The sequence below is a fragment of the Lissotriton vulgaris genome, chromosome 5, assembly GCF_964263255.1.
Source record: "Lissotriton vulgaris chromosome 5, aLisVul1.2, whole genome shotgun sequence".
Classification (NCBI taxonomy): domain Eukaryota; kingdom Metazoa; phylum Chordata; class Amphibia; order Caudata; family Salamandridae; genus Lissotriton; species Lissotriton vulgaris.
The window spans coordinates 274,448,641-274,520,729 of record NC_141693.1 but is presented as its reverse complement, the minus strand read 5'-3'; positions in this window follow the sequence as shown (position 1 = coordinate 274,520,729).

Below are 72,089 nucleotides of genomic sequence, written 5' to 3'. Positions count from 1 at the left end.
TTGCCAATGAACATTGTTTGAGGGGATATGCGGGGAGATACTTTGTTTGCTAACTTCACCCTGCCCCAGGTCCCAATAGTAGCTCTAAAGACTGGCACAATGTAAACCCCAGGTGGTCTGTAATTCTTGGGCAGCTAGGGCAGCTTCCAAATGTGGATTCCAGAAACCGCTTGGTTGATGAGCACTGGTGTTTCACCGAGCTGGGTCTAACCCATTCCACTATGTATCGTCGCTGAGCAGGTTGGTTGTAATGTCTGAGATTGGGATCCCTAAGCCGCTTTCCGCTGGGGATAGATATGCCTGTTTTTTTTTGGGGCTATATGTGCTTTCTTGCCTGTCCAGATGAAGGCTTCTATAAGATGTTGTTGTTTGTTCAAGACGTATGGAGGGGGTTGCAGAAGCAACATCTTTATAACATATAAAGTCTTACGCAGCAGGGTCATCTCAACAGCTCTCGATCAACAAAGGGAGAGAAAGGGTTCAAGGGCACTCTTAGTCCCCAGTCAGTAAGCAAATAAACAAAGGAAGAGTGTCCGTCAGTGCGGCGTTTAAGAAGTGACTATAGCACGTAGAATATGAGGCCAGATGTAAGTGGTCAGGTGACTGGACCAACTTTCAAGAAAAAATGCTGGATTTTTTTCAGGAAACCCTCACTCACCCTAGTGGTGACATGCTTCATCATCGGGTCCACTGGGAGAGATCGAATACCTCCCCAGTGTGCTGCGACGCCAGGAGACTGCGGAGCAGGTTTTGTGAGAGTGAAGAGTGAAAAAGGTTAAGTGTGATTAAAAATGTCTGAGGTTGTGCCAAAAAATCATTTATTAACTGGTCAACCCGACATAATAAAATTAAATTAACTATGTGCAGGGAAAACTAACCAAATAAAATATACTGGTGTTTCCCTGTTAGGGGAAGGTCAACATGTTTCTGCCCTTTATATGTGTGAATTTACAGGGCTTTCATCAGGACCAATATGCGAGTGTTACCTTAACAGGTATGGGAGCGCTAAGGCCCACCCTGCCAAAGGCTGTGAAAGTTAAAAATAGCACTATGTGTAAAAATGGTGCATAAAAAGTACAAACCAAAAGGCTTGGGGAATTACCTCTGTTGCGAGGAACCTAGAAGTCTGTGAACAGATAATTGGACAGACAGACAAAAACACACAAAACATACAAACAAACAAATCAATCAATATTGATCATTTTTCATGGCCATTATTCCAATATAGTGGCGTGATACGTGCTGGCAAACCTATCAATGGCCGTGGCCGAGATGGATGAAATACAAAATAATAGTTGTGCCCAAAGCCAAAGTGATGGGCCTCAACTAGCGCAAAGAAGTGTAATCCAGCGCAGGGCGTTGCTCATTGGTGAGGCAACAGATGTGTAAATGGAGACTTGCAGTGTTAAGTCCATCCGTGTGGGAAGCCAGGCGGCTGCCCGTAATTACAACAATACCTATAGTAGGGCGGCGGAGAAATAATCCCCGAGGTGTAAAACGAAAAAACAGAGCTACATTGTGAATACTAGTAGCCCTGCTGGCCGTGAATTTGAGTACTGATTAAGCACGCAAAATATCGGAGCATAAAAGTGAAACAATCCTCACTTGTACATAAAGTGAACCACGCCCCATAGATTCAGGAGGGGGGTGGGAGCGACAATGGCACACCCTAATTAGGGAAGGGAAACAAACACAAAATAGAGGATTAAGAGATCTGGCATGATCTCACACATATAAACTTATCTTAGGAAGATGTCCAAAGAAGTGATCTTACGCCCGCAACGCTCTGCACCCTCTCGGCACCTAGCTGTCCCTCGCTGGATCTCGTGGATCCTGAGCGAGGGGCGAGCCCGGCGCTAAGAAGGAGGGCGCAGGGCGCCCTCCAATGGGAGGCGCTGGATCGAAACAAGGCTTGGGATGCAAGCCCCGTAATCCTGCGAGCGGGAGGCTCGAGGCGGGGTTCTGTGGGAAAAATGAAAACGAGGCTTGACAAGCAAGCCTATGAGTCTTGGGTGGGATAGAGGCTTGGAGAGCGGGAGTCCGTCTCGGTGTAGTAAGACGGATGCAAGAAATAGGCAATCACATTGGCACTGCCCCTGGACTGGAGCAGAAATGAACAAGTTTGGAATACTGGCACCACTGAATTATCATCCAAATAAGGATTCTTTGGATTAAATAGCTATCGATCTATACGATGGTAGAGATGGGATATATACCATTTAAAACCAATCAAAGTATTACAGAGTGGGTGCTCACAGATGCTCATGCCATCTCAGTGCCTAGTTATAAGCGCCTGGTTTTGAAATAGCTGTGTAAAATCCAGGCTCTGGCTCCAGGTGAGAGGAACCAGTAGTTGATTCATGATAGTGCTAATGTTTTAGAACACTGGCCCAAGGTATCTGATCATTCAATCCCAGGATGTGTGTGCTGAGTCTATATACCCAGCGTTGTTCTTTCTCAAACAGGATGTTCTCTCTGTTCCTGGGGTTGTTGACCTGTTCGATAACTGTCCAGGTCATGTCATTGGGGGTATGATGTGCCTGCAAAAAGTGTTCGCTGAGTTTAGTAGTTACCTTTTTACAACTAACATTGCTGCGGTGTTCACCAATGCGTGTCTTGACTTTCCGGGTTGTCATACCCACATATCGTTTAGCACATGGGCAATTAATCAGATATATTACATTGGCAGAGTTACAGTTGGTATGAGATTTTTGGATCCATACTTTGCCCGGTTCCAGATTAAGTTGTTTGGTGTGGGTGGTCAGATGACAGACACTGCAGTCAGTACAGGGAAAATGGCCAGTAATGGGAGGTAGGTGCCAAGGTTAAAAAAACGCTCTTTTCCTTTAAAAAGGGCAGGAGCCTTAAAGATGCCCTGGTTCATACAAGACCCTTATCATGCTCATTACCACCCACTAGGTCTGTCACGGAACCTTGTAATATATCTGATTACTTGCCCATGTGCTAAACGATATGTGGGTATGACAACCCGGAAAGTCAAGACACGCATTGGTGAACACCGCAGCAATGTTCGTTGTAAAAAGGTAACTACTAAACTCAGCGAACACTTTTTGCAGGCACATCATACCCCCAATGACATGACCTGGACAGTTATCGAACAGGTCAACAACCCCAGGAACAGAGAGAACATCCTGTTTGAGAAAGAACAACGCTGGGTATATAGACTCAGCACACACATCCTGGGATTGAATGATCAAATACCTTGGGCCAGTGTTCTAAAACATTAGCACTACCATGAATCAACTACTGGTTCCTCTCACCTGGAGCCAGAGCCTGGATTTTACACAGCTATTTCAAAACCAGGCGCTTATAACTAGGCACTGAGATGGCATGAGCATCTGTGAGCACCCACTCTGTAATACTTTGATTGGTTTTAAATGGTATATATCCCATCTCTACCATCGTATAGATCGATAGCTATTTAATCCAAAGAATCCTTATTTGGATGATAATTCAGTGGTGCCAGTATTCCAAACTTGTTCATTTCTGCTCCAGTCCAGGGGCAGTGCCAATGTGATTGCCTATTTCTTGCATCCGTCTTACTACACCAAGACGGACTCCCGCTCTCCAAGCCTCTATCCCACCCAAGACTCATAGGCTTGCTTGTCAAGCCTCGTTTTCATTTTTCCCACAGAACCCCGCCTCGAGCCTCCCGCTCGCGGGATAACGGGGCTTGCATCCCAAGCCTCGTTTCGATCCAGCGCCTCCCATTGGCAGACGCCCTGCGCCCTCCTTCTTAGCGCCGGGCTCGCCCCTCACTCAGGATCCACGAGATCCAGCGAGGGACAGCTAGGTGCCGAGAGGGTGCAGAGCGTTGCGGGCGTAAGATCACTTCTTTGGACATCTTCCTAAGATAAGTTTATATGTGTGAGATCCTGCCAGATCTCTTAATCCTCTATTTTGTGTTTGTTTCCCTTCCCTAATTAGGGTGTGCCATTGTCGCTCCCACCCCCCTCCTGAATCTATGGGGCGTGGTTCACTTTATGTACAAGTGAGGATTGTTTCACTTTTATGCTCCGATATTTTGCGTGCTTAATCAGTACTCAAATTCACGGCCAGCAGGGCTACTAGTATTCACAATGTAGCTCTGTTTTTTCGTTTTACACCTCGGGGATTATTTCTCCGCCGCCCTACTATAGGTATTGTTGTAATTACGGGCAGCCGCCTGGCTTCCCACACGGATGGACTTAACACTGCAAGTCTCCATTTACACATCTGTTGCCTCACCAATGAGCAACGCCCTGCGCTGGATTACACTTCTTTGCGCTAGTTGAGGCCCATCACTTTGGCTTTGGGCACAACTATTATTTTGTATTTCATCCATCTCGGCCACGGCCATTGATAGGTTTGCCAGCACGTATCACGCCACTATATTGGAATAATGGCCATGAAAAATGATCAATATTGATTGATTTGTTTGTTTGTATGTTTTGTGTGTTTTTGTCTGTCTGTCCAATTATCTGTTCACAGACTTCTAGGTTCCTCGCAACAGAGGTAATTCCCCAAGCCTTTTGGTTTGTACTTTTTATGCACCATTTTTACACATAGTGCTATTTTTAACTTTCACAGCCTTTGGCAGGGTGGGCCTTAGCGCGCCCATACCTGTTAAGGTAACACTCGCATATTGGTCCTGATGAAAGCCCTGTAAATTCACACACATAAAGGGCATAAACATGTTGACCTTCCCCTAACAGGGAAACACCAGTATATTTTATTTGGTTAGTTTTCCCTGCACATAGTTAATTTAATTTTATTATGTCGGGTTGACCAGTTAATAAATGATTTTTTGGCACAACCTCAGACATTTTTAATCACACTTAACTTTTTTCACTCTTCACTCTCACAAAACCTGCTCCGCAGTCTCCTGGCGTCGCAGCACACTGGGGAGGTATTCGATCTCTCCCAGTGGACCCGATGATGAAGCATGTCACCACTAGGGTGAGTGAGGGTTTCCTGAAAAAATCCAGCATTTTTTCTTGAAAGTTGGTCCAGTCACCTGACCACTTACATCTGGCCTCATATTCTACGTGCTATAGTCACTTCTTAAACGCCGCACTGACGGACACTCTTCCTTTGTTTATCATCTCAACAGCTGCCAGACCAAGCCAAGAAAGTGAATAACCCCTCCAAGTCTGTATATCAGAGCACGCTTTTGACAGAAGAACGCCATAATTGCTCTTTATGATTTGAGTCGGTGTAGGGTGAATGTGGAGGCCTAGATATGTTACCCCCTTCTTAGCCCAAGAGAAGAAGAGATGCTTGAGTTTGGCTGGTCGGCCTTTGGGACTGTTAAATTGAGAATCTGCGATTTCTGAAAATGTGCTTTGAATCCAGAGGCTTTTCCAAAGGCCTCCAGTTCCTACATTAGAGGGGGGAGGATTGAAGTGGGTGTTTCAGGGCTATCAAGATATCGTTGGCGTAGAGAGCCAGCGTATGATCTTTCCCTCCCATGGTGATTCCTGTTATGGCGGGATTGCTACAAATATGTTCTACAAGGGGCTTCTTGTAAAGAGAAAAACTAACAGTGATAAGGGGCAACCCTGTTGGGTGCCTTGGGTGATGTCAAAAGAAGTCCATCCAACCTAGCGTCTGAACCCTCATAAAGACCCACCTTCTGGAGCATTGACTTTTGTCCAAGAGGTGATACAAGTATTTGTTGTCATTGCAATTATGTTTGGGGATAAACCTCGCTTGATCTGGGTCTACAAGGCCTTGCATGTATGAAGCCAGTCTGTTCGTCAATATGGTGGTAAAAATCTTGGCGTCAACACTTAATAGAGAAATTTTTTAGGAATGATGAGCATAATACAGGGTCTTTATCCGGTTTAGGCAATATCGTTATGGTAGCAAACTTTATAGTTTCTGTTAGCGAGCCCATGGAGCTGAACGAGTTATATAATCAGGTAGGTATAGGAGCCAGGGAGGTGGCAAACCGCTTGTAGAATCAGAAGTATAACCATCCTGCCTTGTGGCCTTTCTAGATTGCAGATGAGAAATTGCTGCCAATACCTCAGCCAGTTTAATGTCTTGGTCTAATTGGGAGGCATCCCTCGAGGATAAGTGCTCCATAGTGGCTTGCATTAAATATGAAACTGCATCCTCCTCTGCCAAGTTGTCTGCAGAATAAAGAGCGGCATAAAAGCACTCAAAGAACTAGGCTATTTGCTCATCTTGGAGTAAACTGGTACCCTGTGGCCTCTTGACTTCAGCTGTTTCCTAACCGTTTGAGACCGTAGGCGGAGTGCCAAAATGCGCTCTGCTTTAGTGCCTCTTGCAAAGTACTTCGGCTCATTATGTAGGATGGCATATTCTGCCCTGTTTATGTCTAAAGCTTTAAGCTATTTATGTGCAAATGTGAGTTGACAGCGAATTCTGTATGAGCTTGTTTGTTTGTGCCTCTTCTAATTCTGTCACTTGCCCCTCTAGCGCGGTAGGGTAGGGTATCGATTACAAAAATATAGCTGACATAAATATCGTAAAAATATCGTTTACAAAAATATCGACACCCTATACTTAAACAGGTAAGTACATAAATATCGACTCCAAAATATCGTTGTAATTAATATAGATGTAAAAAATATCGACTTTTTAAAATAATTAAAATTACATTAAATAATAAATAAATATAAGTACTATTAACAAAATACATTACATTACTTTTATTTTTTAACTATTTAAAACAAATTTACTACACTTTTTAATTATAAACTTAATAAATGTGGACATATAAATTGATTTTACACATTACTTTATATAACAACAATAATACATACATATAATTAAAATATACAATATATTACTAATTAAAGCATTTGATAGCGTAGGAGTAAAAATTACTATTCCCACTCCAGAGGGTGCAACAGTAGGGAAAGCGTAGGATAGCGTAGGGGTAAAAATTACTATTCCCACTCCAGGGGGTGCAACAGTAGGGAAAGCGTTGGATAGCGTAGGGGTAAAAATTACTATTCCCACTCCAGAGGGTGCAACAGTAGGGAAAGCGTTAAATAGCGTAGGGGTAAAAATTACTATTCCCACTCCAGGGGGTACAACAGTAGGGAAAGCGTTGGATAGCGTAGGGGTAAAAATTACTATTCCCACTCCAGGGGGTGCAACAGTAGGGAAAGCGTTGGATAGCGTAGGGGTAAAAATTACTATTCCCACTCCAGGGGGTGCAACAGTAGGGAAAGCGTTGGATAGCATAAGGGTAAAAATTACTAAATGTATTTACTAATTTATAAAATAACAATAAATATTATTTTTTTTTGTAATCATTATTTAAATAATTAATCAATTAAATTGGAAATAATTTACTACATTTTCACTTAAAAAATCCTGTACACACACCTAAAATTATTAAAAAAATTAACATAATTAATTACATAATTATTATTCAATTAACTAATTGAAATTAATTAACTATTATTTATTACACTATTTATATTCATTTAAAACATTAATTAATCTATTTCATTATATTTAAATTACTTCCCACCCTACTCCCCTATAAACCCACAACCCGCTACAGAACTATTAATACTAAATTCAACTTAAAATACATTATTAACTAATAATATACTACTAAAAATACTACTTTGACTACAAATATTCACTAAAAACACTACATTACTTATAATTATTTAAAAAACGATATTATTGTAAACTATGTTTTTGTAAACAATATTTATTACAACTATACTAATGTTAACGATATTACTTACCTGTCTGTCGATATTCTGGTCAGACGATATTTTTGTCATCGATATTTCTTCCTGTAGATATTTTTGCAGCGATATTTAGGTAAGTCGATATTTTTGCGACGATATTCCCGTCCTGTACCTCTAGCGCAGTTCTCTTATCCTCTCTTTCCTGATTCAGACGGGCTTCCAAAGTGATCAGCTGACCGCGGAGCACTGCCTACAATGTGTCCCAGAGAAGAGCTATGGGATGTTTCTGGCTTATAATTTAGTGCCCAAGAACTCTTGAATTACTCCCTTTATCTCTGTGATGTGGGCCTTAGATCTTAGGAGTTTATCATTAAGGCACCAAGTACAGTGTTGTGGAGTTGGATTTGGCAACCACAAGGCAATGGTAAGTGGGGCATGATCAGAGAGAGCAATTGTACTGATATTGACTGCACTGGCGGAAGCCAAGAGCTGTGGAGTTGTGAGGAACAGGTCAATCCTAGTGTTTTGTCGGATGTGCGGCTGAAAATTAAGTGTAGTCACTCTCGACTGGATAAAGTTTGCGCCAAGTGTCTGTAAGCCCATGTGTACTCAGTTGGTCTACTCTAGGCCCTGAGAGTGAATGTGCCAGTTTGTCCCACCTAGTCTAGACCAGCATCAAGAACTAAGCCTCCCCTCCCCATGAGAACATCTGCGGCCCTAGTAGCCATCACCTGAGTAGACTAGGGACTTTGGCCTTCGTCTGAACAACTCTGCTGGGAAAGTGGAAGGCCAAGAGGATTGCCACCCACTCTTTTCCCGGTGCATGAAGAAAAATATTGACATGAAGCCATCTGGATCGCAAGTGTCTCCAATCCATCTTAAAGTGTGTCTCCTGGAGTAGACAGATGTCGCACCTGGATTCCCTCAACATGAAAAAGAGCACCAAGTGTTTTGCTGGTGCATTGAAGTCTCCAACATTGTAGCTAATAATTCGAATCATCAATCATTTTGTTCATGTGTGCAGCTAAAGGCTCTGACATAGTGAAGTAATCGTGGGTCTAAGTTGCGGTCTGTATAGTCTTAACGTTTGAAGGCTGTGGCACGAAGTGACCATGAGATAGATTGGAAGGTGAAGGATAGTAAGAGAAAAAGCGTAAAAAACAAAAATAAACAAACCAAAAATGCAGTATCAAAGGTTGCCAACAATTCAACTGGGGTCCATGTCGCAGCATCCAGGATCGGGCATACATCTATCTCCTTGGCAAGAGCCCAGTTGCCAACAAGAAACGAATCCGCTTGCTGGAGCTGAAACCCTGAACAACTACAGACTAGTACAGGAAAGCGTTCAATCTTGTAACTGCCAAATAAGAGGACGTGCATGGTAGCTGTGTCGTTGCGAGGTGACGGTCAGTCAATTTCCTGGTCATACGCATTGTCCTGGTGTTTGAGTTAATGGTTAAGGACCACTCTCAACCTCTGATGGCTTAATTGGTCTTTTTATATTTGTTCACGTGGAGCAAATTACATTTATTGATGTGACTCTGCCGGGGGGAGTGAGATGTCTCGGTCTCTTGTAGTTTGTCCATGGTTAGTATTGCTCTGGTTTCTTCTAACGTGCATACTCAGCAGTTTCATTGTTCCACAGGATGGTAAGACGGGTCGGGAGCCACCATCACCAGTGGATTCCCTTCTCTTGCAGGAATTCTGTGATAGGCTTCAGTAAACAACAACTACGTAAGGTAATGGGTGAGAGACCCTGGTCCAGCCACACCTCGTTGCCCACAAAGTCGATGGCATTGCGATCTCGTATGGCAGACATGATAGCCTCTTTTTGTTTGTAGTAATGCAGGCATCTTTATATATCTTGAGGCATACCAGGAGATTTAGTCATACGACCTGCCCGGTGGGTTCTGTCCAGTACAATGTCCTGCCGATCTGGGTCCTGTGTGACGTGAGTCCCCCAGCTGCAGCCTGGAGCGGTACACCTTTAATTTGCATATTCACTGTCTAGACCAGTTTTCAAGATCATCCATTTGATTTGATATCATAGCTCCTCATTCTGATTCTGCAGTTCGCAACGATGGACCTCCAGCCCTTCTCTGTGTGAGTTATTTGTTTTTTCTTCATGCTGTCAATGCTGTCTCCCACCTCGTTTCTCTTGTGAGGTCCTTGATGTCTGCTGGTGTTGTGTCGCGATATCTGCCCGGAGGATGCCAAAGAGAGTCTCCAAAAATGCACATGTGATCATTTCATCCCTGCCCGCTGTCTCTGAACTGTTGTTGTCCATGTCATGTAATGTTCTGTCGATAGCCTCCCTATGATCTAATTTTTTTGCCTGCCGGTTTGGTCAAGAGGTCTTTAATAGAGGTGTTTTTCTCGGGGTTTCGTGTGCCCACCATGGTAATGCTGATACTCGAAGGGTTTCAATTCAGTATTGTAGTGGATGGGTGGTTCGACTGGGCAGGTACACCCGACAGCCACTCCACAATTAATGGAGCTCAAGTGGGGTCCACTTCAATCAGAGACTGTTCCAGGTGGTACTTAGGAGTCAGATGTCCAGCCTCATGGGAAAGGTCCTGCACCTTTAGGCCCCACTGGACATCTGGGTCAGGCGACCAGTGGAGGAGAGAGACACTCACACCACACCCCCTACAGGCCCCCTTGTGTGAACACTTCACAAGGGGAATTGTCTATACTTGGGAACGCCTCAACAACACTCCAGTCCGTGAGGCCTGTGCAATGTCTGTATGCAGCAGAGGTGGTAAGAACAATTACCAGGGGTGGAGTCTCCCACCAAGCAGTGTTGTCTGGTAAGGAAGGGGTGAAGGCCAGAGGGTCTCCAGCTCACCTTTGGGATCCCGGTGTTGTCGCCTGGCGCAGCGCCGCAGAGCATCACCGATCAGGTGGACGTGCTGCTGTATATATGAAAGTTGTCCTTGCCTGTATTGTTGCACTACCCTCATCGGTAAGCCGTGAGTAGGATAGGTTCAGCATTGGTGGGTGGCCTGCACTGACTGTTTCACACTGGAGGAACCAGTTCTCCAACAAGTGTAGACACCTGCATCAGTATGTTGCCCCAGATGGATGTGGCTTGTCTGCCCGGCTCCTTACCACCGTCATCACCAGTCGAGCTGTCCGCTCACCTCCTCACCGGTTGGCCACGAGCACTTGGTGGGTGGGAGTTCTGGAGCTTTCACTGGTTCAACTACATTTACATTCTGGAGCTTTCACTGGTTGTGAGTGTTTTTGGCTGGGGAGAGCCCCTGTCCATAAAGGAGGATCCTGTGTGGCACTGAACAGCAGAAATCAGGCTCCACTAACATTTAACTCCACCCGGCTGCCATGCTGGGTACTGGTGGGCTGAGGAACGGTGCAGCAAAGCGACAAAAATAGTTCAGAGAGGGCCGTGAGATCAACAAGCATTTACAATGCAACAGTCTCGCCTTTGCAAAAGTTAGAGCTATTGGCATTGTAAATGACAACATTTTTATTTGTGTTGGTTTTGAAAACAGATGAATGGAATTGTCATTTACATTGCCAATAGCTTAATCTCTCTCTTGCAAATGCGAGACCTAGTAGTAGAGTGAGTAGTATGGGTAGTAGAGAGTGAGTAGTAGAGATTGAGGAGTAGAGAGTGTGTAGTAGAGTAGTAGAGTGAGTACTAGAGAGTGATTGAGTAGAAGAGAGAGAGAGGGGAAGAGAGAAAGGATTGGACTGGAGAATGGTGGGCGAGTGGGAGGCCATTGTCCAAAGTGTATGACTGAAGCATGGTGTGCTAGGGCACTACCTTTTACAGAGAGCACAATTGGGCACTACATTTGTATCAATTATGCAGCTTTACTGCTAACCCTGCGTGACACATAAATGATAAGACATGGAAATCGATTTTCTGTGCGTATCTCTCATGTGTGCATCACACATGTAAAGTGTATTTTTGTTTTGATCCTATTAAAATCTTTCAACAATCACACTTCAGAATCACCAAAAAACTAAGCGCTTCATTTGAACTTTTCTTACTGCTGAAATATTTTGAAATATTTATCAAATTTATTTTGTAAATATTTTCAGTTTGTCAAATATTACAAAACACTTCACACTGCGCAGCTTCTTCCATAGCTTGTAAGCACTGCACTACCTCTCGCACCCCTACTTCTGCACCCCTGCCCTTAGACCACCTACCCACTGCAATTTACCTGGCCCAGAGTTTTGGTCTACACTATGTCCCTTGTGTGGCCTTGCAGAGTAGAATCCTTCTCGAACAGGACGTGCAGCCATGCTTTAGGAAAGTGAACAGCATGTGCAGGCAAACTTTATGTAAGTGCCAGGGTTGGTGGAGCAATAAGAATTATCCTATCAACGTGGCAGGTTGCATTGTTTAAAGTGCAGTGTTACTGACAGCATTAGGGGTACGAGAAGTGCTGCTGGCAGGAGCTGGAGAAAAAGACACAAGTTCCACGGATGGCAGGGGTGAGGTTACCTACTGGAAGTGTGGGGGGAGATAGGGTGGTGTGGAGGCTACAAGTCTCAGGGGTAGGGAGGGTACTAGGCCATAAGTGGTGAGAAGGGGTGAAGGGCAAGGAAGGGCCTGGTTTAAAAAAAGAATCTTCCCCTAGTTGATACATTGAACACGGGGGAAGGGGGTGCAATAAGTGACACATCACTGTGCTGTGTGCACCAGGCATGTCATATATGGCTCTGTCACCAAAACCCAGAAGCACAGAAAATACTTACCCCTTCCCCGTCATATTACACGACTCCCAGACAACAGATATTCCACATATAGGCTCATGTAATGACACCCCCCGTAGCAATCCACCCCCGCCTCATAGCGCTACTAGCTCCCCATCCCACTTTCTTAAAAAGTCAAGTTTTCCATACCTGTGCCCCCCAGGGTGCGGCGCGCGGCCCCCTCGGATCAAGATGGGCGCTTGTTACTGGATCACGGATACAAGCAGATCTGCCACTGCTGATGAGGACAGCTTGAAAGGGCAGGAGTGCGGGGTCCTCGAAGCACAGTGGGGTGGAGCTCTTTGCGAGCCTCCTCTCTTTCTTCAGTCTCACCCCTCCGACCCACCACCCCTCCCCTTCGCTCTCTTTGCTGTAATTCCTTATTTAGGATGCCACAGTGAGCTTATCTGTGAGGCTCTGAAGAAAGAGTACGCACACATGACAAGCCCGGGAACACCACAACAGCAGCGCAAGTGACTGGCCGTTGTGTTGCCATGCAGTGGTCTGGGGTCACATATCTGACCCCTACCGACCTCCACCCGGGGCCCATCCTAACTTAACACTGAATGACCGCCCTGGGCAGCACCCACGCGCCTGGGCTTGCCCAGGGAGATGAGCAGCAAACTCCGGATCTCCTCCGACCGCAAACTGTGAATATCGGGGTTAATGACCTGTCCGGCTGTGAAGCAAATGATTGCCACCATGCGTCCCAGCGTCAGCACGTCTTCGCAGATGGCGCCGCGGCTCTGCGGGGGGCTCAGGCAGATGTGGTTGTCCATGGGCAGGAGGAAGAGAGTCATCTGAAGCAGGTGATAGGCCAGCGTGCTCTGCGCACGCCAGTTGGCTGGGTTGATGGCGCCCGGGCGCAGGCCTCCACGCACCACCAAGACATAGGATAGGACCCCGTGATGACGGCCTTGTTGGGCAGGAGCTGTCCAGCAATCAGCCCCACTCGGGTGTATGTTAGCCAGGCAGCGGCATCCAGGCACTCGTTGGTGCAGAGCAGAGGAGACGTGACGTCACTTCCTGCTGCAAAAACTTGCAGAGGCCAGCATAACGCGCGTGGCCAGCAGAAGTAGAAACATTATGGCCAGCACCTTCCAGATGTTCTGTAACAAGAAAAAAGACTCGTAGGTGAGCGGATGGTAAATGGCCGCATAGCGGTCCAGGCACATGAAGACGAGGGCCTCCAGCTCTATGGCGATGCTACAGTTCACAAGCAGCAGGAGAAGTGCGCAGAGGCTGCGGGGGATGGGTAGGTTGACGTATTGCAGCCAAAATCGCACGATAGACACCTGGAAGTAGACCAGCTGGCTCAGCGAAGTGATGAGCAGCAACAACAAGCGCTCGCCATGACACAGCCTTTTGTCTTTTAGCCCCGTCCCTTTCAGACTGACTTCCTGCTGACGCAAAAGGTTTCTTATCTTCTTTATGGGGCCATCTGTTTCGCCCCATAAAGAAGATAAGAAACCTTTTACGGCACCAGTAAGTCGAGGAACCCAGTCTGAAAAGGACGGGTCTTAAAGAGAAAGAAGAACGTCACTGGGACCTCTTCTCCAATAGCTGGCCACCGTTTAGCATGAACAGTGACGCCAGCCAATGGAAAAGAGGGGCGAGGCTTAACCTCGCTAGTGAAAAATACTGTTATCTCATTAAATCTCGCCAGCTTGACTGTGCATGTCGCGCAGCCATCGCAGGCCGAGACCTAAAAATGATACCCCTCACAATCCCGTTGTTCTTTTGAGGCTTTGTATAGGCTTTTCATCCTGCGGGATACACAGCTTTTGCCTGGAATAGCAGGGCAGGTGACAGAGCTCCGGAGTTCCACTACCGCTCGGGCTCCATCTTGGCACGCCCCAACTACAGTAATTTTGTGTATATTTGTAATTGTATATTTACGCGACTGGTTGCCAGCTTATGTGCATTGCAGCAGGCCTGTTTTGGCTTTGGTTTCAGGCCAATGATAAAGGCTGTAGGGTTCATTGAAAACAGTTAATCCAGTCTCAAAGGTTTGATTTATGTAGTAGGAAAATTATGGCAAAGCCCGGATGTCTGACTTATTATGAAAAGCATGTGCTACAGGTAATCATTTTTTGGGTGAGTTGTTTTTACACTGTGCTACAGCCTTTTGGCAGGTGTTTGGTGTTGGTTGCCCACCACAACAAACCAAGGCATACTGAAGATTCTGCCCAGACGTGCGTGTCATGAACACTCATTGGAACCAAGCTAAACCTGGCTGGCTGACGAGCCCCAAGTAGAGTTAAACAGGTCCTGGGTTGCTTGTGTTCTGGTTCAGGGAGAACCTGAGTTGGTAGTTTGGGCTGCACTGTTCCCATTGGAGCAGGGTAGTGACTGATTTGCATATGGCTGGGTCCAAGCTGAGGTGGCATGGGGTGTAAAATAACAATGGACTGGGTTGCGGCTCACAGTGATTTGGCCGAGATTAATTTAAGCATTCCAGCCATCAATTTTTTGGTCGAGCCTGGGCAGTGCCTGCGCTGCTCTGCGAGGCATGGACTTGAAGCTCCGCCCATCTTTTCAATTGGCTCCTGTTACTGTTCTTTCTAAATGATTGCTTTTGATTCATGAATAAGCTTAGTAGTCCCTCGTTAGTACTGCCTTGTCTGCATTTGTAACCTTCCATAAGACTGGAGTTTTTACTTGTGTTGTTAGTCTGTTTTATCTACAGTCTGTGAGCACTATTTTCTTTAATGATTTTTCCCCTGTTGCAGGGACGAAGTGCTTCCATGCAAGGGGGCCTGCTTTGCCTTCAGGTGCAGTGCTACAGTTTCAGCACCATCACCCGCTTTTACATTTTTATTGGGCCAACTTCACAAACAAATGCGGTTGTTTTTTTGGTAAAAGCACCCCATACCGTGCTTTGACTTTAATGCCGGCCGCACACCTTTCTTTAGACGAGCTGCGTCTAAAGAAAGGGGCGAGGCCGCCAATAAAGTAAAAGTGCGGCATCCAAACTCCAGTTGGATTCAGCTCCAAAATTAGACATGAAAAAAGAGTATGCATCAATAACTTTTCTAAAATGTCCTGCTCAGAACAAGGACAGGGAAACCAACAAGATGGCTGTGCCACTGGTCTTGCAGTCTTCTTGGACATTTTCTAGTTCTGCTCACTATGCCATGACATGAATGATAAAACCAAATTGGTATTCACCATCTGAATAGGGTGGTTCTCAGGCTGCGTCACACACCCCATGCTGCTCACATGAGGCACTGTACCCAACGCTGCTGTCTTTTATAGTCGGGCCACTAGAATTATGCGATTGGGCAGCCGTGGCAATTTTTGCATAAATATCGACTTGTCGCATTTGCCACATAATAAATCACCTGCCAAATAATATACAGAATTGAGCAAAACAAACGTTACTCCTAGCTCAAATGGTTCAAAAGTTAATAAAAACGCAGCCATGCATGCTGCCACGCAGTGAAAGGCTCTTTGCAAAGGTTGACTGGTCACCTTTCTATTCCATATTCTTATATTTGGGTGTTAAACTGGTACTAATAGGATGCAACCAATGTGCAGACAGTGTTAACAAGTTTAAAAATGACTAAATAATGAAGTAATATTATCACAAATGTGCTGCATTACGCCGCATAATTTGCCTTTTTGCGCTGCATAATTTATGCAACCCTGCTGCATAGTTTAGACCTTTAATATTGCATAATTCCTTTAGCTCTGAAAATAAGGCACATTTTAAATGAAAAATAAATAGTAGATACAGTTTGAAACCTCTTTTAACTAATGTGCTGCAGAAGTCTGTGTCTGTAACCAGGGAGCCACAGAATTGAATCCTGGTCAGAAACCAAATTTTCTTTTGACAAAATCTGCAGATTATGCAGCAGATGATGCATAATGTTGCAAATGGTGGCTGCATATTATTTGCATTTAGCGCTTTTAAACTCCCCGTTTTTGTCATATCTTTGTTGGTATTACTTTTAGCACAGTATCCCTTGTTTTTAATCACTGTCCGCAATTCTGCATTTAAACTGTGTCCTCACCGCTATTTGGGCGGCCCTGACCCTCGCTTCCTTCAATTGGTGGGCGCCATCTTGGGTGGGTGTGGGGAAGCGCTGCACTAGTGGGCGCTCTAGTAGGCAGGCAGAGTGGCCAGAGGCAGCTCCTGACATCCGCTATAAAGCAGGCTCGAGGTAGGATTGTTTCTTCTTGTTGGCTGCATATTATTTGCATTGCGTTAGCTTTGAGACGCTTTTAGCGCTTTTAAACTCCCCGTTTTTGTCATATCTTTGTTGGTATTACTTTTAGCACAGTATCCCTTGTTTTTAATCACTGTCCGCAATTCTGCATTTAAACTGTGTCCTCACCGCTATTTGGGTGGCCCTGACCCTCGCTTCCTACAATTGGTGGGCGCCATCTTGGGTGGGTGTGGCGCTGCACTAGTGGGCGCTCTAGTAGGCAGGCAGAGTAGCCAGAGCCCTATTTAAACCGGCCTTATGACGCGCAGCGTGTGCGCGCAGCGTGTGAGCCGTCGCTACGCCGGAGTCACGCCAGAGTCTAGCCCGTCTGCGCCCGTTCGCGCTAAGGACGGGCTGGACGGCTGGCCAAAATGAGGCTGGCAGATTGTCTGGTAGGTACTCGCTACAGGAGATGTTAAGGCTTAGGCCTTCGAGTCTTTCGTGTCATCATAGAAGCTCTCCTGATGATCTTCTTTCATCTCCGCACTGTGGCTGCTTTTTGGCATGCCCCAGTGGCTCTGTTGTATTTCCCTCTACTCACCGATCATATTCCCTGGGGGATATTGGAGTCAAAACGCGGCACGAAGACTGTATTCTTGTCAATGCTCGCTCTCTTATTAAGAATAACATCATGTTCAAGGAGCTCATACTTGACAGGAAGCCTTCGTTGGTTTTCGTCACGGAGTCATGGGCAAAGGACTCCTCTGGTCCTGACCTTGTAGCAGTCCTGCAGGGGTACTGCTTGGCACGACATGATAGAGTGGGCCGTGTGGGAGGTGGGTTAGCCATTCTTTATAAAGAATGCCTTCAATGCCTTATTACACCTATCAAGGTTCCTATGGATGCCTTTGAGGCTCTCTATTTCTCTTTTACAGGCCCTCATAAATTTACATTCAATGGACTTTTGGTCTATCGTCCTCCAGGCCCTAGAGCCGATTTTGGATTAAAATTGCTCCACATCCTTGAACCTTATTTTGGCTGTGAAAACTTGACGGTTCTGGGAGATTTTAATTTCCATCTTGAGCTGTCAGAGGCCCATGACACCATCTCTCTGGTGGATGCTATGTTAGCTTGTGGACTCTTTCAATTGGTAAAGGTGGCCACCCATCGAGCAGGACATACGCTCGATGGAATCTTTTCCAATGATCGGAGGTTGACAGTAAAAGATTCTTTCTTTCTGTCATGGTCAGATCACTTGGCCGTATCATCCACTATGTCCTGTATGAACTTGGATGGTTTCAGAAATATTCCGAGCAAGACAGAATTACGTAGGAATCTGAATATTATCACAGAAGGTTCCTTCACACCCTGGATCACTAGTTTGTCTACCTCCTTGGGGGACAATGTCCAGTCGGCTGTCTCACAATACGATAAGATCATTACAGAGGCTTTGGACTCTCTGGCCCCTATACGGCCTTGTTATTCAGCGAGTAAAAGACCTTCAGCCCCATGGTTTACGGAGCATCTAAGACTACTCCGGCAGGAAGCCAGGAGACAGGAGCGTCTATGGCATACCAGCTGGGATCTAAGGGAAAAGGAAATCCATAAGATCTTGATAAGAAAGTATAAACTAGAAGTTATTAGGGCAAAACAAGAATACTTTACTGCCCTAACTTCCTCACTTTCATCTCCTAAAGAGCTCTTTAGGATAGCAGATTCCCTTACCACCCTTCAGACTCCTGATCCGGTGATGGCGTCACAGGAGCTCTGCAACAACATTGCGACGTTTTTTCAGACTAAGATCCTGGATATTTATACCGCTCTAGAGTTGCTGAAACCAGTTACCACCAAGCCCGCTGCCTGTGCTGTCCTGGACTCTGGCCCTTCGGAGAAGTCTTCGGTATGGTGCCTGGAATCCTTCCCCCCTCTCTCTCTCTACAAGATGCAGAGATACTTCTCAGTACAATTAAATCTGGCTCTCCTCTAGATGTCTGCCTGCTTAGGATCCTAAAGCAGTGCGGAAATTCACTTTTACCCCCTCTTGTAGACATCATGAACAGGGCCATGAAGGAGGGCATTTTTCCCCAGCAGTGGAAGAATGCGGTAGTAAGACCTTTACTCAAGAAACCCTCTCTCGACCCTGGGGTGCTAAAGAATTTCCGCCCCATCTCACTGCTCCCAGCCCCCGCGAAGATGTTAGAAATCCATCTGAATAAACATCTTGCTGCCTTCGTGGAAAATTCTGGCTGCTTGGACCCTTCCCAGCATGGATTCAGGAGGGAACATAGTACAGAGTCTGCCCTCACCATAGTACTGGATAATATCCGCATGTGTGTGGATGGGGGGCAGACCTCCCTCCTGATCCTCTTAGACCTTACTGCCGCCTTCGATACCCTCTCTCCCTCAGTGCTAACATCTCGCCTGAGGGAGATTGGGGTTCAGGGGGAGGCACTGGCTCTACTCACTTCTTTCCTCGACAAGCAAGAGCAAAGAGTGAAGCTGGGTAGGTTTCTATCTCCATCCCTGTCTGTGCAATGTGAGGTCCCTCAGGGGTCGGCGCTTAGCCCGACCCTTTTTAACATCTATGTGACCCCCCTTGCCAGACTTTTTAGATCTTTTGGGATGGAGGTAGTTTCCTATGCGGATGACACCCAGATCCTCGTCTCTCTCTCCCGGTCAGTTACTACGACTGCCTCCAATTTTAGATCTTGTATGGAGGCGGTTGGATAGTGGATGATTCACAATTCACTGAAACTGAATGGGGAGAAGACTGAGGTGATGGTGTTTGGAGGCAAGGAGGAGGTATGGTCAACTGACTGGTGGCCGGACTCACTTGGAGCATGTCCTGTCCCTGCATCATCTGCTAAAAATCTTGGGGTGGTGATCGATCCTTCCCTCAGTATGTGTCAACAGGTAAACAGGACTATTGCCACCTGCTGGGGCGTTCTACGCATACTGAGGAAGATTAGGCACTACCTTTCACAGCAGGCTAGGAAACAACTGGCAGTGGCCCTAGTGGGCTCTCGTCTGGACTACTGCAATGCGCTGTACGCGGGACTGAATAAAAGCCTGCTGCAGCGCTTGCAGGTGGTCCAGAATGCAGCGGCCAGGTTCGCTCTGGATCTGCCTCGGGGCACCTCGGCCACGCTGGCCAGGAAACGGCTCCATTGGCTCCCAATGGAGGACCGCATTCTGTTCAAAACCCTGTGCTTAATCTATAGGACCTTAGCAAAAAATAGCTCTATAGGAATCGGATCTATCCTGTCCTGCTATAGTCCTTGCAGGAACGTACGTTCCTCTAATCAGGCTCTTCTATCAGTCCCGCGTATCAGAAAAGCTCGATGGGGAGGTAAAGCCTTCTCCAATCTTGCACCCAAGTGGTGGAACGGTCTTCCCATGGAATTGAGGTCCCTCCCCACTCTGCAGCTTTTCAGAAAAGTCCTGAAGACCCGTCTCTTCGCGCTCGCATATGCATAGTCTGATCTGCCATCTTTTCTGATTTTATTTTGATAGGCGCCTTGACACCTTAGGGTTTTAGTTGCGCGGTACAAATTATCTTCAATTCAATTCAATTCAATGGTGCAAATCACACACTGGAGCCCAGCACACACAGACCACAAACACACTGAGAACAACACACACAGACCACAAACACACCAGAGACTAACACACACAGACCACAGACACACCAGGGACCAATACACACAAATATCTGTGTTTGTTGTAGGAAAAACCGCCAAATAAAATGCCGCTAAATTGCCGCTAAATTTCCATTTTTGTGCCGCTAAATTTGCTGATCCATGCCGCTATATCCTGGGGGGTCTGTATAGGGCTCACATTTGTGAGAGTTTAAGCTACTGGCATTGTAAATGACAATGCCTGTTAGTTATGCGATGTTTTTTAAAACATAAATAAAAGGCATTGTCAATTACGAATCAAATTGTATTGTGGTACGGGTGTCATCGGTAGAGAGCTTTGCTCATCAAACCAAAGTTACATTTATTTTCCGTTGGCATCCGGTTTGTTCACAGTTCGCCTGCTGGCCGTTACGTCACCACCAATGACCGACTCACTGCTCTTGAGCGGCCTTCTGCAGGAGGCCTTACCGGAAGTGAGCGCAAAATAGAACAGCTGACGTTTCTCTCTAGGGACCGATTTGCTAATATGGAAGCACTCCATTCCCTTTTACAAGTTTCAGGGAAAACAACTGCTGATGCGGTAAGATGGAATAGTTGGCACCGATTAACGCCCCAAATTCATTGGCTGTGCTTACGCTCACATTTTTTAAAGTCTATTAAAGCACCTCACAAGCCTTATATTCTTTTAGCTGTATGCAGCGCTCATCTATCTATATAATTTCTGACGCCCTGAAGAAAAAAAAATAACGATGAGAGACACTAGTTCGAGATACGTTAATAGCTTTTTATTTTGTATTCCATTCACAAGTAGACAACGGATGGGTACATTAATGTGTCAACATTTGTGAAGCATTTTTTTAAAACTGCTTTCCTTTTGTTTGGCGAGACGGACTATGCGATGTTGCATTAATATCGTTGCATTTTTTTTGTTTGAAGAGATAAAAAAGCGTTTGTCGAGTTCGGTGTGGCGTAAGATAATATATATTTTAAAACGGATGTATAGTGTAAAGTATATACAATACGTCAATAGAGCATCAAACCGGCAAGCCTTGAATGCATAATATAATTCATCCAGATTTCTATTTTTAAAAAGGAATCCTAGTTCATGCAATTGCTAATGCCAATCAAAGTGCTTTGCTACATAAAGTGCGTGCATATAATAAAGTGCCAAAATACGAAGTGCAGTAAATTCCCTATCAAATAAACATTGATCCCCACATTTTCGAGAATTTTTAAGTTGAACCAGTTCTTTCCACATAGAGTTCTTCCTGCTGTGGCCCTCTGATCCTGCTGTGAAGACATTCTGTAAATACAGGAATGAAGGTAGTTCTCCAGCCCTGTAATATAAGCGAGTGAGCTACCAGCATCGCAATAAAGATCAGTTTTTGAACGGAGATTGAAATATGCATATTGTCGTCTTTCAACCATCTATTAGAATAAAAAAAACAATTAGATGGTTTTACGCTCTTCCACAATTGCTTCCAGTTCCCCGCTCTTAAACAAGGTAGTGTTTCCACCCCCCAAAAAAGTATATGTGTGTATATATATATATATATATATATATATATATATATATATATATATATATATATATATATATATATATATATATATATGTGTGTGTGTGTGTGTGTGTATATATGTATATATATGTATGTATATACACCAATTCATCCTGCTCATATATGGATGAAGGAAGCATCTTCTTAGGAACCGATAAATCCCATTATAGGACCATTGATTAAACCCACAGTCTCATCCCACGTTTTCCATACATTGTTGGAAAAAAGTCCAACATTTTAGATAACCTATCAATTTTACATCTGGTTAGCATTGCATAGTCTAACCCAGGGTCCTTCAACCTTCTTTTTTGTGATAAGATAAGAGCTACTTATGTTCAATGAAAATCATGCCAAGCTACTATTATTAATATTGGAATATAGACCACATTCGACAAGTTTATGTGTGGTGGCCACTACATGCAAGATTACTAGCAGTGATCACTGTAGTGTATCAGGAAAAGAAACACAGATGATAGATGAATGCAGAGCAAATCAAACATTCACCCCCAGTCAATAGACCTGGATTAAATCCATTTTTCTTTTGCTCACCTTGCCACCCCAGTTTATCCCCAGCCATATGCAAATCAGTCTTGACCCTGATTTGAATGAGTTGGGGCTGCATCAGGAAAATGAAGTCCAGAAATCGATATGTCATGTCAATAAAGGTCTTTATTTTCAGTTTATGCAAGTGTGTCAAGGCTTAACCAATGCGTTTCATTCCCTCTCGAGGAACTTTATCAGGGCTCACAATTGATATGAAGGAACATTTTTTCTCCAAACTCCAAACATCAACTTGTAAACTACGAAAATACCCACATTCATCTCGAATACATGCTCTCAATTGTGCTATACATACATTAATTGAGCAAAGCAAAAGCTTCTAATTTAGTAGGCATGGCTGCACACAGGAGAGCCACTTCCAGTTAGCTGCAGAGCTACCAGTAGCTCACAACCTACTTGTTTGAGAAGCCTGGTCGAACCCTAATAAGTTTTGAGATGTCAGATCTTCAAGATGGGTTGAAATATTGAATTGTGCTATCCAAAAATGTTTAAATAATTGCGATTGTCTTGCTGAAAACCAAACACCTCATATTTATTACCCAGTGGCAGTCGCTACTGGGTAGTTAGGATCGTCTTCCATAGGAAATGCATTTTTTGGTTTGATTTTATGTTTGGCGAATTTGATAAATCTTCACAAAACCTTCACCAAAACATTTTTGGACAAAACCACTGACATTTCCCAGTTGTAGTTAGCCCTGGTAATCATCACTCATGCCTTAAGGTAAATATATCTTGCACACCCTCGCCATGCACTGCTAATTATCTCACATATTACATCACTCATGAACTCTTCTAACACATCATTAATAATATCCCTGCAACATCAGTAATTAAATTATTGATGAGAGAAATGTGTAGAGCTAACTATAACTGGTGAATTTCAATGGTCTTGTACATTTAAAATGTTACATTGTCACTGAAATTCTCACCTAACTATAACATTACTTTAAAGTTGTGTTTTTTTCCGCATACATTTTTTTTTAAACAAAGTAATATTTTGTTACCATATTTAAAGTCTCCCCCCGACACCTGCCGGTTTGCCATGCGAGGCAGGAGGGTTGGCCACAGGGACCTGGCCACAGCGTCCAACCCCCACCCAGGCAGCCAACCCCATGCTGCGCATGGACGGAGCCTTCAGCCAGGCCCTGGGTCGATCCACTACCTATCCCCTATGCAACTAACCCTTCGCTGGGTTGGGTTTGGCCACTGCACCCCATTCCCCAAAACCAAGGAATGTTTGTAAAATGGAGGTGGCACATGGGCAAACCTCCCCAGGCCAGAAGGGGCCCGGGACCTCATCCACGAGGCGAATAGGGGGAGGGGGGCACACTGACCCTTCACCAAGCCAATAGTTACCCTATGGATCCCGTCTCCAGGGCCAAACCATATATATAAGGCCCCCCTCCATAAGCCAGTAGTAGCTCTGGGGACCCCGTTCCCTCTTGGCTAATATATATATTGTTAGGGGAGATGGGATACTGATCGCCCTTCCCCAAGCCCTAATAGGCCCAGGGGACCCCATCCCTGGGGGCAATACTTTACGGTGTGCTTCTCTGCCACACCACTCTGCCATGCCATGATACACCACTAAACTCTACGCCTCTCCACTTTGTGCCACTCTATGCACTCCACATCAGTCCACTCAACTCTACACCACTCCCCTCCATGCCACTATACTGTACACTACTCTAGTGTACGCCTCTTCACTCTATGCCACTCCACTCTATGCTACTCTACGCTAGGCCAGTCTATGTCAAGCCAGTCCACCGACTGTAAGTCGCGCTGTGCCACTCTACCCCACTCATCACAGTGTCCATTTACACCACTCCACTTTACACCACACCACCTACTCTACGCTGCGCCACTCTGCCACGCTACTCTACACCAGTCTACTCCGTCTACGCCGCTCCATACCATGCCATTTTACTCCTCTCCACACCACTCTGCCACTCTACTTCATTCTACACCACTCTTTGCTAGGCCGCTTTACTCTGTTATGCCACTATACTTTACGCCACTCCACTCTAATCCAGTCAAGTCTACTCTACGCCACTCCATTCAACTCCACTCTACTCTCCTCTATGCCACTCTAGTCCACACCACTAACTTTTGACCATGCTGAACAACAGCCATGCTGCTGTAGTACAGCATGCCTAAAAAACATTTTTCAAACCTAATAGTTCTTGCAAAGGGGAGATCTATTGGCTTTGCCAATGCTCTTTACTTTCACCCACTACAGCATGGGTCAACCCACTTCAAGCTTGTGATTGATGCCGTTCTGCTCTTTCACAAGGACCGCATCCGTACACAAAGTAGTTCCCTTCAGTGTCAGGGACTGTCTTGGCAATATGGACTTTTTAAGACCATTTTCTGTAAATTAGTTAGGGTCCAGCAAGTCCCCAACAACAAAGATTTCCAAAACCCATCTCAAAATAAGCATTGCCAACATCAAAAGCCTAGCAGTCAACACCAGTCCTATTGGTTTTCACAATGCTTGTATTTGTGAAGTATCCCTTTACATTTTTTTATGCTTATACATTAGCATTTTATATGAAAATATGAATGTTCGGAGAGGTCCACAATAGACAACTAGATTATATAGTGTTGGAGTTATTTTTAAACTCTGTTTTAAGAATAGATATTTTTGACATTCACAAGACCTCTAACATGTATGAAAACAATCCACAAGGGGAAAAAATTACTTACCATAACAGACCTTTACGCACAACTTGAGCCCTAATCACAGAAGAAATACAATCTGGGCGAGTGGCATTTCTTCCTGCCTGAGGGTAGGGCTTTGGGATCGGGAAAAGTTTCACACAAACTGTGTCATTGAGGGCCATGGCAGAGAGTGTTTAAAGCCAATGGGCCCGGCTGCGTGCAATGTTTTATTTATTTTTTGCAAGCAATCACTATGACAATTTAGTAATAATTCAGGAATTGCACTCCTTTCCAGGATGCTGTGCACATGTGATCATTCAAAATGTCATAATTCACTGAGCAAGGCAGCCAATGGATGAAGTGGGCTGAGTTATCGCTCCATGCTGTGTGCTTTTTTTCAACTGCACTGTACGGAAATGCTTCTTTTTGTATGCTCACCTCCAAGTTTTTGGACTGATGCTGCTGACTTTTTGACTGAGCGTGCACTGAGGCCTGCTAACCAGACCTCATTGCCAAAACGTGTAAGTTACATTGGCTATGCACAATTGTCATAGGCTAACTTACCTGTAAGTTTCCATTATGTGGTACCCAGGGCATGTAAGTTTGGGAGTCAATCCAGAAACTGCACCACTGGTTGTGTCACCTGTGAAACGAGTCCCAGTCCGCCATTGCAGACTAGAAGAGCAGTCTTAAACTGCTAACCCGACTATGAAATTTAAAGCAATGACAAAGACAAACTTTCCTCTGCAATATATGTAAGTCACCCCTAGGGGAGAGTGCAGCCTACTTCACAGACCAAACATGCATTTTACATGGTCTGGCAGTGAAAACACAAAACTGTTGTTTTACTGTGGAAGGACTTGGCCTATTGGTGAGTACAAGGTTATATTATGATCCCTCAGTTGTGCCAACTCCTGAACCGTGACCAGAGTTGGTACTGCAAGACATTACTTTTTAATCCTGATAAGGGTACCAAATTGGGTTTAATAAAGTAATTCTTTCTTCTGGCACCCTTAATCAGTTTTAAACACATCCTTACTGCACTTTTTTGTCGCACTAACTGCAGATCCACGAGGTGTTCACTGCACGTTCTATCACTCATGTATGTTATTCGTTGTACGTATTGACTGATTGTGTTGTAGTCTTGTAACGTGGAATTTATTATTTTTTCCCCCTCCCTAATGCTCCGCCCTGGATGTGGCTACACCAGGGCGTTTGTAGCAGGCCCTATGATGAAGCATGTCACATACCTCGGTATGTGAGTGAGGGCAGTTTTTCCAAATTGGAGAATTTTCCTTTGTTATAGTTGTGTACTCTATATACCCCTTTTGTGTGATTATTTAGTTTACTCTAGGGGGCCTGGGGTATTGGAGTTTAAACAATTCTGGCCCTCTCCCCTTTTGTGTGTTGATCACTGCAAGATATCAAACAACTCATTACATTAAGCCAGCCTTGATCCTCAAATCGAAATTAACCTAATCTGTTGTGGTGAGCAACTTTTAGAAAATTGCTGCTTCTTTGGTTTTTAACTCCTCTGCCTTAACAGTTGCACAAGGAACTTGTCCCCGAAATAGCCTTCTGCCCTTCTAGAGAGACATGCTAACGGCTCAGAGGAAGAAAGACCATGGAAGCCTGCATTGGAGAGAGGTTTTACCTCCCTCCTACAAGAACGCACACAGGTGTTGGCCAAAAAGGTGAGCTTCAAAGGAGAAACCTCCCTTGTAGGGTAAATGAGGAAAACTTAGGAGATGGGCTGCTCCATTGTGTAGGTAGACATGCTGGCGCTAGGCCCAGGAAAGGGAAAACCAGATGCCGAACCAGTTTATCTGGGGCATGTAGCTTCCTTGATAGCCACACCTCTGGGTTGGACCATGGAGCCCTGGATGCCAAGAGAGGGGGTCTGCCATGTTGGAAGTGGGCAGAATGGTGCATCGTATGATAGCCAGATGCCATACTTCACAGGAAGTGGTCATCCGGAGGGAGGGAACCTGGTAGCCCACTGGCTACCAACCACAACCCACCCTGAGGGCATTCTCTGAGCATAAAATGGCACCCTGGCACCCAGAACTCATATTTCGCCTGGACTGGAAGAAGGACTTCCCTGCTGGACCGAGGAACCGGCAAAGAGAGGCTGCACTGATTTGGACTGCAGCTGCTGAACCTGGTGGTGAAGAAAGAAGGGTCTGCTGTGTTCTGTTCATGTAGAAGTCGTGTCCAGAGCTCCAAGGGGGAATTGGCTGATCTGTTCGCACGCATCACAGGCCCACAACAGCTAAGAAGCCTACTAGAGCCAATTGGTAGCCTAGATTCTTCACATTGCCACCAACAGCTGTTGTGCAGCACCAGAGACCAGCTCCAACACTCAAAGTTACACCCAAGTTTGCTGAGCCTGGGAGTCCTGTTGGAGTGCACCTTGGTCACCCAGAAGGAGAGTTATTGTCCAAGGAAGGATTTGGCTGTGACTGTGATACTGGTGACTGGTAGTCCAGTGGAGACGGGACTTCTACCAGGACCACGAGGACTTTGAGGGAGGTCAACCCTGTGACCAGGAGCACCTCACCACCTTTGTGGACTGAGGAATAGCCACCGGAGGACCCCCATTGACTGCATCGCTTCCGCATCTTCAGCATCCTGTATCCCTTGCATCAGCACCATTTCCAAAGGGAACCACAGCAAAGGAAAAAAAAGTGCCTGAAACTAACTGATGACTGCTTCGCCTGGTAAGGTATTTGTTTCTGAGGCCGTTGCTGGTCTCAGTGAATGGCTTCCTGTTGGAGTTGATTCCCCAAAGGCATTCTAACTGACCACAATACAGCTATCCAAAAGTTTCTGCTCCAAAATTACTGTACCTTGTGAAATCTATATCCTCCGAACCCTCCGGTGGATCTTTTTCATAGTGGTGTCTAAAAATACATTCTATTTTATTGGTGTTTGATTTTTTGAGTGTCTTGCGCAGTTGCGGCCGACACATTGAAGAAGTTTTAGGGCGGGTGGAGGGGGTTCAGGGAGCGTGGAAGAGAGATCACAGGAGAGAGGGAGTGCACGGGGGGGGGTTTAATAATTAAAAACAAAAAACATTTACCTGAAACTGCCGGCCACATCGCTCCTTGTGTTCTGCTGCTTCCCAAGTTCACCTCCATCACCCCTTACATCCAACAGCTTCATTGGCTTCCTGTCAAGAGGCGTACAAAATTTAAGGCACTGTGCATTGCTTACAAAGCCATCAACAACTCAGGCCCACAGTTTCTCAAAGATGCCCTCCGTCCTCTTGAAAACCCCAGAACTCTTCGCTCATCATCGGCGAAGCTGCTCACTGTCCAACGCACAAGGAAAGCAAACTGGGGTGACAGATGCTTTGTTATCTCCACAGCCAGACTATGGAATTCACTCCCTCTTACCATCAAAACTGCCCCAACTCTCCTTAGCTTTAGGAAGAGATTAAAAACCTGGCTGTTCCCACATTAAGATCTGCTATAGCCATCATCTGATCAGTTAAGCGCCAAGACACCCCTGGGTATTTGCGCGCTATAAAAATTGCCAAAACATAAACATAACATAAAGTAGACACTGGGACATTAGTAGAGACTCCCTGTGCAATCCCCACGCTGCTCTCATTCTATGAGAGCAGCGCAGGGATTGGCCTGAGGAGGCTGGTTTGACGCTCTGCTCAGGACAGGGAGTCTGTGCAGTTTCTTCAAACTGGCTGTTCAACACAGCCCGGTTGGAGAAACCTAAGTGGGCATGTGTGTTTGACCAGCCTGAGACGGCCGACCAAACACACATGTGCACTTATAAGTGCACAAACCAGTCCTCCCCCTCCCGTGGCCTGACCCCGCCCTTCCCTGCATACGATGGATCAGAGCGGCAAATGAAAAAAAAAACAATGATAGTATATCGTTTTATTTTTCCCCTGCTGGCTCTTAGCCAATGGGGCGACGCTCCTCCGCCATTGCAGAGGAGCCGCCCCGGTCTTGTGTATTTTTTCAGTTGTTTTGCTGCTGGTTAAATGTTTTATCCTTGTTACATTGTTATAAGCTGTGCTGCTCAGAGCCACAGCTACCCAAGGTTCAGCTAGTGGGTTTAACAAAGGAAGCCTACTGGTCCTAAAGGAGGAGGATGTAAGTGTACCACACAGTGAGGTCCTACAACCTCAACATATAATACACCCCATTTCCTCACATGCACCCTCAGGGCAACCGTGTACTCAAAATAGTTTGAGACATATTTATTCTTTTAACTCCAGTCCTGGGAATATTTAGCAAACTTAAAAAATCCTCCAAATATTCTTGAAAAATAAAACAAAAGAGTTGGAGGACTGTAATTTTGCATGGTGGGGAGGGACTTCCCTAAGGGTGCTTCTCAAAGCAAAACATGAGAATTCCTGCATTCAGTCTGAATGGAATCAAAATGTGTAGGACACTAGAACAAACCAATGGATGAAGAAGGCTCACTGAAAGTCCCTCTATGTATGTATTTAAAAAAAAAAGATATTAAGAATTGATTTTGGTAAACATGAGACCGAAGCGATAGCTAAAGCTGTCTCGAGCAAACACAATAAGATGGACAGAGTGCTGAAACGTTTCAGACACTCCCCACCTGTCACTGTTAGATCTGGGTTAACTCTATCATCGTTCTGCTCACTTCGCCATCCAAGTTCAAACCCAGCCATATGCAAATCGGCCTTGACCCTGCTCCTCATGGTAACAGTGCAACCCGAACTGCCAGGCCAGGTCCTCCCAGGACCGGAAACAAGCATCCTAGGACCGGTTTCATGGTTACACCCCTCCTCAGCCAGGCTAGCTTGAATCCAGTGGCAAAGTGAGCCAGGCACCCACGTCTGGGCATACCCTGCCAACTTAGGGTGAATAAAGCAAACAAATTAAGATGATGGCCAGAGTGCTGAAACTTTTCAGACGTCACCCCCCAGTCACTATTAGATCTGGGTTACATCCATCATCGTTCTTCTGCTCACTTTGTCACCCCAGTTCAAAACCAGCCATATGCAAATCAGTTTTGACCTTGCTCCTAATGGGAACAGTCCTGCCAAAATTGCCAGGCCAGGTCCTCCATGGTCCGGAAATAAGCATCCTAGGACCGGTTTCGGGTAACAGCCCTCAGCCAGGCTTGCTTGAATCTAGTGGCAAGTGAGCAAGTGCCCAGACGTGGGTCTCTTGCTCCCTTTGCCACTGGATTCAACCCAGATCTAATAGTGGCTGGGGGTGGGTATCTGAAAAGTTTCAGCGCTCCAGCCCTTATCTTATTGTGTTTGCTTTGTTTGCCCTAAGTTGGCAGAGTATGCCCAGTGGTTCCCTTGCTTACTTTTCCACTGGTTTCAAACTAGCCTGGCTGATGACAGTGTGTTAGCCCGAAAACGGTCCCAGGATGCTTGTTTCCAGTCCAGGGAGAACCTGGCTTGGCAGTTAGAGCTGGACTGTTCCCATGAGGAGCAGGGTCAATACTGATTTGCATATAGCTAGGTCTGAACTAGGGTGGCAAAGTGAGCTAAATAACGATGATGGATTTAACCTAAATCTAATAGTGACTGGGGGTGAGGGTCTGAAACGTTTCAGCGCTCCATCCATTATCATATTGTGTTTGCTTTGTTTGCCCTAAGTTGACAGGGTATGCCCAGACATGGGTCCCTTGCTCAGTTTGCCACTGGATTCAAGCGTGCCTGGCTGATAAGGGGTGTTGCCCCAAAACTGATCCCAGGATGCTTGTTTCTGGTGCAGGGCGTACCTGGCTTGGCAGATCGGACTGGACTGTTCCCATGTGGATCAGCATTAAGATTGATTTGCATATGGCTGGGTCAAAACTGGGGTGGTGAAGTGAACTAAATAACGATCATGGATTTAACCCAGATCTAATAGTGACTGGGGGTTAGGGTCTGAAAAGTTTCAGCGCTCCGTCCATTATTTTATTGTATGTTCCTAATAAAGCCTAGTAAAATATTCTTTTGACACACTATCGGGTCTGTTTTTGTCTCCTGTTACAACTTTTTTTTGTTTTACTTTTGCATTTATTATGGCAAGCAATGATTGAAAATGATCTTGGAGATCTCTGCCCAGAGTTTTACACCTACCACCTGTGGTTTCCCATGGGAAGTACTTGGAGAAAGTAATATCTGCAAACTCAGAATTTAGCATTATTTTGGTCTGATATATTGTGTGCAAGTGGAGAGATAAACCTGTTTGCACTTGCTTGTTCACTTGGCGTGCCACTCGTAATGACACCTAGAGTAATTAATACCTCTCTACTTGCGCAACCTGTAAAAAGTACCTGCGTTGCTCATGTAGAACAGGCAGATCTTGGCAGGAGCTACAGAGCAGTTCCTGCTTCATTCAAAGGGCTGCCAAAATATATCACTGGGTCTGCAGGACAGTCTCATTTCGTTCTAACGTAGGCTTTCAGTTTCCCTTTTATTTTACAGATAAATACAGACAGAACCATGTGTTTGCCTGCCTGTATTTATGTTTCAGTCTTGATAAAAGCAGAAAACAGGACTGAGTTATTTTCGAGACATTCTGTTATGACTGCCAGGCTGAAAGTTGTACAGTTTGAGGTTGTTACTAAAGTGTTCTTAATGAAGCTCAAACTGCTGCATATGTGTGCATGTTTGCATTACAATGCTTATGTTTTATTATCAGTGCCCTGTTGTAGCATATGGGCATTTACGGCATTAAAATCTACCAGGCGTTCAAACATTCATATGTTGTTTAAATGCAGAAATATGCTAGCAGCAGGTGTATTCTTTTTGTAAAAACAATCTAAAACAAATGTGGGATAACGCAGGAAAAAAATACCAGGGAATAAACATGGATAAATACAGACAGAAATGTAAAATGGAAATCCAGTAAAGCCAGGAACTCTATTTATAACTTGAGTACTCTTGTAACGATTTTCATCTAACCTCAAAATGCAAGGTGGTCCATTCAAAAGTCGTTACATGCTCACTGAATGGTGCATCAGATATTTGCCTCTTATCATGTCTCCAAATTCCTTACTCGTGTAAACTCGTCTTCCTTTTTTGGAGTTAAAACGTTGATGTGCCCAGTTCCGCTCAGTGAAACGTGGCTTTTGGACATTGTGTACAGAAGTTGCTGGACAGTTTCACTGGCACAGCCTGCTGTCGCCAGTGGTCTGTAGACTGAGTGCTATTACACGCTGAATGATGCACGCTTTGCCGAACATATGAATATGTGGCACCTCTGTTTGCAAAGGGAGCTGCACTTCTGACGCTTACCTCGTGTACGAGGGAAGCTAGCGTCCAAGATGGCCGCGTGGAATGGTGTGGGGGAGGGAGTAAAGGGTGCAGATTGCTATACGAGTTCTCTGTGTGTGGAAGAATGCTCACCCTGCTGTATGTGTTCTGTATGTGCAGGGAAAACCTCCCTCCCTGTTGCTTCCTTCTCTCCTCCCCACCTTGGATGCTTGTTTCCAGTCCAGAGTGGACTTGGCTTGGCAGTTAGGACTGGGCTGTTCCCATTGGGCGCAGGGTCAAGACTGATTTGCATATGGCTGGGCCTGAACTTGGGTGGCGAAGTGAGGTAAAGAACGATGATGGATTTAATCCAGATCTAATAGTGACTGGGGTGAGTGTCTGAAAAGGTTCAGGGATCTGTCCATTATCTTATTGTGTTGCCCTTGTGGGTGCCAAACATGCGCACTGGGCTCTCTTGTTCTTCACAGTCCTACCCTGTACCGTCCCGTCCCTTTGACCTGGCCCTCGTTGTTTGATGTACTATGGTAAAACTGTATTCGTCAGGCATAAAAAACAGGGCCAGCGGTAGTGCAGTGTAAGCTTCTATCACTAAAGCCGGTTACTGAGGGGTCACCAGTCTATGCTTTCGCACAGCCAGATTTTTCATCTGTACCACACTAAAACACAGTTCATAAAATAGTATTAATTACTGTATAGCACTCGAAAGATGCGCTTGTACTCGTTTTAGTGGCCTCCCTAGGATGAAACCTTAGGTTGGGATCAAATTGTTAGCCTGCAGTTTATCCAACAATGTCTGCTGTTGAGCTGTTGCATAGTCCAGAGGACATGGTTTAAGAAACAACATCTTTTCTTTATTATTTCGAATTACAGAAATAAGGCACATTCATGAGACTCATGATGCAAAGACATGGCTCAAGTAGTCTGTGCATTTATGCAGACCTCTATTTGCATTCATTCAGGAGTGCATTAAAATAAGATCTTTTGGATTTGCTAAGGGTTGTTTCCACAGTTTTTCTCTTATTGAAGGAACAGAGTCTTGCCAGTACTTAGATTTTAATTGGTTAAGAAAGCAACATGATCTCTCAATACTGCTCAACCTTTTGTTGCAGCTTGGTGGGTGACTCTCCCGATTTTAGGAGGACATACTTGTTTTTATTAAACTTTGTTACATTATTTTATCCTTCAGCTCTTTATTTGAATACACGTAGATGCCAATTAACAAAGTATTATTTTTATGCATTGTCTATCATATTAAATATTCCTACTTTCTGTAAAATAGTTTCTGGATGCCAAAGGGATGGATCAGAGAGGCATGCATCGCTTAATGTGGTTATCAACGGGTCACAAGTTCGAATCCCACATTTAGCCTTCATATCCTCCCTATGGTCTGTTAAGCGAGTAAATAAATTGGTAGGAGCAGATGTCAGTAGTGGAAGTGGCGCCTGTGTAGGCCTTGCACATTGCCCAGGCGCCGTTCTGCTCTGGAAGTAGAGTCGTGCAGTGCTGCCTTCCAGAGCTCTGAGGTGCTACGGAGGGATTTCTGGATACTGTCTGATACCTGGGGAGTGTTCGGGGTGAGGAATCTGCGGCTAGATAGTCTCTACCAGAAAGAGCTTTACCGAAGGTAAGTAACTTGATCTTTCTTCCCTCTCCCTTTGTCATGCCACAGTGGGGCCATAACTGGGCCCTTATGTTTCTGATGTGCACTCCATTAAAGTGGCTTCACAGCTACTTCTTGTGGCTATCACCCTCAAGATAGTATTCCTTGTCCCCTTAACATTGGCGTGGCATGTGAGTACTTCTAGATCTGTGTCAACCCGCCATACAACACCTTCCCAGACAGGTTGATTTTGCAAACACTGGCTTCTTTTTTCCCTAAAGTTGTGACGATGTCCATGTCGGTCAGAACATCACTTTGCCGGCATTCTATGCCCCACCGTCTCTCTAGGGTGAGGGGAGACCTACGTTGCTTGAATCCCAAGAGAGCATTGAGCTTTTATATAGATTGTATCAAAGTAAATCAGGTGGATGATCAGCTCTTCTGGGTTCTCTTTGGTGAAAAAGGTCAAGACTATGCAGAAGAGAACCATCTCTCACTGGCTCGAGCTCAGTGTTGAGATCTGATATCGATTGGCTAAAAAGCAGCCTTCGGAAAGACTGTATGCTCATTCTACCAGGGCCAAAGCCGCTACTAATAATCCCTACAACTCCACCCTGTCTACAACACACCCCTTATATACAAACACTAAGTAACTTTAACTACTAACATATCTCTCCATCAACCATCTAACTTTTCCAAAACAACAACGATCACAACACCACACAACCTATCACAAACAATGCAACAATTAATTAACCACAATCCAAATAACCTACAAACACAATGTCACTTGCCAGAAGGAAACTGAACATCAATGGAAGTTATGAACAAGTTTCCCTGATCGTACCTTGCCACCACAACCCCTCCCCCAATCCACACCAATCACGATACAACACAGATGTTACAACACCATGATTCACCACAAAAGGGCCACACATTCACACACATCTCAAAGTCCATAATTCTCTAACCAGACAGCCTCCCTTCCACCTCCAACAAATGCCACAAGCACAATTAACCCCAAAACCAGCAGGAACAAAATACCCTCTCCCACTGCACCCTTACTACAGGATATGTAGAAGAAAGAAACACAACTAAAAAAACTATTCTTCAAAGCAAGATCCATGAACAAAAAATGCTCTAACATCTTTGACCTACACATAAACTACACCGAACCATACTGTCATTACAGAAACAAGGCTCAGTGAAGATTCTGCCCTCACATGCCAATAAGCTATCCCTTCTGATTTTGACGCATTGGCAGAAATTGGAGGAGACCTAGCTATCATCCATAAAACAATATTACAAATAGGAATCATTGAAAATCTCTCCATGGACAGCTGTGAATCCTTGATGGTAAGGTGTCACTCAACTCCAACTATTACATTTTCTTCTTCTTAATATTGAGACCACCACGCAACAATGCCCAATTTAATGATGTCCTACTTGATACAGTAATCAATGCCCATCTGGACCAAACAAACCTATACATTCTAGGAGACTTATGGTCTCACAAGAAGAATTTAACAACAACCACAACCAACCTTAATGCCTTCAACCTACACCAAATCGATTGTGGCCCCACTGGCTGCACAGAACATATGCTGGATGTCACATTTGCCCCCTTAGGACAACGCACAGTTGCAGACAACTCCCCTGTAAGTTGAAGCGACCACAACAACATCACCTTCAAGATCAACACACCTATCAATAACAGCACTTTGAAGACCAACAACAGCCAACGCTCATATAGACACTGAAATAACTAGCTATCCAGCAATTCAACACCCACCTTGAAAAAACCTCAAGAAGCATTGGGCCGAAATGCATACACACCTTCTTCAACTAGAACTCCTCTGCACTGACCAAACAGATACCAACAAAAACACATCCAGAGTTTGCCACATAGGTTAATGATAGCATAAAAAGTATGAAAACACAACTCCACATATTACAATGCAAATGGAGAAAATCAGAAGGTGAAATAGACAAAAGCATGCTCTAGCACTATAATAGGGCGAACAACCATCACAACGCATGCGTTACAACGCATGCGTTTACGTCGCGTGCCGTCACAACGCATGCGATGTTACGACGCGTGCGTTCACTATGCACACCATTACATCGCATGCGATGCTACAACGCATGCTTTTACACCGACGGGTCATGCGCCGGGACGGGCTCCGGGAAGGTCGTGAGCCAGAACAGGGAGACAACGCTGGAACCACGACGAGAGACAGGTAAGGACGACGCTAGACTCGTAGTATTTTAGGGTTTAGGGTAGTTGATGGGGAGTGTAGTGGAGGGTAGTATTTTAGGCTTTAGGGATTAGGGTTTAGGACTTAGGGTTGAGGAAGTAGTATATTGTAGTGTTTTAGGACTTAGGGCTTTTAGGGCTTAGGTTGTTTTTATTTATTAATTAAATTTATAATGCGCACAGCTACCCTAACAGGCTTTCCCAGTGCGTCCACTGCTGCAGACTAAGTAAGTAACAAGCTAATCACTGAGAGAAAAGCCAGGTCTTAAGATCTCGCCAAAACTTGAGGTAAAGGGATTCCTGTATTATGGAGCTAGGGAGGGAATTCCATAGTCTGGGACCAAGAAATGAAAAGGAGCGACCAACCATTCTAGTTAGTTTACAAATAGGAGTTACATAATTACCTTGCGTGGATGAGCGTAGAGACCGGGAAGAGACATAAGGATGGATAAGCTCCTGAAGATAGGACGGAGCGGTCCCTTGTTTAATTTTGAAGATAATACACAGGGTCTTAAATTTGATACGACTGTCAATGTGGAGCCAATGCAGATCCCGAAGGAAGGGAGAGATGGGTGTTTTCCTTGGGATGTGACATAGGAGGCGGGCAGCAGAATTTTGGACGACCTGGAGCTTCTTCAACACCTCCTGACTACCACCCAAATAAAGAACGTTTTCGTAGTCCAGGCAGGAGGTGACAAGTGCCTGGACCACCGTTCTTTTAGTGGAGTCTGGAAGCATCCAGATGATCTTCCGCAACCACCTTAAGATGGTAAAACAGGTGGCGGCAACGCTAACCGCCTGTTGCCGCATTGAGAGATTGTTATCAATAACAAACCCAAGGTTACGAACTTGGGTAACAGGTTGAGGGAAAGGACCCGTTTCCTGGGGCCAATGTTGGGGACCCAAGAGATGCTTGTGTTTGCCTAGAATAACAACCTCGGTCTTGTCTCCGTTTAGTTTCAACAGATTAGAACACATCCCCTCGGACACCTGCCGTAAACCAAGCTGAAGGGAAGATATGGAACCTTCCTTAGTGGAGGACAGGGAGAAGATAATTTGAGTGTCATCAGCGTACGAGTAAAGGGATAGACCCGCATCCTCCACAAGAGATGCCAGGAGTCTCACATAGATGTTAAGAGCACAGGGCTCAAAGTGGACCCCTGGGGAACTCCGTACGCTGATGGCCGAATGGTAGAAGCAGGTTTGGAGGAGAAGACCTGGAGTGTGCGGTCACTGAGAAAGGAGGCCGACCAAGTTAGAGCGGGGCCCTCAACTCCTGCCGACTGGAGAGACTTTAGAAGGAGTGTATGTGACACAGTATCAAATGCGGTGCTCAAATCAAATAGAATGAGTGCCGTAGTCTCCCCCCGATCCAGACAGGAGAGCAAATTCTCAGTGGCCCCCAACAAAGTGGACTCTGTGGAGAAATGAGTTCTAAAGCCTGATTGGGACGGGTGAAGAAAGCCCAAGCTTTCCACATGGCTTGAAAGCTGACAGTTAACGTGTTTTTCCAAAACTTTGGAAAGCGCCAGCAACAGAGAGATAGGATGAAAATTTGACAAAATCCCCTATACTCTTTATGAGCACAGAAGCAAATGCTTTAAAACAAAACACAGTTTAAATATACAAAAGTTGCACAAAATGGATGAGCCCTAGGGGCCACCTAAACCATATACTAAAATAGTGGTATAAGAACCACCTATCTGAAAGGAAGTAGGCCTAGGGCCTGGGGAATAGCTGGAGCTGTTCGGGACTAACAGTGAAGAAGTCGGGAAAGGCCAGCGGGACTCGGGTGCAGTGCGGAAAGTGCACGCATATACCAATGTTAAGTCAATGGTGCGTAAAAGTTACAAAGTTAGTTATTAAGGAACCTTCCGAGAGACCTAGAAGAATGAAACTTTAGACACAGACACTAGAGGTGTGTACCAGTGTAGGAACACCGGCGTTGCTGAGTTACCTCACCCACAGGAAGCGGGTGCACAGGTGCGAAGTAGTGTCGGGTTTCGTCACGCAGGTCGATGGTGCTTGGAGCTGAAGATGCTGCAGGCGGCTCGATGTGAAGAGTTCCGGTGGACCCAAGGGTGGATCTGAAGTGGTGAAGACCTGAAAGCAGAGGGGACAATGTTCAAAGTCACTAGCCAGTGACTATAGTGGAACCAGGATGGAACCAGGCGATGTCGGGTGCAAACAGGCGATGAGGTGTAGCTTCTCTCCGCAGCCACATGGACACGAAGAGGTCGAGGATGTCCAGGAATCGATCACGAGCTGTCCCACGAAGGCTCTAGCTGATGGCGGTGTTGGCAACTTGATCGGAGCAAACAGGCCTAGGCTAATGCAAGCCACGCAGGAAGTGGAAAAAGCTTATCACTCAGACCAGCAAGGTCAGAGCGGGTGCTCCTTTTTACAGGAGCGAGGGCAAGTCTGGAGCAACCAGACTCGCAGTGTAGATTGTAGGTTTCGTCGCCAAGATGGCCGCTGACCACGTGGCAAGTGGCCGGGATGGCGCGTCGAGTGGCACGATGCAAAAGGGCCCCACGCAGATCGTGGAGATGCTAGGGGGCTGATCTTCGGTGCAAGGGCTGCTCGGTTGTCGGGCTTCTCAATCCCCAAAGCACAGCGTCGAGGGTGCCTCGGGTGCTGCGCAGTCAGCTTCTCGGGGGTCTTTCGAGATGTCCGGTCCCACATCTCTCTCTGCCTCCACGGGTCCCTTCTTGGCAGGGACTGTGGATCGGGCTGTGAGAAGTCTGGGAGTCTGGGTCTCGTCAGGCTCTGGGCTCGGGCTCCAGCAGGAGGCGGCGGCAAAGCAGACGTCGAGTTGCTGGATGGTGCCTGTGTTCACAGGGTGGCCACTCCTAGGCCACAAAGGAGATGCTCTTCAGTCTTCTGTGCAGCAGAATGTCAAAGTCCAGTTGTCTTCTGAGTTTCAAGTTGATTCAGGATGATCTGAGGTACTATGGCACTGCTCCCACTCTTATTCCCAATCTGAGGGGTGGATCACCTGCTAGGTCCCTCCTCTGGGTGGGACGAGGAAGGGGGGCGGTTACACCCCCTTTCCTTTGTCTAGCTCCTCGCCAGGCCTGGGTCTGGAAAGTCCCAGGACCGGTTTGGACTGGCTTATGCACGAGGACACCTTGTGTGCCCCGGGCATGTCTGATTCTATTCAGCCCTGTCCTACCCAATACACAAAATCCTGTCTGGGGTGGTGCTCGCACCTCCCAAGGCAGGAAACCCTTTGTCCAAGCCTCCCTCGCTGGAAGGACTCCCAGCAGCAGGAGGTCAGACTTGTGTCTGTGGTGGCAGCATCCATTTTGTGATGCTGAGGCTTTGGTTAACTTTAACCGGGGTTAAGGCTATGTACATGTCGTGTCCCTCTAGCAGGGTGGAATGCTATCCCCGTCGACAGAACTGTCGAGGGGATAGTATTCCAAATCGTATGACACCTTTACCTTACTCGACATGTTTTGATAAAGCCAAACCAAAGTTGGCATATAACCGCAAGGATTATAATGCACTTAAGAGTATATGGTATGGCAATATCCCGGAACAGCTAAGGGAGTTGTTCCCAACAGCTGCAGACAGGCTCAGCTCATGCTAGAGCACCATCCCACATGAAACCACGCACTCTGCCCCCGGGATTGCAGGGGCCTTCCATAGGAATGGCTTATAGGTTAACATGTGTCCAGTTAAGGTTAGATATAGGGATACTATATCTAAGCAAGAGGTGATTACACCAACTTACCCCAGCTGAGTGATCAGCCAGTTGTGTCAAAATATGGAGGCCAGGCCAGGGGTGGCACAATACATGCTGCAGCCCCTGGTAGGCCTTGGCTACACCTATGCCCTTGGTACCTATGGTACACTGTTACAGGGGCCTATAAGGTGAACCAGTTCCAATTCGTAATGCACCTAGAGTGCATTGGCGGTAATTTTGAGAGAGAACAGCAGGCTGTGGGTCTGATTAGCAGGCCCACAGCCACATTAAGTCATAAACCAGTGAAGCAAAAAGCAAAAATTTGGGGTGACCATAGGATAGCAGACCCTACTCTCCTACACTACCCCCCCCCCCCAAACGCAGGGACATTAGACTACCCTTGACCAGTTGTGTCTTCATGTTCTAAGTGGAAGTACCTGGAGAGACCATCTGCGTTGCCATGGTCAGTCCCTGGGCGGTGCTCCACTGTAAAGTCCATCCCCTGTAGGGAAATGGACCACCTGAGTAGTTGGGGTTTTCACCCTTCATCTGATTAAGCCATAAGAGGGGCTTATGGTCAGTCTGAATCTTGAAGTGAGTGCCAAACAAGTATGGTCTCAACTTCTTCAGGGCCCACACCACAGCAAAAGCCTCCCTCTCAATGGCTGACCAACGTTTCTCTCTGGGGGTCAGCCTTCTGCTAATAAAATCAATGGGCTGGTCTTGACCATCTACATTAAGTTGTGAAAGCACAGCTCCCACTCCCAACTCAGAAGCATCTGTTTGGACAATGAACTCTCTTGAGTAGTCAGGACTCTTCAGGATAGGTGCAGAGCACATGGCCTTCTTCAGGTCATCAAATGCCTTTTGACAGTTTACTGTCCACTGAACCTTTTTGGGCATCTTCTTGGATGTCAGATCATTAAGAGGAATTTGCAAACAAAACAGGCGATGGACCGAATGTGGATCAATGTCACACATTCATCCCAGTCCAAAGATCTGGGCCCAAATCCATCGTTTTTTTGCACTCCACACCACCCTGGGTTAGACAATGGCGATATGCAAATCAGCTCTGACCCTGTGCCCCATGGGAACAGTCCAGTCCGAACTACAAAAGCCATGTCCTTCCCAGAACGGAATCAAGCATACGAGGACCGGACCGGTTTCGAGGTAACACCTCTCATCAGCCCGGCTAGCTTGACTCCAGTGGTGTGGAGTGCCTGGGACCCACGTCTGGGCATCCCCAGCGCACTTAGGGCGGCAAATGCAAACAAAACAGGTGATGGACCGAATGTGGATCAATGTCACACATTCATCCCAGTCCAAAGATCTGGGCCCAAATCCATCGTTTTTTTGCACTCCACACCACCCTGGGTTAGACAATGGCGATATGCAAATCAGCTCTGACCCTGTGCCCCATGGGAATAGTCCAGTCCGAACTACAAAAGCCATGTCCTTCCCAGAACGGAGCTTTTTTTAGATCATTAAGAGGAGTCACAATGGACCCATACTTCTTAACAAACTTCCTGTAGTACCAGTCAGGCCCAAGAAAGCTCTGACCTGAGTCTGGGTAGTTGGAGGGGACCATTCCTTTATGGTCTGGATCTTACTCTCCAGTGACTGAACTTGGCCTCCACCTACAAGGTGGCCCAAGTACACAACCTTACTCTGCCCTATCTGGCACTTTGTGGCCTTGATAGTGAGGCCTGCCTTTTGCAGAGCCTCTAGCACTTCCTTCAGGTGGACCAGGTGATCCTCCCAGGTGGAGCTGAAGACAGCAATATCATCCAGATATGCTGCACAAAAGTCATCCAACCCAGTTAGGACTTGATTCACCAACCTTTGGAAGGTGGCAGGTGCATTTTTCAAACCAAAGGGCATCACCACATATTGATAATGCCCACCTGGGGTAGAAAATGCAGTTTTGGCTTTAGACTCCTCAGCTAACCTGATTTGCCAGTAGCCAGCTGTCAAGTCAAATGTGCTCAAATATTTGGCAGAAGCCAACTTTCAATGAGCTCATCTGCCCTTAGAATAGGGTGTGCATCTGTCCTGTTGACAGCATTGAGTCCTCTGTAATCCACACAGAACCTCATCTCTCTCTTGCCATCTTTGGTGTGAGGTTTGGGGACCAGAACCACTGGGCTAGCCCAGGGGCTCTCTGAAGGCTCAATAACACCGAATTCCAGCATCTTTTGCACCGCAGTCTTTATATAGTCCCTGACGTGGTCAGGTTGCCTGTAAATGTTGCTTTTTACAGGAAGACTGTCACCAGTGTCCACCACATGGGTACACCAGTTAGTCTGACTGGGTGTCAATGAGAACATATGTCTGTATGACTGCAAAACTTGTCTACAGTCATGTTGCTGATGTTCAGTAAGGCTGCCATCTAAGGCCACACCATTAACTGAGCCATCTTCAGGGTTCTGAGTGAGCAGGTCTGGGAGAGGGTCACTCTCTTCCTCCTGTCCCTCATCTGTAGCCATGAGCAAGCCCATGTCTGCCCTGTCAACATATGCCTTCAGTCTGTTGACATGGAGCACCCTGTGGGGGCTCCTGGGAGTTCCTAGGTCCACCAAGTAGGTAACCTCTCCCTTTTTCTCAACAATTGTATGGGGTCCAGACCATTTGTCTTGGAGTGCTGTTGGGGCCACTGGCTCCAACACCCATACCTTCTGTCCTGGCTGATACTCAGTCAAGACAGCCTTTTGGTCATGCCAAGCTTTCTGTAATTCTTGGCTAGCCTCAAGGTTTTTGGATGCCTTCTCCATATACTCAGCCATCCTGGAGCGGGGACCAAGTACATAGTCCACTATGTCCTGTTTAGGCTTTTTGAGAGGTAACTCCCATCCTTCCTTCCCCAGACATAGGGGTCCTCTTACAGGGTGCCCAAACAACAATTCAAAGGGGCTGAAGCCAACCCCCTTTTGAGGGACCTCTCTGTAAGCAAACAGAAGACAGAGTAGAAGGATGTCCCATCTTCGCCTGAGCTTTTCAGGTAATCCTTTGATCATACCCTTTAGGGTCTTGTTAAATCTCTCAACAAGCCCATTACACTGTGGATGATAAGGAGTGGTGAACTTGTAGTTGACACCACATTCCTTCCACATAGCTGTCAAGTATCCTGACACGAAGTTGGCACCTCTGTCAGATACTACCTCCTTAGGAAACCCCACTCTGGAGAAAACTCCAAGTAAGGCCCTGGCCACAACAGGAGCTGTTGTGGTCCTAAGTGGAATTGCCTCTGGGTACCTGGTGGCATGGTCCACCACCACCAGTATGAATCTGTGCCCAGATGCTGTAGGGGGTTCCATTGGACCTACAATATCAATCCCCACTCTCTCAAAGGGAACCCCCACTACCACAGGTAGTGGTATCAGGGGGGCCTTTGTTTTGCCACCTGCTTTACCACTGGCTTGGCAGGTTACACAGGAGCGACAAAACTCCTTGGTGTCTTCAGACATGTGAGGCCAGTGAAAGTGAGGGACAAGCCTGTCCCAAGTCTTATTCTGGCCTAGGTGTCCTGCTAAAGGAATATCATGGGCCAAGGTAAGAAGAAGCCCCTAAATTGCAGAGGTATAACCAACCTCCTGGTTGCACCAGGCTTGGGGTCTCTACCCTCTGAATAAAGGAGCCCATCATCCCAATATACTTTATGGGTACCTTGAGCATTCCCAGCAGCCTCAGCAACAGCCTGCTGTCTGAGGGGTTCAAGAGAAGGACAGGTTAACTGAGCCTGCCCCAAGTCTGTCCTAGAAGGTCCTTTCTGTCCCCAGAAACTCAACCTGGTCAGGTTCAAGTTCTTCAGGGACAGTTCCTTCAGGGGTCTCAAGATCATCTTCCTGTGAAGGCTGATCCTTACTTGTAGGCAGTTGGGAAGGCACAACCGTTACCCTCCTGTTCTTCTTCTTGGAAGGTGCTTGGTCCATTGTTCCAGGATCCAAGACCTGAGGTTCAGAGAAGCACTTTTTGGCCTGTGACCTGGTCACAGCAAGAACATGTGATGATATCCCTAACATCTCTGCACGAGTCCTGTACTCAACTTCTGACCATAGAGAGTTCTCCAGGTCATTGCCCAACAAACATTCAACTGGGAGAACAGCACTAACCACAACTCTTTTTAGGCCAGTTACCCCTCCCCAGGAAAAGTTAACAATTGCCACACTATGTGTAGTGGTGACATTGCTGGCATTGGTCACCAGGTAATTATCACCTGGCAGGTATTGTCCAGGGTCCACAAAGCTAGGTGTCACCATAGTGACACTGGCACATGTGTCCCTATATGCTTGAGCCACTTTTTCATTAATCAAAGGCGTCTGCCTGTACTTACCCAGATTACTGGGGCTGACAGTAGGGGTCCAATCTAGTTCCCCATCACAAATCAGAACAGCCTGAGTAGGGGTTCTGACTAGGCCAGAATCTCCCTCAGTTCCCAAAGTGATACCCACTACCCCCTTGGTTTGTGGACCAACACTGCCAACTGTACTAGTGGGTGCAGGTGCCTTAGGGGCTGCAGTGTTGGGGGCTCCACCCTTTTTACACTCACTTGTCCAGTGAGAGGTGTTTTTACACGTACTACACCAGGGTTTTCTTTGACCTTCTTTCTTCTTCTTCTTGGAAGTTTGGGACCCACCCTCTGTATTAGTTTGGGGCCCTGTTGAAGACTTCTGATCTTTAGCTTTCTGCTCCCCACCCTTCTGGTCTGTTTTCTTTTGGTCGCCACCCTGGTTCTGGTTCTGGTTCTTTTGCTTAACTCTGGTTCTAACCCATTTGTCTGCCCTCTTTCCCAATTCTTGGGGAGAGGTCAGATCTGAGTCAACCACATGTTGATGCAACTGCTGGTTCTGACAATTATTTAAAATTTGTTCTCTCATAAGCAAATTGTACAATCCTTCATAGTCTGTAACCTTACTTCCCAGTAACCATCCCTTTCCAGAGCCTTAGTGGCACATTCAACAAATTCAGACCAGTCCTGAGTCTGTGTCTTCTGGGTATCTCTGAACATTAACCTGTACTGTTCAGTGGTTAAGCCTAACCCATCAATCAGAGCACTCTTCAGGACCAGGTAGTTTTTAGAATCCCCATCACTAACTGTGAGGAGTCTGTCTCGGCCTCTACCTTCAAAGGAGAGCCACAAGATTGCTGCCCACTGCTCCTGAGGGATCTGCTGTACTTTGCAGGCTCTCTCAAGTGCAGTCATCCATTTGTGGATATCATCCCCAGCTTTGTAGGGGGGCACAATCTTACTCAGGTTTCTGTTATCAAAAGACCTGTCTTTATCCTTAGGGATAATGCTGCCACCAGTGGGTACTAACCCACTCTCTCTAGACTGCCTTGCTCTAGCAAGTTTCTCTTGGGCCAGGGCAACCTCTAATTCTTGCTTCTGGATCCTAAGCTCAGCCTCTCTCATTTTGGCCTCATGTTCCCTTCTCTGAGGGCTAGTCATCCCCCTTCTGGAGTGACCATGAGAACCTCTAGAAGCCTGGGAGCTATTGGATTCACCTGAGTGATTCCTCCTCCTCCTATGCTCCTGGTTAAGTCCACTTGGGGGGTCTGGGTAAGGTCATCCTTAGCTCAGTCCCAAATACACTTAAGTTAGCCTGGGTAAGCCGGCTGGCTGGCACCTGACTATTTCTTCCATCATCAGAGTCACTGCTCCCCCTTTCTGTCTCCTCTCCATCTTCCTCCTCATCAGGCTGAATATCTCCAGTGACTTGGTCATCCTCATCTACCTGGACTATAGGGACAGGGGTATCAGTATTGTCATCTTCAGTGGGAGAGCCTCCTTCAGCATTCCCTGTGGGGTCTGCTTTAGAGGTCTTTAGAGCTTCAGACTGATCTAAAAGCTCTCTAAGGTGGTCTGTAGTAGGGGTTGGCCCTGTCTTGAGACCTTTTGAGGCACAAAGCTGCCTCAATTCCTTAAAATTTAACATAGCAAATTTGGATGGTGCCCTTGGAGGGTCACTCTCAACAGAGACATTCCCAGTGGAACCCTCTGCTCCAGACATTGCTCTAGTGTGGGTGGATATGTTGCAATCTACCTACACTGGTGTTTACCTACTAAACCTATCTAGTAGTTGTAGTCAGGGTGTGCTACTCCCTATCCTCTACAACAACTAATTTCAGTAGAACTTAAGTATACTAGTCTTGTTTTATATGTACCTAGCAGGTACCTGTATGATCTTTCAAATGATACTCTCAAAGATTGTAATGGTAAAACAACAGCAAGCTCAAATCCCAACCGCTGCTCACCAATGTGAGAAGTTTGCCTGGTATATGATGCTCACTAGTTCTAGTGATCACCTTGTCCCATGTCAAGCAACCCTTATGATGATTGGTTGTAAGTCAACCTTATAGACCAGCTATCCTAGTAGCGTGGACAAAGCTGTCTTAGGCTAAACTCTGTAAAGGCATGTGAAGCAAGCTGTTTTACCATACACAATCCCCTTGAATACCAAATGAAATGACACCACACAGATATATATTGAAAATATATATATATTTATTTACTACAACATCCCCTATACTCTTTATGAGCACAGAAGCAAATGCGTTAAAACAAAACACAGTTTAAATATACAAAAGTTGCACAATATGGATGAGCCCTAGGGGCCACCTAAACCATATACTAAAATAGTGGTATAAGAACCACCTAGCTGAAAGTAAGTAGACCTAGGGCCTGGGGAATCGCTGGAGCTGTTCGGGACTAACAGTGAAGAAGTCGGGAAAGGCCCGCGGGACTCGGGTGCAGTGCGGAAAGTGCACGCATATACCAATGTTAAGTCAATGGTGCGTAAAAGTTACAAAGTTAGTTATTAAGGAACCTTCCGAGTGACCTAGAAGAATGAAACTTTAGACACAGACACTAGAGGTGTGTACCAGTGTAGGAACACCGGCGTTGCTGAGTAACCTCACCCACAGGAAGCGGGTGCACAGGTGCGAAGTAGTGTTGGGTTTCGTCACGCAGGTCGATGGTGCTTGGAGCTGAAGATGCTGCAGGCGGCTCAATGTGAAGAGTTCCGGTGGACCCAAGGGTGGATCTGAAGTGGTGAAGACCTGAAAGCAGAGGGGACAATGTTCAAAGTCACTAGCCAGTGACAACCGTGGAACCAGGATGGAACCAGGCGATGTCGGGTGCAAACAGTCGATGAGGTGTAGCTTCTCTCCGCAGCCACGTGGACACGAAGAGGTCGAGGATGTCCAGGAGTCATTCACGAGCTGTCGCATGAAGGCTCTAGCTGATGGCGGTGTTGGCAACTTGATCGGAGCAAACAGGCCTTGGCTAATGCAAGCCACGCAGGAAGTGGAAAAAGCTTATCACTCCGACCAGCAAGGTCAGAGCGGGTGCTCCTTTTTACAGGAGCGAGGGCAAGTCTGGAGCAACCAGACCCGCAGTGTAGATTGTAGGTTTTGTTGCCAAGATGGCCGCTGACCACGTGGCAAGTGGCCAGGATGGCGCATCAAGTGGCACGATGCAAAAGGGCCCCACGCAGATCGTGGAGATGCTGGGGGGCTGATCTTTGGTGCAAGGGCTGCTCGGTTGTGGGGCTTCTCAATCCCCAAAGCACAGCAGGGTCGAGGGTGCCTCGGGTGCTGCGCAGTCAGCTTCTCGGGGGTCTTTCGAGATGTCCGGTCCCACGTCTCTCGATGCCTCCACGGGTCCCTTCTTGGCAGGGACTGTGGATCGGGCTGTGAGAAGTCTGGGAGACTGGGTCTCGTCAGGCTCTGGGCTCGGGATCCGGCAGGAGGCGGCGGCAAAGCAGACGTCGAGTTGCTGGATGGTGCCTGTGTTCACAGGGTGGCCACTCCTAGGCCACAAGGGAGATGCTCTTCAGTCTTCTGTGCAGCAGAATGTCGAAGTCCAGTCGTCTTCTTAGTTTCAAGTTGATTCAGGATGATCTGAGGTGCTATGGCACTGCTCCCACTCTTATTCCCAATCTGAGGGGTGGATCACCTGCTAGGTCCCTCCTCTGGGTGGGACCAGGAAGGGGGGCGGTTACACCCCCTTTCCTTTGTCCAGCTCCTCGCCAGGCCTGGGTCTGGAAAGTCCCAGGACCGGTTTAGACTGGCTTATGCACGAGGACACCTTGTGTGCCCCGGGCATGTCTGATTCTATTCAGCCCTGTCCTACCCAATACACAAAATCCTGTCTGGGGTGGTGCTCGCACCTCCCAAGGCAGGAAACCCTTTGTCCAAGCCTCCCTCGCTGGAAGGACTCCCAGCAGCAGGAGGTCAGGCTTGTGTCTGTGGTGACAGCATCCATTTTGTGATGCTGAGGCTCTGGTTAACTTTAACCGGGGTTAAGGCTATGTACATGTCGTGTCCCTCCAGAAGGGTGGAATGCTATCCCCGTCGACAGAACTGTTGAGGGGATAGTATTCCAAATCGTATGACACCTTACTCGACATGTTTTGATAAAGCCAAACCAAAGTTAGCATATAACCGCGAGGATTATAATGCACATTCAAGAGTATATGGTATGGCAATATCCCGGAACAGCTAAGGGAGTGGTTCCCGACAGCTGCAGACAGGCTCAGCTCATGCTAGAGCACCATCTCACATGAAACCACGCACTCTGCCCCCAGGATTGCAGGGGCCTTCCATAGGAATGGCTTATAGGTTAACATGTGTCCAGTTAAGGTTAGATATAGGGATGCTATATCTAAGCAAGAGGTGATTACACCAACTTACCCCAGCTGAGTGATCAGCCAGTTGTGTCAAAATATGGAGGCCAGGCCAGGGGTGGCAGAATTCATGCTGCAGCCCCTGGTAGGCCTTGGCTACACCTATGCCCTGGGTACCTATGGTACACTGTTACAGGGGCCTATAAGGTGAACCAGTTCCAATTCGTAATGCACCTAGAGTGCATTGGCAGTAATTTAGAGAGAGAACAGCAGGCTGTGGGTCTGATTAGCAGGCCCACAGCCACATTAAGTCATAAACCAGTGAAGCAAAAAGCAAAAATTTGGGGTGACCATAGGATAGCAGACCCTACTCTCCTACAGTTGTGATTATCATTTTATATCAGGGCAGTGAATGGCAAGCCTAGTCTGACCAATCTTACAAATACACAAAGACGGGGCACAATTGCATCCATAATTGTTGCTCAACCTTTTGTGTGTAGTTTCACTGTTTCATATTAACCAAGCCAGTGAGTTGCCAGATTGTGGCTTAGAGGACTTTACATGGGCTAGTTGTGCTACAATCCTGGTACTAAGATATTTTGTGCAATGAAACAGCTGTTTGTTTTTTGTTCAAACTCTCCAAGGTAAAGCATTTTCGAAATCCTGCATTGCAAGATAGTTTATCTGATGGATTTAGGTCTGTTAATGTCATAGACCACATTCAACAAGGAACTGTTTCAACACTGGCTTTTTCGTTGGAAGCATACCTGACATTTATAAGGTAAATATCTTGACTTGTAGTAGATGTTACTGTAATTATATACACGCCAGAAAGGAGCGTCACGTTGGTCAGACAGTTTTGAAGACTAAATTGGATCCTTCTTTTCCACTTCATGTCTTTCACTGCTTTAGGTGACATAGGTTTTGCTTTTAGGTTGTTTTCGCTGGTAGTGCCTGGTGCGCCAGCCTATTTTGGTGCCCCCCACCCATGACCTCCTTCTCCACGGATTCCCTCACTACCACCCTCCAACAGTGCCCCTTATCTCTCATTAGACCCACTCTCACATGCATTTCATTTGTTTGATAGCGCTACTCATACTAGTGAAGGGTGTCACAGCACTTTACATTACAAACCCATCATAAAGAGAATAATATGTGTGTAAATCAGTCTATAGGAGATGTTACATAACCCAATGAGGTTTAAAAGGTGTAGGAATTGCATATCATCCTTACTAGTAGCCATTACATTTCAAGAGTGCTTGGTCTGAAGAAGCACAAACTTGGGATTTAAAAACGTACCACAGTAGTTGGTTTGACTTTAGTAATTAGAATATACTTCTACCCAAATTAATCTTTTGAACAACATTAGGATAATGAAAGACTGGGGGGGGGGCGTAATGTTCTAACTTATGCCTTGCAGCTTGCATGCAGCTCTGTGATGAAAGTTCATAGGTCACTGTGCTATATTAGAAATGCAACTTTTAAACTGCAAGTACCAAAGGATCTCTGTGACAAAAGCAGCAACTCACTGAGCAATCCACGTAAAATTAAGTACGGGGATCTGCACGGTACAAGTTCTTTGCAGCAGGCACATTACCTCTATGCTACTTTATGTCGAGTCAAAACTCACAGTAGACACAACTCTGATCTCTCTTCACCAGGAAGGTTAATCACCAATGTTATCTTGACATTTGTATTGGTGCCTGAACCCTGCTGCATGTAAGGAACCCTGCAGCAGGTGCTTTTAAACCCATAAGTCATTTATATTATTTCTAAACACAGTGCCTCCCCCCCCCCCCTTCTTACCCAAGGTCAGCGCCAGGTGTGGCTGCACCAGTCACACTGTCCTAAAGCCGGTCATGATCTATTCAGAGCATGCTGCAAATTAAAAATGTTACTTACCTGTGACCATAGATTTTCCACAGCTTCTGTAGAAGCTACTCACGACTCTCATACAGGGCTAAGTGAGAAAAGAGGCTAAAGACTAGGCATGTACTACGATCAAGAATAAAGTAGCCATAATCGGAAGTGGGGTCCATGTCTTGGTGCATTTAGGGGCTTATTTACAAGCCTCTTGCGCCTCCGGTGTGTCGCTTTTTCCCATGTCAAAAGTGACGCACCAGCGGCGCAAGGGTCTTGTAAATATGCCTGTTAGTGCTTAAGATCACAAGTCATTCTAGTCATGCTGGAAGCTAAACCGAGGCATTGAAAAAGAAGTACCATAGCCTAGATGCCATGAGAGCACACAGTATGTTATTTTGCACCAGAGTAAGTTGCAAATGGAGGGCTAAAGGTAACATTTTCCATACAGTGTATTTAAAGGCCAGATTCACCAAGCATTTTCGTGGTCACACTCTCTGATGCGCTGTTTGCATCTTGAAAAATACTTTTTGCAGTGCACTAGGCCCACTTTAGGAGCAAAAAAAGTTTTTCCGACTCCCCCCAAAAATTCTAAATGGATATCGATTCGGTATCTTGTAGGGTCATGTTCTAAATACCGAACCGGTATCTTGTCTGACAATGTTTTGCAACCAAAATCTGGTTGGAAAATATTAAAGAGTTATCAAAACCACAAAGAATGTGGTAACCCACTTTCAAAAGGGATTCCCTTTTGTTAATGCAAAGGAAACGTTTGTTGGGGAGGACACAGTGGCCCAACATAGCACTGTTTCCTTTAAGGAAAACGGGCTGTATTTATAAGCGATCACAGACATGGTGATCTGCTGACCCCAGCAAGCCACCACCCCTGTGAAGGCAACCAATCATAGTGAGACACACTTTGTGACCTACTTGATGAATATTGATGAACTAGGTCGGTTTGCAACCGACTACGATTCAGAAGTTGTTGAACCAACCTTACACTGATCACAATAATACTGGTTGCAATTATTGACCATTGCTTGATACTCCTGGCTCCAAGTTCCAAGCCTACTACCACCTCCTAGGGTGAGTGCTAGGTGCTTTCCCTCATTACCTTTGAGAGAGTTGTGTAAAAGGGTGTTTACCCAACTATCCGACAGGGCAAGGAAACTGCTGACTACCTTTTTGTCCTGGCAGTTATCCAATGAAAGTTGTCTTCGAAATGCGTCACTTTGAGAAAATAATTCAAATTATTTTCTTTGCTTCTTCTGTAAATGTCTGTACAGGGGAGACCTCTCTCTCCCAACAACCACCTGGCCTTTGGCACTCTATCTTCCTCAGTCTTATGTTGGGGAGGGATAGACTTGTGTCACTTATCTTTTCTCCCCTAAACCACATCGGCAAATCCAGTGTTTTATTACTTTCTGAGCATCTTTTCTGTCATTGTTGGATTTACTTTCCACTTTTTTTACAGCCCGTTAACAGCAGTGGCAGCTGGCACGGATCGGGGATGGTGGTCAGTGGGGTGTGTAAAAAAAAATCACTGACCTCTTTGGCTGGCAGTGTCTCTCCCCCACTTCCTTTCCGACAAGTCCCTTAATGGAAGCCCGAAGCACACAGGCTCCCCTAAGCCAATCATGATGCTTCTGTCACCATGACAGCAGCGTTGTGATTAGTCCGAGCACCGTGGTTCGGCACCCAGATGGGGACTATGAGCCTGTGTGTGTTCTCCACCAGGCTGTAATACCACCTGGTGGAGTTCATGCAAAGTGCGCATGACTGTGTGCCCCAACCACTCCTCCCTCTACCCAATGAGCAGTCTGGCCCCACACCGCCCCCCAAAACTGCCTCAGCAGAGGAAAAAAAACATAATTACATTGCGCTATTATCATTTTATTTTTCCTTTTTTGCAATGCTGAAAGCAGCGGGGTGATGCTCCTCCCTTAGCGGAGCAGCTGCCCCTGGTTAAGAACACCCCCGCTCACTTGTTTACTTTGTATTTTCTTCCGACACTTGCTGTGTTTTGACCCAAAAGTACTACTTTTGCATTTCTAAATTTCAAAAGGCTGCCTCTTGCCTATGTATTTAATCATTTTAAACTCCTTGGACTGCTTGTTCTCTTCTCTACAAAGTAAGCCCCCTTCTGTCTCTGACAATACATAGTTATCCCTAATTTTTGAAGGAGCGACCCTTGCAGGTAAGAAAGGTGGGGCGATGGGGCGGGTTGGGAGGGATTCTGACAGATGACAACGAGGGTAATTATTTATTTAATTTTCCCTCATGGTCGTCTGTCAAAATCCCCCCAACGCCCCACCGTTCTTACCTGCAAGGGCCGCTACTGAAGTTTTGCCTACTTCTGGTTGCTGTGTACTTTAATTCAAGGATTTGTTTTGTATTCAAAACCTGGAATCTTTTTTTCAGCAGTGTAACTTTTATGGGCATACTATTTGGAGTACTGTGTCTCTTTTTATTTCGATGACGTCTTCATATTATTTGCCTCTCGCTGCTCATGCTGAAATGTGCTTCCATTAGTGCATTGCATGGCACCAAGCAGGCCTCATCAGTTGACTCTCAAAAGGCTTGCATCTTGTCTAGGAAACCAGAATCTTGTGAGTTATTTTGTTTTCCTCATTTGAATCCACATAAAGTAGCTGAGAAACACTTTTCTGCCAATGCGCAGCAGCAGTCTACTCTTCATAGCATGAAAACCTACCAAATGTGGTCACTTAATCAGCAACCCCGGTCTATGCTTGTAGTGCTGCCTTTGGCCTTCTACCTGCTCAAGTGCAGCAACTTCTGGGGTTCTCACTTGTAAGAACCTCTTGGCGGAAAAGCACCAAGTCACAAGATATTGGGTCCTTTGAGCCAGAAGGACTTGTTTAGGTCTTTCCTATAGAGCTGAGAGGTGAACCTACCTTGAAAATCTTCCAGTTATGGGGCTTCATGGGATTGGCCAGGCTCTTGATGCCAACTCCGCCAAAGAGGTTGATATTCCTGTTCGCAAGTATCTTGTATTGGATGCTGAGTCCGTCTCATTCAACGGCCCTGATACCGGTACATAGATCCCTTGCTACAGGGGACAAGTGCCTTGATACTGGAGCCCCAGAAAATGGCCCTTGTCCTAAACCTGATCTGCTAAAAGAACATTTTAAAGTACTAGAGAACATGAGTTCTAGTTCAAAACTGGAGTGACCTCTGGGACCGGTGATGGCTTTTGGAAAAATGTCAGACAAAATCATGAGAATATGGCAAGGGAAAAAAAGCTAATTATTCAGTAGGTGGATTAGAGCCATCAGAAGCAAATGTAACATATCCTGGAGCTGTTTCTGAGATAGAGTTGGTTGAGACTACCTACATTTCTACTGACTATTAATTTGAGGCTTGTAATTTTTCAAAATACCTCTGTTCTAGTTGCATGGCACTCCAAGACGCGGGAGGCAGATGAATATTTGTATATTTATCTCCTCAATTGGGACAGCACTTTCTTTTGCAGACAGGACACTCTGCCTGGCCCCGTGGTCTTGAGCAAGCAGTATGCATAGTCTCCAGACCAGTGGTGTTTTTTTATCAATCTCTGTGACATACTAGAGTGGGGGTCCATTTTCTTACCCACCTCGTTATCCATCAGTGACTGCACTACAGCCCTGACATCTAGAGGAGAAACAGCAGATTTGGCCATGCTGGCAATGAATATCTGGACACAGCCTTGTAGTTCATATTTTTCAGGCCACTTCCTTGATCTGGTAGTAGGTTTAGGGGTAAAAGGCCTATCTTGTGTCAAATCTTGCACCTGTGACAGTTCTTGGTAGGCCACAGTCTCCTACAGTGCCAGAGAAGTTGCTCCATTGTCAGAGAATGTAATCTGTCTTTCACCACAAAATAAATAAAACATGGGTGCAACCACTGATTCGCTAGATTCTGATCTTTATGAAAACTTTCAACAGTAAGCAAAGTCTTTCCTCGTCATTTTCTAGAGTATCAAAGCAGACATTTCCCAGGCTCTTTAAAATAGGCTGTTTCTTTTCTACAGCATTATTCACTATTCAGGCTCTTCTGGTTCAACAGCCTGTAGCACTTTCATTGGGACCCCTATGGGTCAGGTGCATCTAAATCTTAGATTTCAAATTGCAATACATCCTCCCAGGGATCCGCAAGACCACGGCTGGAGGAAGATCCTTCTCCTACCCCCTCCCCCGCCCCCCCCTGCGAAGGAAGACCTGGAACTCCCTGCCTCTTCGTTATAAGCAATCATCGTCACTTCCTGAATATTCAGGAAAGACCTCAAAACCTGGCTCTTCAACTAAACTTGCAGATCCACCCCCCTCCCCGACCCTACCCATTCTTCGCCTTGAGACCGTAACGGGTGAGTAGTCACGCTTTGCAAGGAAACTGGTTGATTAGTTGATACCCAAAGCAGTACTCTATTTAGGTCTGACCTATCAGACAGCGCAAGCAAATAAAACTGTTGTCAGCTTTCAGTGGGCTTAGAGCCAGGCCATTTCTTACCACCTATTGCTTCATTGTTACTTTTGTTTGCTTCCTTTTTATTCGAGTTGTCTAGACTTTCCTTACTCTGTGTGTATTTGTCATCCCCTGCAGCATGGCATTATTGTTTGTCTCCTTCCGGTGCTTACTTTTGGACACTACTTTTTTCTTTTTGGTTAAGCACTCTATGAGAGTGTATATGTTTGCCAGCTGTCTCACTTGTGCACTTCTCGTCTGCCCCCCTCCACAACGCTCCAAATTGCTACCTCTCACCTGTGTGCTTCTGATCTGAGGAGTTTCAGGACAAACATATAAATAGGAAATATGGAGCTTTACTAAGATGAGACTTAGTAGGAGGGAGCACGCCTGCAAACTGCTCCAACTCAGGACCATGGGGAAACATTTCAAGAATCAGAATGTTTCCCCGCTTTCTTCACTGACAGGTTAGCAGGATACAATAGCTTCTCCTCCTCACAGCCATGTTGTGCTTTTCCTATGCGACTTCGCATTCCTCTCTAGCTGGTGTGCTTCTCTTCGCTCCATGCTCAACATTCCTCTCTCTCGCCCATGTTGCCACTCCCCCCACAAACACCTTGCACGTTGCTACAGCCTCCCTCTTTCCATGTTGTTTTCTTCCTCCCGGTTGTTGTTCCCCAACCTCACCATGCGCACTCTGTGTTTCTTCCCCCTCCCACTTTGGGGAAAAAAGAAAAACAAAATCTTTCCCACTGCTTTTTAGGTTTCGCCTGGCGTCCGCTGCGCAGCAGCGTTCGCGCAGGCGAAAACTTTTGAGAAGAGTATGGTGCCTTTGTCACGCCTCTAACTTCCACTGGCTAGCTCCATAAATGGAGGCTAGCCATTGGAAGTGAGATTTGTCCGTCATGGTCCGAGGCGATTCGTGGGCGTTCCGGCTATGTTTTTCTCATCCTGCCCCTTTTAGCACGTCATGCGGCGGTGGGCGGATGTTTTTTTTTTTTTTTATGTTTGTGTTGGCCATTTTTAACGTGTCGTTTGCAGGGGTGGGTTGCGTGATGTCCCGCTGTCCGTTCCCGCTCCCCTCCCGCTGTCCGTGTGCCCATTCCTGCCCCCCCCTCCTGCTGTTCATGTTCCCGCCCCCCCTCCCGCTGTCCGTTCCCGCCCCCCCACCCGCTGTCCGTGTGGAGGGGAAGGTGTGTACAGAGCTCACCCTCTCCATGAAGGCTCGTAATCTGCTAGGTGAGTACCTATCGTGACCTACATTCACACGAACAAGTGTGAGTCCCCAGACACCGACGACGGTGATAAGCTTTCTTATTGGCTTATAAGCACGTTCATTCAATCTATGCGTGCAACCACGACCATCTGGATAGTTGTGTCATACCAAATACATGGCTCTTATAATGGAGCACAAGAGAAGACTGCTCATTGAAGCCCTTTGGGCCTCCTGTTCCTCACTTAGGTAAGGACCAACGGTTTCTATAGAACCCGACATGGCCTATGCCCCAACCCATAACCGAACACCAGGCCAGGGCTAGACCACCTGCTGAATTCATTTTGCTTGGCCAAATAGGGACAGGTTAATGGTTCAGTTAGTACAATGAGCGTGCTCCAAACTGAAAGGCATCCGATTAAACTGTACAGGCCTGTGCTACTTCGTATTTCCTTCCTAGTTGAAAAGTTAACAACGCCACATGCACCAGATATAATTAGTAGTCATCTGCATTAAAATGGTATTTGTTTCGAAATATGCCTGTTAGATTTAGAATATCTGTATTACGTGATGTATAGCCGTATGTTGGGTTTTCTGCAGCTGGTTTGGCCTCCCAGCACAAATCGGGTTTTACACCTCGTCTCCCTGGTTTACAAGATCCTATCGTGCTTTTTGTATTATGGTAAGTAAAAGAAGTGTAAGGATAGTTGGTGTTTTGTTGCTGATAATGATGTTTTATAAGTTTGTTGGTTATGGCTGTATAAGGTTATGCCTTTCTCAAAATTGTGACACTGGTGATCATGTCTTTGGGATACAAGGCATTTTTTCAGGAGACTAGCAAAATAAACTAAGTGTTTTCTACATGCGCCTATTACATACAAAACAGCTGTTAACATGTAGATGGCAGGGCCCTCTTTTTTGTAGCCAAAACATAAAATAGCTTAATTGTGCATTGTGTCGGTTGCAGGGGTGGGTTGCGTGATGTCCCGCTCTGCACAAAAATAATTGCTCTGCCCGATTCATGCTTCCCGTCGACACTAACTCAATCACAGTTTGTCCAGTACTTTAAGTGCCATATTATACACTCTGGCCATACCATCTCCACCCCCCCCTCCTTACAGTTTTCTGTAGCCAACAATTAACTGCGCAAGCAGACCTATCAGATCGCTACATCTGCTCCCTATCTAGAAGTAACCAGTTCCTATAGCTACAGGCTATCAACTCGCACTATCCAGCACAAAGCTGTGTGAGTCTTCTAGGGAGAGCATGGTGTGTGGGAGAGCATGGTGTATGAGAGGCAGCAGTGTGAGTCTTCTAGGGAGAGCATGGTGTGTGGGAGAGCATGGTGTGTGAGAGGCAGCAGTGTGTGAGAGGCAGCAGTGTGAGAGACTTTTTATTTATGTTTTCGTTTTTGAAACATAAATAAAACGCATTGTTATCTGCAATATCATTAGCTCAAACTCGCGTAAATACGCAACCTATTGCATTGCAAATGCTATAGGTCTCGCATTTGCGAGAGATTAAGCTATTGGCATTGTAAATGACAATGCCATTTATTTATTTATTTTCAAAACCAACACCTAAATAAAAATTGTCATTTACAATGCCAATAGCTCAAACTTTTCAAAAGGCGAAAGCATTGTATTGTAAATGCTTGTTTCCTTTATGTACCGATCCAACTCAAATTGGTCAATGAAAAGAAATAAAGTGCCAGCATCATTTTGCAAGCATGCGAGCATGTGTGGTGCACATACCTACAAAATGGCATGTCCATGTAATAGCAACTTTTTAGTTTCCTCTTTAGCCACAGTGGCGGCTCCTCCACTAAGGCGGAGGAGCGTTGCCTCACTGCTTTTAAGCAGTTTCACTAAAGGAAAAATGAAATGGTAATAACTCTAATCTATTATCATTTTATCTTTTCCTTGTTGCAGCAGCTTTGCGGGGGGGACAGAGTTGGCTGCTCTGCTGACAGAGGAGGGGAGGGGAGAAGTGGTTTGCACTTCCTAAAGTGTGCATAAATGTTGGTCCGGCTCTCTGGGGCCGGCTAAACATTCATGCACACTTTGCATGTTCTCCATGCATGCTGCTATATAGCCTCAATGGAGAACATGCCCAGCCTCCCATTCTCTGGCTGAGTGCCGATCCACGGTGCTCAGACCAATCACAATGCTCCATTGCAGCATTGTGATTGGCTATCAGGAGGCTGGGAGCTGGGTGCATCCTGCTTCTTGCTCCTGAAGCAGACAAGAGGGCCGAGAAGAAGCGACAGCAGGCGGCAGTCAGGTAAGTCTGTATTTCTTTTTTAAATTTAAATATAATTGTCTCCTCCCCCCACAATCTGCCCCCCACCGCCTTCAAATACCAACCGTGACTATTTAACCACGCTGCACAGCATCAGGGAATGCTTCACAGCATTGCTAAAAAGTATTGTCAAAGCCAATAGGTCCTAAAAATGAGACATTGGCTTTGCCAGTGCGTTTTCGTTTTGGGTATTCACTAGAATTGATCCTCTCCATATTCGCAACCAGAGTCTGAGTCCCATTTAGTCAGGGTGGGCTTTGGAAATACCCAATGAAATGTATATTTTTCGAAACAGGGGTCATCTTTTCCCCCCAAAAAACTATCATACGTGAATACAGAATACCCAAACAACAGTATCCGCTCTGTGTAACAGTCTCTTTGAGACTATTTCTACAGTGCGTGGAGCTTACTGTACAGCAGAGAGAACAAGCAACAGGCAGCCATTTTACCTCTGTTCTTTATTCAGATTTGACAGAGTAGTACCTAGTAATTGTTTTTGTCTTACATGATTGGCTTCCTGAGCTCGAAAGTTTTTTCAAAATCTTTAGAATTTTTCCTTTTGTTTACGGAAGTTAGGCTCCTCTTTTTTTGTCTATCATAATTTGGTGATTTAATTTTGACCAGCAGTGTGATGGCAGTAGTTTTAGGTGAGGATGGACATTAACGGATTCCTCCAATATTTGCTTCCTGATGATGGCATTTCAGGTTGCAGGATGGCACACATGGTCACCCGGAGGCGGCAGTTAAAGTTGTTCCATTTCAACCCTCTAAGGCCTCTGGCCTTCAACTCAAACTAAACGTTTTAGGGCTTACTGTACACCTGCATGGTGTTCACTCGTGATAGAAAGGTGAAAGAAAGGACCTTATTCCTTTCTCTGCCACTTTGGGTGCGGTTTCCGCACATCTCAGCAAAATGCCCCCATCCCTACTCCTGTTCACCAGTAATTTTTGTTCAGTGGCTAGTATCAGCCCCACCTATTTCCACCTTTGGGATGATTGGAGCAGAGTGATTAATCGGTGTCTAGAGAATATGGAATTTCAGTGCCAAGTGGTTTGGTGGAGAGTGGTTGGGTCACAAGAGAGCCATTACCACCAGTGAGACTCCTGCAGCTAGTTTCTTATGGGCTAGATGTGGCTGATCGGAGGGAGGCAAAACCTCAACACTCCGATGAGGGTGACACAAGAATGGTTGTCATTACGCGGCCCAAAGGGCATCCTTCCACTTGACCTTCGGATGGCCACGATCATACCCATATATAAACAAGGCAGGCCCCCTGAGGAATGCGCGTCTTATCGACCAATCTCCCTCCTGAATGTGGAGGCTAAGCTCGACCAATCTCCCTCCTGAATGTGGAGGCTAAGCTGTTGGCGACAATCTTGGCCCTCCGACTGCGCCAGGTGATTTCAGGCCTGGTACATCAGGACCATACGGGATTCTTATCAGACAGGGCAACTAGGCAAAATCTACGATGAACTCATAATGGGCTCATGGAGGTGAAGGGACGAAAGGAGACACATATGTTCCTCTCCCTCGACGCCGAAAAAGCGTTCAACGCTGTACACTGGCCCTTTCTAGAGGCAGCTCTAATCAAATTTGGCGTCGGCCCTAACTTCAGGAAGTGGGTGGGACTGGTGGTATGCAGACCCCAGAGCCCGGGTTAAGGTGAACAGGATTTTATCTGACGACTTTCCTATTAGGAGGGGGACCCGGCAGGGATGCTCTCTATCTCCCCCCTGCTATTCGCCCTCACCGTTGAAATAGTGGCCTGTGAGGTCTGGCAGGCGGAGGAGATATGGGGATTTCAAATGTCACAGACCAACATCCAGGAAGAGAAAAATTAGCTATTTATGGATGATATACTGCTCTATGTTACACAACGGCCACTACAATCCCGCACTGTTCAGGCTCCTGGGCAGTTATGGCTCCTTTTCGGGGTACACGATAAACTGGCATAAATCGCTCCTGTATAGCCCGCGGCGGGAAGAAACTTGGCCCCTTCTGACTGGGGTCCTCCAGGTAATTCAGATGGGGCTCACATACCTAGGGGTCTACCTGACCACGGACAGGAGCATATCTTATCAAAATAACATCCAGCAAGTGATTACGAACTTCGCTGACGATGCCCGTAGGTGGAAGGCACTCCACCTCACGATTTTAGGCCGAGCTGCAATGTTTAAAATCATTACGTTACCTCGTTTCTTGTATGCCCTACAAAACAAATACTTTCCCATCCCCAGACAGACGTTCAAGGTGATAAACGCAGAACTGCGCGCCCTGCTGTGGCTGGGAAAGCATCCAAGAATAGCCCTTGAAACGCTACAGAGAAATCAGTATAATGGAGGGATCTCCTTACCAGATGTGGAGGCATACTACTGGGCTGAGCATCTGGCGCCGATAAATGAATGGCTCCATGCTTCAGCTGATCACCCTACATATAGATTGGAAAGGGACACCATGGCACACCGCACCAGTTTACACTATTTATAGGGGGGCACTGGTAAGAGACGATTACTCCCGGTCATCAAATAACCTTAGAGGTCTGGGATAGGGCAACAAAGGTGATGGGATGGGCACATAAATCAATGAAGCAAACGCCGATATGGTCCTGCTCATGGCTGAAGGAACTCCACAAACTCAGGGGTTTTGGAGGATGGGACGATATTGGAATCTCCACGCTGGGTGACCTGGTGGCAAAAGGGGATCTTAATCCCTATGGGACCTTGGTGACAGAGTATGGGCTACACCCCACTCAGTTCCTCAAATATGCGCAACTGCGTCATGCATGGAGAGCTGTGGCGGTGCTGCCCTCTCCTTTGCCGGAATATGCCCCGTTGGAAGATCTTCTGCTGAAAGAACAGATTCCCAATAAGCTAGTATCCCTGGCATATAAGACCCTGAATAATAATGTGCCCAATGGATTAGGGAAGCTGAGAGCAACCTGGGAGCAAGACTTGGACGAGATGGACACAATAGACTGGGAAGCAGCCCTGATGCACCACAGAGAAGTCGCGATTAAATCCCGACTACTACTCATTCAATATAAGATACTACACTGGATGTATTGTGATAGGGTTAGGCTACACCACATGGGTCGAGCCAGTGACTCGTGTTGTCTTCGGTGTGGCCACGCGCAGGGGGACTTCTATCATATCATTTGGGACTGCCCCACTATTCACACCTACTGGACACGGGTACTGGGAGAGTTGAGTGAGGTGTTAGAGGCAAAGCTTTCTGTGGAACCAAAGTTTGTTTTATTAGGGCTAACTAATGATGTAGACTTGAGCCGCCCACACCTGATCTTTGCAATGCTGGCCCTGGTGGTGGCGAAGGGGGATGTGGCGCAGTCGTGGGGAGCACCATCACCTCCTCAATTGGGGGAATGGAGAAGGGGAATGGACTTGTATATGACGGCGGAAAGGGTTACCTATAAAGCAAGAGGCTGTCCCCGGAAATTCCGCAGAGTTTGGGGAAAATGGAAGGTACCATGGTTTCGTTGGGGGTCTGGGATCGGACTGACACACTGAGGGTCCTGCTGAATGGGGCTATGTTCCAAGTTGGGGCGGGGTGGGCTACGGGCCGTGGGCCCAAGGGGAGTCTTTGGATAATAAAAGACCACTGCAGAAAGATGTCTTGTAGGCGGATGCGGAATCTTGTTGTGCTGATAATTTTGATGCAGTCACTGTGGATGGTGGGTGGGGGGACGGAGGGGCGCCTGGGTGTGGATAATCACTTGTGACTTGCCAGCTGTGTTTCTGTTGGTTGAAAATAAAAATAAAAACATTTTTTTTAAAAAGGTGGTGATTACGAGGATGTGTTACCATTGGTAATTCCGGCACATGGTTGGTTGACAGAGTTTTAAAGGGATGCTTTGTTACCATTTGCTGACCTGATAAAGATAGCAGCTAGAGTTCTACAGCCCAGTGCAATACACCAAGCCGCAGAATGTTTTTGAGATGCTGGTAACCCGATGGGTGTGTTTCTTTGACCAGGACAGTTCAGTTTTTCTAAAAATAGCCCCATGTGGGTGGAGAGTAAATGCAAGGATAGTGATTTTGACAAAGCTGATTGCTTTATAGTTTCAGCAGTTTCAAAGAGGTAACCAGGGAATTTGTGAATGGTGACACGCCATGCTTGTTACAGAATATTTCCGGTTGCTGCCTCTTCCAAAGCATTTCTGGGCCATTTTGTGGCCTGCTGCCCATGGCATAAACGTTCTCAGTTAGTTGAATTGAAGAAGATCTGAAGATTTTTTTACGTTAAGGTATTGAAGGTTGAAGCACAAGCCATTGAGCGGTAATTGGAATGCAGCCAACTTATTAAAATAGTAATGTATTTATGCCTACTCAGTAGACGGTGTGTCCACGCAGTAGTTCTCCCGAGGTATATGTTGTTGAGGCTGTCAGACCTCTGGCCTGGTATAGTAGTATAATCCATTTTTCCGGCACTACTCTTTTTAGACTTTATTTATTTTAAGATGCGTCCAATATGAGTTTTAAATCAGAAATGTATATATCAAAATGTGGCGCTACATCGAGGAATTTTGACAGTGAAGCTAATTGTAAGTTTATAAAAAGAAAATGCCAATATTTGGCTGCGATTGGAAGTGACAGTATTTAACACAAGGACATTAGCAGCTATTGCTTGCTATGAGATGCTACATATAGTGTTATTTTCCATATAGGTACCCCAATATCGGCTCAGGCAATGAATGCACCTTTCACCTACATTCCCCTGATAATACACTGCATAACGGTTCTTAGTACTGACCTTTTACCTAGTTACGCTAATGCCTAAAGATGACATGGGGCTTTCTCCGGAAATCTTAAGCCTCATTCATTATGCATGAGGATTCTTGGAATCACAGCAGGGCAGCAGGCCTACCATCTTCTGCATAATAACTATGTATAAGGGTTATTCCGTCCGTCATCCTAGTCCAACATGACCCTTTAGGATATATTCCCAGGGGGTACCACTTTGGGTTTCTATACACCATATCTTGCTGAGGTTCCTTTGCCCTGACACTCCAGCTCGCAGGGGTCTGACATCCCTTGTGGGGTGTCCACCTCGAGACCAAGACCGGGTCCTACAGTCTCTCACTTCAGGTAATGGGGTTGAATTTATCCTAGAGGGATTCTTGGCTTTACACCCACACACATGCTAGGTACATTCAGGTACATCTGGTTAGGGTTGCATCGTAGGAGTACACATTTTATTGTCATGTATTTTATATACGTGCTTTTATTCATTGTTTTAGCACAATGGTAGAAATCTACCATCCTTTTACTCTGTTAGTGCTTATAATCATTTATATCTGTTACTGTCTAATGGTTATTTCAGCACACCTATTTTACACTAGAATGACGCTAGTTCAATAAATGCTTATTGAAAAACGTCCCCATCGTTTATTCTGTGTATCTTTCTGCTACAAAGTGAGCGTGAGTGACTGAGCGAAAAGTATTGCACTGTTTCCACGATCCTGAGGGATCAGGGTTCATGTCATGTTCGATAGTTGCCAAGAACTATTCTCTCCTTGGTAAGAGGGGTTTCTAGTGGCACTGTGAGCTAGCTGGCATACAGGCTGACATATCCGGTAAGGGTGTCTAGAACCAGTCTGGACACCAATCCTACGTTACAGTGTATGATTTCTAAAGGCGCAGATCCTATGTAGGTTTATAGGAACTACACGACAATAGGTGCACAACAATGGAAGCAGTAGTTCTTCTTTCTCCGCAGCCTTGAGGTACTGGAACAAGCTAGAGACCCTGAGGTAAGGTGATAAGTCATTCAGCGACGTGTGCCTAGTACGTAAGGGCTCTGACTTTGGATGATGCACATGAAGGGTTGTTGTCCATGCTATGGGAGTTGCCATGCGTAATGTGAAGGGGTACCGGCGAGACAACTGGGGGGCAGATTGTTTATTCATTTGTGAACTTGTGCAAAGTATTTACTAATGATTTGGCTGTATTGAATGAGATTCTTTGAACCTTAGTCAGATATTCAAAGAATGAAGATGGAGACTGTATGCTCACTGTGACTAAAGCCAAGAAGGCTGTATCTACTTACAGGAAGCCTTGTGGAGTACCAGTAAGGATTTCCTAAGATGGGGATAAAGTCCTGGCTAGACATCATTTCTGTCAAACTGCTGTCAATATACACCAGAGAGGCAGAGAAACTGGTAGAGAGTGTGAGACTGCCCTCTCCCCCCAATACACTTCACCAAGGAGGCATCACAGTCTAATCAATAACTAGCTCCCCTGCCCCCTTCCCTTTGCACCCCCAGAGGGAACAAGAGTGTAATATGTCCTTTCTGGCTCGCAGGAAATAACTTAGGATTCATTAGTTATGGAGGTCTTAGCCTTGGGTAATAGCCTGTAGTTCTTTCATTTCTACTAGCAAGGCCTCCCCACCACGGTTTTGTTCAATAGAACATCTTGCCACTGTGTAGTCTCCCTTCTAGAGAAATATGTTCATTTCCAAAAAGGGGGGAAGTGTACTCTAGGTATTTTCTGGTGGGCAAGAAAGGAACAGAATGGAAAAAAAGGTGCCTCAAAACATTTTGTGGAGAGAGAATAATTTAGGGAAGTCAGATCGCAAACAATGTATCTATTCCTTAATCAGTGGTACCTCTGGGTCCATTTAGAGCTTCAGAACATCTGTTTTCTCCTTACAAATAAAACACATTTCTTTCTTTTGTTTCTTTTTTCCGTATTCCTCCCTTGTAAATTTCTATTTACATTTTCCTCTTTCTTCCTCTTCGTTCTCACCTTACGCATTCATGATTGACGATTATAGCTAGGCCTCAGATGTATTATTTGAATTTTCATGGGTAGTTGCCCTTTTTCTGTGTGTAAGCGGAGATAGAAAAGGGAGTGGAAGCGTGTTGTCCAATTGGGACCCCTTGAGTAGTCCCAAGATATGACCGTGTAAGTGGCAAGAACAGGGGCGTTTGTTCGACTCGCTCTTCGATCCACATCATATGAATGTTATACGTGACTGCGACTGTGTGTTGCTGATCAGGCTTGTGTATGAGAGGCAAGGACAGAGTGGTTTGGGACCTTCAGGCAAGGCTTGCTTGTAGAATGAATCATGGTAATGGACACAAATCTGCAATGTCATGTGTTTGTCTGATCCTAAATGCTCAGGGACTCCAAGATGGGAATAAGCGAAAGTGCCCTTAAAGTGGATTGATGCTACATGCTCCCCACATGGTTTTTCTTCAGGAAACGTCTGCGCACGAACAATGTTGATGGCCTCCAAAGAGAACCATACATCAGGCCTCTGTGACTAATTACCCCTCCCTGAGGGGAGCCGCCATTTTGTCTCAGAACAATTTACCTCTTGTGATTGACTCTACTCACGTAAATAGAGCTTGACATTTTGTAATTTATGGCATCTGCTGGGCTTTCAGATAGTAATCGGCGGTGCAGGAACAATTTTCAGAGTGGGGGTGCTGCCATCAATGTTACATCACTGAAGTCCTAGGGATTGTGAAAAATCCGAGCGTTCACACAAAGAACATGTACAGTAAAAGCAAGCACACCCATTCAGAAGGAGAGTGGTAAAAGCTTTGGAAGTAGCCAGTGTTGCATTTGAGAGAACAAGTGATCGCAAATATAATATTAAAGTATGGTGTGATGGCGTACTGCCATTTACAGACAACACATTCTCCATTGAAATGGCAACAAAATTCACACTGACATGCAGTATTGATAAAACTATATATCGCACAAATAATTTGTAGAAAATTGATTTCTGCAAATATTTATAATTAGCACATCATCAATTAATGTCTTGATTTGTTTTGACCCTGGTAAAATCTTTTCATCCATCACTTCAGAATTACTCAAACATCTGCTTTCTTTGTGCTTTCCTAACTGAGGATTGTCGTGTTTATGCTGTTCGCCGGGAGGCACACCAGACACAGCACACAGGTTAGTCGGATATGTTTCTTTATTGGTAGCTCACGCAGCTGCTCATCCGTCCGTCCGTCCTGGTCACTGTCCTGGTTATTGTCCGTCCTCTTCCTGTCCCCTCACCGGATCTGGTGTCCGGTGACCTGGTCACTCTACCTGAGGACCCACAGGGTCCTAGCGCCCTACTGTCAGTCGCCCACACTGTCAGGTCACGACAAGGATATGTTTTGAAATATTTGTACAGTTCATTTGCAGGAAGTATTTGTACAGTTCATTTGCAGGTTTTTAAAATGTTTTTCGTGTTAGTAAAAACGGACATCATCCCACTTTTCTTTTCACACTCCCTGTCCCCTCCCCCCCTGCCCCTCCCCCTGCAAGATTGTCAGATAGAGCATGTTACATAATCCTCTAACTTTACACTCAGAGGAAGAAAAGTAAACACCAATCTCCATGTTAAAAGAATAAGCAGCAATTTGTCAGAAGGCATAGCCTGACATCTGATGTCTGTCTTTGAACGCATAGAAAATGTGACAAGACAAATGCAAAATTTAAAGGCATCTTTAATACCCATTCACCTTTTGAACTCCAGCATGTTTATTTTGGGGGTGCTGCAGCACCCCCTCCCCCTGGAACCCTATTTCCATCTCCTATGATAGTAATAATCAATTTGTATGCGTTTAATTCCGACTCTTCCATAAAAGAAATAATCACCTTTCCACCACTGAGCGATATATGTTGTGGGAAGTGATTTTAATTTTCCAGGAGATAAAACACAGGATAACTGCTGGGACGTGGAGTCCACTGCATAGCTTGAGACTGTGCCCCCGTCCTATCTTGTTTTTCCCTGTGGTTCCTCGGTGATTTTCCTTTATTGCTTCAGTGAGCCCAACAATCATTCTGGGGTTCTACCTTTTTACGGGCATGAGACCCCAGAGCGGTGTTTTGAGTCCGAAGGGTCACTCTAAGTGCTGCATCATTCTTTAAGAGGGTCTCCCGTGCTCTAACCGGGCTTTGTGGGGCCCACAGTGGCAGCAGCGAGCTCTCGAATGCAGGCATTGGCCTTCTTACCTGTCTCAGAGGAAGAGGGCTACTGGCCTCCCAGATAAACAGCTCTGCCAGGCTTTAACATGATAAGAAAAGGTTTGCATGGCAGTGAATACACACTTTGTGCATGTTGTATGTTGGGTTTGGGACCGGAGTACATGAGGGTACTCATTGTGGCTTCTGTGAGTGTGTATCAGCCTGGAATGGTGTGGGGCTTTGTGTGCAGGCGTCCAACTGTAGGGTGATACAGAGTAGGCTGGTAATGGGAGGTTGTTGGCCATCTTCCCTTGAAGCTTGGCACGGTGCCTCTCTTAGAATGATCATAGCACTTCCCCTGTTCTGCATCTACTAAGATGAGGCCTCCTGCCTAGGCCTAATGAACTGAGCTACAGCCTGGGTACAAACAGAGGTCCTAGAAGTCGAATTATGCAAACCTGCTGCTTAGGATGCCTTGATGACGGATGCTGTCCAGCTTGACCAGTAGTTTTACAGAATCCCTCATGGCCATGGATGGAGCTAAGCACCAGTGCATTTGAGGTGGACTCAGATCTAGTCAGAGTGCATGCAGTTGCTGTGCTCCTTCCAGGCGGGACCATGTGTGGGCCAACAGTCCTACAAATAGTGCAGGACTGCCTTGATAGAAGAAGACCCCTGCCTGCTTTGAGAGGGGGACGTTACACTGCAGTTTGCGGAATCGATCCACCTAAAGAAAGGCGGCGACAACCCAGCCGCCTGTGAGGAATTCTGGGAGCTCTCACGACGCTCCAGGATACAAGGTCTCCATGCTGCTGTGCAGGAGGCCAGGCTGCAGTATCTGCATATCTAGGACCCAGGGGAAGACTCCTTGCGGGTTGCTGAGCCTTCTTTGACCCTGACCCACTCGTGTTGCAAGATAACCCGTTGCTCCATTCAGTTGCCCTCTTGCAGTCTTAAGAATCTCTTCAGTCTCGCCTGACTCGCTTGACCCATAGTTAGTTAAGAGGTATCTGGAGGGCAGGGCAGTGGATTAAAGAGCTGCAGACCACATCCACATCCGTTGTGTGGTTACAGATACTGCAATCTGAGCATGCTGGTGAGCGCGTTGGGCACCTGGACACATAATTGGTTATTGTTTTGCCAGACAGAGCTCAGTGTGATCAGGGTCTGCTTATGTGCTCGCGATGTTCAGAGCAAGTCGCGGACATGGCCATAGTCTAACATTGGCATACTCTTTAACGCTAGAGGAGAATCTAGCACCTGCTGTGCTTGGTATTATCAAGTGTGGATTCAGATTGCTGCCTAAGAAGGGAGATAGAAATTTCTGTCTTGTTTGTAGCATTTTGTGTTTTCTGCATTAATGCACTTTTCTCATAAGAAAGTACAACGCAGACTACACATCCAGTTATGGGTGTATTTGTGTTTGACTGTGTTCTGAGTGTCTAACCCTCCTCGCCTCCTTGACTAAGGGCCAGATTTAGATTTCAGCCGACGGGTTACTCCGGGACAACAGTGACAGATATCCCGTCTACTGAAGTATAAATCCGATATTATCCTATGGGATTTATATTCAGGCGGACGGGCTTTCTGTCACCGTTGTGAATCGGGCCCTAAGCCTCTTGCTGTTGAACATCGTTTCCATTTAGAGTCAAGTACTAAATCCGACCACTTGGAGTACAATAGTATGGTGAGCCCAGCAGACCTGTGGCAATGACTCCAGATGGCACAGTTAGAGACCAGTAATGCCGGGGTGCAAGGCCAAGCCTTGCAGCGGACTACGCATGTGCAACATTTCTTGTAATAACTTCCCCCCTTATATAACAATACAATAATCGCCCGTTTGATTAATCCTTGGTTTGCAAACTATGGGGCATATTATCAAGCGGCAGCAATAATTATCGCTGGCCGCGCTTAGCGTGAATTTTTTTTTCACCAGCTATCGCTGGAAATGATCGCCATGCTAGCGCTGTCTTAACAACGCATAGTGCAATAGCGATAGTTATTCCAGCAATGTTAATGTTATTTGTACTTGTAAAGCGCTAAATGATACCCAAAGGTGTCCCGGCGCTGTGAGAAGACCTACTATCAGCTTAGTAAGAGGACCTATCTAATTATGTTGTGAACAGCAAAGTTTTCAGTACCTTTCTAAAAGGCAGAAGGTTGAGAATGTTTCTTATGTTCAAAGGTAGTGAGTTCCAGGATTTCGCCACATTAATCGTGAAACTCCTTCCTCCCCAATTCGCTTTCTTTACTCGAGGAATACTGATGAGCTTTTGTTCGGCTGACCGCAATGCTCTATTTGGTTTATACCAGGAAAAGCGTTGTTGGAGAAATGTAGGTCCTATGCCATGAAGAGCTTTAAATACAAGGCAAAGTGCCTTGAATCTAGTACGTTTGCTGACCGTAAGCCAATGGAGCTGTTTAATTTTGTTCGAAATGGATTTGAATTTGGGTGTGTCTGTTATAAGTCTTGCGGCTGCATTTTGTAGCATCTGCAGCTTGTTCATTGATCCCTTTTGAGCAGTAAGGTAGAGACTATTACAATAGTCTAGTCTTGACATTATGAGGGCTGATACCTCTGTTTGTTGTGTTTCCTTAGGTAATAGGGGCATCATTTCTTTGCATGATTTAAGGATGTACGATGTGGTGGAAGCAACCTGATTTATTTGGTCCTTAAAGTTCATTTTGTTGTTGATCAAAATTCTTGACCTTTGTTTTAGGGGCCGGCAGCAATCCCATCTCTTCTGGCCAGCAATTGGGAGTCCAGAAATTGGGGTCATTACCAAAGAGGACCACCTCCGTCTTACCAGCATTTAGCTTTAGGCAATTCTGGGACATCCACGCTCCCACTGCTTTCATGCAGTCCTTTAATTTTGCTGCTGTTTCATGTAAATTATCTGGCAATTAGCGATAGCAGTGTTTTTCATGGAACATCGCTGGTTTTCCAGCGATGTTCCATGGAAAATGGCGATAGCCGTGCTAATACGACCCTGTGGTCGTATCAGCATAATCCAACCCCAATGTTAAGTATACGTAAGTCATCATTTTAGCAGACGCTCATTTTTTGCGAAAACCGCGGTTTTCGCCAAAAACTAATGTCTGCTAAATGTGTGGGCCTCCTTGTAAATATCGCGATGTGCACATTAGTGATAACTTACATGCACTACTGCCTAGTGACGCCCACTTTGCATCTCATTAGAGATGCAAAGAGAGGTGCGGGAAATCGGGTGCTAACATGCGCTAATGCATGTTAGCACCCACTTGTAAAAAGGGCAATAGTTATATCACCGCTGTTTTGGCTTTTAAAGACAAAAAAGCAGAGATTAGGCCCTTGTTGATATGTCCCTATCTTAACTAAACCTTAGCTCCACCCTGAACACTATTCTCACTCGTGTATTAGATACATTTTGACAAATTATGACTTTTAGATCTGCTGATCACTCACCTGTTGTAGATTAAAAGAAAAATCTGTCACATTGTCAAACTGCTTGCTAGTGTCCACCGATATATTTTCTATCACACAATGTAACTTTAGGACACTCCATTACTTGTAGGGAAATATTTTTGGAGTGCCAAACTATCTGTGAAGTTTGCTGTCGATGTGGAGAGCTGGGATACGTCTTTTCAAGGCCCTTTGCTTGATGGATCCAAGTACAAGCGATAACAACAGATTTAATGGTTGTAGAGGAATGCTGACACATTTGACAGGTTACATCACTGAAAATGTCTCTATTAATGAGATGCATTTTATTCAACCATGAGGAACCTCCCATGAGAATACTTTATTAATACCATTCAGTTACTTTCCAAGTGCTTCAATATCAACCAGAACAATACAACTGAGCGTTTTTTCATGGAGACCAGGAATGGAAGTTTCTTGCAAACGCATATATCATTTGCATGATCAAAAGGGATGTTACCCTCCCAGGGGAGGTAACAGAAGCTCTTGCCTGATATTGCTGCTCTATACTTAGAATATTCTCTATTTTGAAGGATCGGATTTGGTTAGAGAGGGAATGGTGCTGGGGTAATAGACTGGAGATGTTGAAAATGAAGGAGGAACTTCAAAGGCCAATATTAAAAGATAAAAGACCACTGATCTGTTAAAAACAGGTTGGTTATTTTAATTCAATTTGTAAATAAGTTGTTGGTCCTCGTTTATAGATGCATTTCTGGAAAGCCTAGCGGTGTGGCCGTCTACGAAATGTATTGCTACATTCGGAGACCTACCTATTCATGAAGAAAGTCAAATCGTACTGTCATGTCAACACTTATTGTTATTATGAATTTGGTTAATAAAACCTCAGCGGCTGAATTACAAGAATGTATGAGTGCAGGAAGTACGACTGCAGGAGTAGGCTTACCTACCTCTGTGAATCAGCTCCATACCATCTAAGAAAATAAGTTACTTACCTGTAACTACAGTTATCCAGTATTGGTATCTTTCATAGATTCACATGCCTGAATCATACCCCGTCGCCGAGGCGGGAGGCCCACGGTAAAAAAAGGCAAAAAGCAGTGCCTAAGTAAATAACAGTGGGAGGCTAAAAAAAAGCCCAAGGGCCCAAATCTTAGTAGCCTATCTACATCATTATATGAAAAGAACTAAAAAATAGTTCCAACCAATCAGCTACCAGCACCCTCTAGAACCTTCCCAGCAGAGGCAGTTCTCCTCAGATTTTCTTAGCACAAGTGGGAATCCGGAATCCCAAATTATAAGAAATGTCTCGCCAGGGAGGAGGGTGGGTGCATGTGAATCTATCAAAGATACCAATACTGGATAACTGTAGTTACAGGTAAGTAACTGGTTTTCTTATCCAGGATTGGGGTATCTTTCATAGATTCACATGCCTGAATCAGAATAGCAGTACAAAAGGGGGTGGTGATGGACGGAGCATCTGAACCAATCAAACACTCACACCCAGTCAACAGATCTGGGT